This window comes from Pan paniscus, chromosome Y, assembly GCF_029289425.2.
Source record: "Pan paniscus chromosome Y, NHGRI_mPanPan1-v2.0_pri, whole genome shotgun sequence".
NCBI lineage: Eukaryota > Metazoa > Chordata > Mammalia > Primates > Hominidae > Pan > Pan paniscus.
The window spans coordinates 3,036,782-3,108,870 of record NC_073273.2 but is presented as its reverse complement, the minus strand read 5'-3'; positions in this window follow the sequence as shown (position 1 = coordinate 3,108,870).

Genomic DNA, 72,089 nt, shown 5'->3' with positions numbered 1-72,089 from the left:
GAATGAAATGGAATGGAATGGAATGGAATGGAATGGAATGGAATGGAATGGAATGGAATGGAATAAAACCGATTGAAATGGAATGGAATGGAATGGAATGGAATCAACCCGAATGGAATGGAATAGAAAGGAATGGAATGGAATGGAATGGAATCAAGTCATATGTAATGGAAAGGAATGGAATGGAATGGAATGGAATCAACACGAATGCAATAGAATGGAATGGAATGGAATCAACCCGAATGGAATGGTATGGAATGGAATGGAATGGAATGGAATGGAATCAACCACAATGGAATGGAATGTAATGGAATGGAATGTAATGGAATGGAATCAAAACGAATGGAATTGAATGGAATGGAATCAACCCGAATGGAAGGGAATGGAAAGGAATGGAATCTAATGGAATGGAATCAACCCGAATGGAATGGAATGGAATGGAATCATTGCGAATGGAATGGAATGGAATGGAATGGAATGGAATGGAATGGAATGGAATCAATCCGAATGAAATGGAATGGAATGGAATGGAATCAACCCGAATGGAATAAAATGTAATCAACCCGAGTGGAATTGAAAGGAATGGAATTGAAATAACCGGAATGGAATGGAATGGATTGGAATGGAATCAACCCGAATGGAATGGAATGGAATGGAATGGAATCAAAACGAATGGAATGGAATGGAATGGAACGGAAACAAAACGAATGGAATGGAATTGTATGGAATGGAATCAAGCCGAATGGAATGGAATGGAATGGAATCATACCGAATGGAATGGAAGGCAATGAAATGGAATGGAATGGAATGGCATGGAATGGAATGGAATGGTATGGAATGGAATAAAACCGAATGAAATGGAATGGAATGGAATGGAATGGAGTGGAATCAACCCGAATGGAATGGAATGGAATGGAATGGAATCAAGTCATATGTAATGGAAAGGAATGAAATGGAATGGAATGGAATCAACCCGAATGCAATAGAATGGAATGGAATTGAATCAACCCGAATGGAATGGTATGGAATGGAATGGAATGGAATGGAATGGAATGGAATGGAATGGAATGGAATGGAATCAACCCGAATTGAATGGAATGGAATGGAATGGAATGGAATGGATTGGAGTCAAAACGAATGGAATTGAATGGAATGGAATCAACCCGAATGGAATGGAATGGAAAGGAAAGGAATGGAATGGAATGGAATCAATCCGAATGGAATGGAAATGACTGGAATGGAATGGAATAGAATGGAATCAACCCGAATGGAATGGAATGGAAAAGAATGGAATGGAAAGGAATGGAATGGAATGGAATCAATCCGAATGGAATTGAAAGGAATGGAATGGAATGGAATGGAGTCAACCCGAATGGAAAGGAATGGATTGCAATGGAATCACACGAATGGAATGCAATGGAATGGAATGGAAAGGAATGGATGAAACACGAATGGAATGGAATGAAATGGAATGGAATGGAATCAACCCGAATGGAATGGAATGGAATGGAATGGAAAGGAATGGAATGGAGTCAACTCGAAAGGCGTGGAACGGAATGGAACGGAATGGAATGGAATGGAATGGAATCAATCCGAATGGAATGGAAGGAATAGAAAGAAATGGAATAGAATGAAATAGAATCACCCCGAAAGGAATGGAATGGAATGGAATGGAATGGAATGGAATGGAATGAACCAGAATGGAATGGAACGGCATGGAATGGAATGGAATGGATTGGAATGGAATCAAAACAAATGGAATGGAAGGTAATGGAATGGAATGGAATGGAATGGAATCAACAAGAATGGCATGGAATGGAATGGAATGGAATGGAATGGAATGGAATGGAATGGAATGGAATCAACCCGATTGGAATGGAATGGAGTGGAATGGAATGGAATAGAATCACCCCGAAAGGAATGGAGTGGAATGGAATGGAACGGAATGGAATGGAATAGAATGATTTGGAATCAACCCGAATGGAATGGAATGGAATGGAATGGAATGGAATGGAGTGGAAAGGAATCAACACGAATGGAATGGAATGGAATGGAATCAACCCGAATCTAATGTAATGGAAAGGAATGGAATGGAATGGAATGGAATGGAATCAATCCGAATGGAATGGAATGGAATGGAATGGAATGGAATGGAATGCAATCAACCCGAATGGAAAGGAATGGAATGGAATGGAATCAACACGAATGGAATGGAATGGAATGGAATGGAATGGATGTAACACGAATGGAATGGAATGGAATGGAATGGAATGGATTGGAATCAACCCGAATGGAATGGAAAGGAATGGAACCGAATGCAATGGAATGGAGTCAAGCCGAAAGGAATGGAACGGAATGGAATGGAATGGACTGGAATCAACCCGAAGGGAATGGAATGGAATGGAATGGAATGGAATCAACTCGAATGGAATATAATGGAATCAACCCTAGTTGAATTGAATGGAATGGAATGGAAATAACCCGAATGGAACGGAATGGAATGGAGTGGAATCAACGAGAATGGATTCGAATGGAATGGAATAAAGTGGAATGGAATTGAATGGAATGGAATCAACCCGAATGGAGTGGAATGGAATGGAATGGAATGGAATGGAATGGAGTGGAAAGGAATGGAATGAAATCAACAAGAAAATAATGGAATGGAATGGAATGGAATGGAGTGGAATGGAATGGAATGAACCCGAATGGAAAGGAATGGAATGGAATGCAATCAACACGAATGGAATCGAGTGGAATGAAATGGAATGGAATGGAATGGAAGGGAATGGAATAAAACCGAATGGAATGGAATGGAATGGAATGGAATGGAATCAACCCGAATTGTATGGAATGGAATGCAATTGAATGCAATGAAATCAACCCGAATGGAAAGGAATGGAATGGAATGGAATGGAATGGAATGGAATGGAATCAAGTCATATGAAATGGAATGGAATGGAATGGAATGGAATGGAATCAACCCGAATGCAATAGAATGGCATGGAATGTCATGGAATGAAATGGAATGGAATGGTATGGAATGGAATGGAATGGAATGGAATGGAATGGAATGGAATGGAATGGAATTCAATCAACCGGAATGGAAAGGAATGGAATGGTATGGAATCAACCCGAATGGAATGGAATGGAATGGAATGGATGTAACACGAATGGAATGGAATGGAATGGAAAGGATTGGATTGGAAACAACACGAATGGAATGGAATGGAATGGAACGTTATGCAATGGAATGGAGTCAAACCGAAAGGAATGGAACGGAATGGAATGGAATGGAAAGGAATCAATCCGAATGGAATGGAATGGAATGGAATGGAATGGAATCAATCCGAATGGAATGGAATGGAATAGAATGAAATGGAATAGAATGGAATAGAATCGCCCCGAAAGGAATGGAATGTAATGGACTGGAATGGAATGGAATGAACCCGAATGGAATGGAATGGCATGGAATGGAATGGAATGGATTGGAAAGGAATCAACCCAAACGGAATGGAAAGTAATGGAATGGAATGGAATGGAATGGAATCAACACGAATGGCATGGAATGGAATGGAATAGAATGGAATGGAATGGAATCAACCCGATTGGAATGGAATGGAATGGAATGGAATGGAATGGAATGGAATGGAATGGAATAGAATCACCCCGAAAGGAATGGAGTGGAATGGAATGGAACGGAATGGAATGGAATAGAATGATTTGGAATCAACCCGAATGGAATGGAATGGAATGGAATAGAATGGAGTGGAATGGAATCAACACGAATGGAATGGAATGGAACGGAATCAACCCGAATCTAATGGAATGGAAAGGAATGGAGTGGAATGGAATGGAATGGAATGGAAACAATCCGAATGGAATGGAATGGAATGGAAAAGAATGGAATTGAATGGAATGGAATGGAATGCAATCAACCCGAATGGAAAGGAATGGAATGGAATGGAATCAACCCGAATGGAACGGAATGGTATGGAATGGAATGGATGTAACACGAATGGAATGGAATGGAATGGAATGGAATGGATTGGAATCAACCCGAATGGAATGGAATGGAATGGAACGGAATGAAATGGAATGGAGTCAAACCGAAAGGAATGGAACGGAATGGAATGGAATGTAATGGAATCAATCCAAATGGAATGGAATGGCATGGAATGGAATGGAATGACATGGAATGGAATGGAATGGAATGGAATGGAATGGAATGGAATGGAATGGAAAGGAATCAATCCGAATGGAATGGAATGGAATAGAATGAAATGGAATAGAATGGAATAGAATCACCCCGAAAGGAATGGAATGGAATGGAATGGAATGGCATGGAATGAACCCGAATGGAATGGAACGGCATGGAATGTAATGGAATGGATTGGAATGGAATCAACCCAAATGGAACGGAAGGTAATGGAATGGAATTGAATGGAATGGAATCAACACGAATGGCATGGAATGGAATGGAATGGAATGGAATGGAGTCTACCCGATTGGAATAGAATGGAATGGAATGGAATGGAATGGCATGGAATGAAATGGAATGGAATGGAATGGAATCAACCAAAATGGAATGGAATGGAATGGGATGGAATGGAATCAACACGAATGGAATTTAATGGAAAGTTATGGAATGGAATGGAATGGAATCAACCCGAATGGAGTGGAATGGAATGGAATGGACTGGAATGGAATCAACCCGAATGGAATGGAATGGAATGGAATGGAATGGAATCAACCGGAATGGATTGGTATGAAATGGAATTGAATGGGATGGAGTGGAATGTAATCAACACGAATGGAGAGGAATGGAATTGAATCAACCCGAATGAAATGGAATGGAAAGGAATGGAATGGAGTGGAGTGGAATGGAATGGAATGGAATGGAATGGAATGGAATGGAATCAATCCGAATGGAATGGAATGGAATGGAAAGGAATGAATGGAATGGAATGGAATGGAATGGAATGGAATGGAATGGAGTCAATCCGAGTGGAATGGAATGGAATGGAAAGGAATGAAAGGAATGGAATGGAATGGAATGGAATGAACCCGAATGGAATGGAACGGCATGGAATGGAATGGAATGGATTGGAATGGAATCAACCCAAATGGAACGGAAGGTAATGGAATGGAATTGAATGGAATGTAATCAACACGAATGCCATGGAATGGAATGGAATGGAATGGAATGGAATCAACCCGATTGGAATGGAATGGAATGGAATGGAATGGAATGGAATGGCATGGAATGAAATGGAATGGAATGGAATGGAATTAACCAAAATGGAATGGAATGGAATGGAATGGAATGGAATCAACACGAATGGAATTTAATGGAAAGGAATGGAATGGAATGGAATGGAATCAACCCGAATGGAGTGGAATGGAATGGAATGGACTGGAATGGAATCAACCCGAATGGAATGGAATGGAATGGAATGGAATGGAATGGAATGGAATGGAATGGAATCAACCGGAATGGATTGGTATGAAATGGAATTGAATGGAATGGAGTGGAATGTAATCAACACGAATGGAGAGGAATGGAATTGAATCAACCCGAAAGAAATGGAATGGAAAGGAATGGAATGGAATGGAATCAATCCGAATGGAATGGAATGGAATGGAAAGGAATGGATTGGAATGGAATGGAATGGAATGGAATGGAATGGAATGGAATGGAATGGATGTAACACGAATGGAATGGAATGGAATGGAATGGAATGGAATCATCCCGAATGGAATGGAATGGCATGGATCGGAATGGAATGGAATGGAATGGAGTCAACCCGAAAGGAATGGAACGGAATGGAATGGAATGGAATGGAATGGAATCAATCCGAATGGAATGGAATGGAATAGAATGAAATGGAATAGAATGGAATAGAATCGCCCCGAAAGGAATGGAATGTAATGGACTGGAATGGAATGGAATGAACCCGAATGGAATGGAACGGCATGGAATGGAATGGAATGGATTGGAAAGGAATCAACCCAAACGGAATGGAAGGTAATGGAATGGAATGGAATGGAATGGAATCAACACGAATGGCATGGAATGGAATGGAATGGAATGGAATGGAATGGAATGGAATAGAATCACCCCGAAAGGAATGGAGTGGAATGGAATGGAACGGAATGGAATGGAATAGAATGATTTGGAATCAACCCGAATGGAATGGAATGGAATGGAATAGAATGGAGTGGAATGGAATCAACACGAATGGAATGGAATGGAACGGAATCAACCCGAATCTAATGGAATGGAAAGGAATGGAATGGAATGGAATGGAATGGAATGGAAACAATCCGAATGGAATGGAATGGAATGGAAAAGAATGGAATTGAATGGAATGGAATGGAATGCAATCAACCCGAATGGAAAGGAATGGAATGGAATGGAATCAACCCGAATGGAACGGAATGGTATGGAATGGAATGGATGTAACACGAATGGAATGGAATGGAATGGAATGGAATGGATTGGAATCAACCCGAATGGAATGGAATGGAATGGAACAGAATGAAATGGAATGGAGTCAAACCGAAAGGAGTGGAACGGAATGGAATGGAATGTAATGGAATCAATCCAAATGGAATGGAATGGCATGGAATGGAATGGAATGACATGGAATGGAATGGAATGGAATGGAATGGAATGGAATGGAATGGAATGGAATGGAATGGAAAGGAATCAATCCGAATGGAATGGAATGGAATAGAATGAAATGGAATAGAATGGAATAGAATCACCCCGAAAGTAATGGAATGGAATGGAATGGAATGGAATGGAATGAACCCGAATGGAATGGAACGGCATGGAATGGAATGGAATGGATTGGAATGGAATCAACCCAAATGGAACGGAAGGTAATGGAATGGAATTGAATGGAATGGAATCAACACGAATGTCATGGAATGGAATGGAATGGAATGGAATGGAGTCAACCCGATTGGAATGGAATGGAATGGAATGGCATGGAATGAAATGGAATGGAATGGAATGGAATCAACCAAAATGGAATGGAATGGAATGGAATGGAATGGAATCAACACGAATGGAATTTAATGGAAAGTTATGGAATGGAATGGAATGGAATCAACCCGAATGGAGTGGAATGGAATGGAATGGACAGGAACGCAATCAACCCGAATGGAATGGAATGGAATGGAATGGAATGGAATCAACCGGAATGGATTGGTATGAAATGGAATTGAATGGGATGGAGTGGAATGTAATCAACACGAATGGAGAGGAATGGAATTGACTTAACCCGAATGAAATGGAATGGAAAGGAATGGAATGGAATGGAATGGAATGCAATGGAATGGAATGGAATGGAATGGAATCAATCCGAATGGAATGGAATGGAATGGAAAGGAATGAGTGGAATGGAATGGAATGGAATGGAATGGAATGGAATGGAGTCAATCCGAGTGGAATGGAATGGAATGGAAAGGAATGAATGGAATGGAATGGAATGGAATGGAATGAACCCGAATGGAATGGAACGGCATGGAATGGAATGGAATGGATTGGAATGGAATCAACCCAAATGGAACGGAAGGTAATGGAATGGAATTGAATGGAATGTAATCAACACGAATTCCATGGAATGGAATGGAATGGAATGGAATGGAATCAACCCGATTGGAATGGAATGGAATGGAATGGAATGGAATGGCATGGAATGAAATGGAATGGAATGGAATGGAGTCAACCAAAATGGAATGGAATGGAATGGAATGGAATGGAATCAACACGAATGGAATTTAATGGAAAGGAATGGAATGGAATGGAATGGAATCAACCCGAATGGAGTGGAATGGAATGGAATGGACTGGAATGGAATCAACCAGAATGGAATGGAATGGAATGGAATGGAATGGAATCAACCGGAATGGATTGGTATGAAATGGAATTGAATGGAATGGAGTGGAATGTAATCAACACGAATGGAGAGGAATGGAATTGAATCAACCCGAATGAAATGGAATGGAAAGGAATGGAATGGAATGGAATGGAATGGAGTGGAATGGAATCAATCCGAATGGAATGGAATGGAATGGAAAGGAATGAATGGAATGGAATGGAATGGAATGGAATGGAATGGAATGGAATGGATGTAACACGAATGGAATGGAATGGAATGGAACGGAATGGAATGGAATGGAATGGAGTCAACCCGAAAGGAATGGAACGGAATGGAATGGAATGGAATGGAATGGAATGGAATGGAATGGAATGGAATCAATCCGAATGGAATGGAAGGGAATAGAATGAAATGGAATAGAATGGAACAGAATCGCCCCGAAAGGAATGGAATGTAATGGATTGGAATGGAATGGAATGAACCCGAATGGAATGGAACGGCATGGAATGGAATGGAATGGATTGGAATGGAATCAACCCAAATGGAATGGAAGGTAATGGAATGGAATGGAATGGAATGGAATCAACACGAATGGCATGGAATGGAATGGAATAGAATGGAATGGAATGGAATCAACCCGATTGTAATGGAATGGAATGGAATGGAATGGAATGGAATGGAATGGAATAGAATCACCCCGAAAGGAATGGAGTGGAATGGAATGGAACGGAATGGAATGGAATAGAATGATTTGGAATCAACCCGAATTTAATGGAATGGAATGGAATGCAAAGGAGTGGAATGGAATCAACACGAATGGAATGGAATGGAATGGAATCAACCTGAATCTAACGGAATGGAAAGGAATGGAATGGAATGGAATGGAATGGAATCAACCCGAATGGAATGGAATGGAATGGAATGGAATGGATGTAACACGAATGGAATGGAATGGAATGGAATGGAATGGATTGGAATCAACCCGAATGGAATGGAATGGAATGGAACGGAATGCAATGGAATGGAGTCAAACCGAAAGGAATGGAACGGAATGGAATGAAATGCAATGGAATCAATTCGAATGGAATGGAATGGCATGGCATGGAATGGAATGGAATGGAATGGAATGGAATGGAATGGAATGGAATCAACCCGAATGGAATGGAATGGAATGGAATGGAATCAACCCCAATGGAATATAATGGAATCAACCCTAGTTGAATTGAATGGAATGGAATGGAAATAACCCAAATGGAACGGAATGGAATGGAGTGGAATAAACGAGAATGGAATCGAATGGAATGGAATAAAGTGGAATGGAATTGAATGGAATGGAATCAATACCAATGGAGTGGAATGCAATGGAATGGAATGGAATGGAATTTAAAGGAATGGAATGAAATCAACGGGAAAAGAATGGAATGCAATGGAATGGAATGGAACGTAATGGAATGGAATAGAATGGAATGGAATCAACCCGAATGGAATGGAATGGAATGGAATGGAATGGAATCAACACGAATGGAATCGAATGGAATGAAATGGAATGGAATGGAATGGAAGGGAATGGAATAAAACCGAATGGAATGGAATGGAATGGAATGGAATGGAATCAACCCGAATTGAATGGAATGGAATGCAATTGAATGCAATGAAATCAACCCGAATGGAAAGGAATGGAATGGAATGGAATGGAATGGAATGGAATTGAATCAAGTCATATGAAATGGAATGGAATGGAATGGAATGGAATGGAATCAACCCGAATGCAATAGAATGGCATGGAATGTCATTGAATGAAATGGAATGGAATGGAAGGGAATGGAATCAACCCAAATGGAATGGAATGGATTGGAATGGAATGGAATGGAATGGTATGCAATGGAAGCAACACGAATGGAATGGAATGGAATGGAATGGAATGGAATCAACCCGAATGGAATGGTATGGAATGGAATGGAATGGAATGGAATGGAATGGAATGGAAAGGAATCAACCCGAATGGAAGGGAATGGAATGGAATGGAATGGAATGGAATGGAATGGAACGGAATGGAATCAAGCATAATGGAATGGAACGGAATGGAATCATCCCGAATGGAATGGAATGGAATGAAATGGAATGCAATGGAATGGAATGGAATAAACCCGAATGCAATGGAATGGAATGGAATGAAATGGAATCAACCCAAATGGAATGGAGTGGAATGCAATTTAATTGAATGGAATCAACCCGAATGGAATGGAATGGCATGGAATGGAATGGAATGGAATGGAATGGAATGGAATCAACCCAAATGGAATGGAATGGGATGGAATGGAATGGAATCAAGCCGAATGGAATGGAATGAAATAGAATGAAATGGAATAGAATGGAATAGTATAACCCCGAAAGGAATAGTATGGAATGGAATGGAATCAACCTGAATGGAAGGGAATGGCATGGAATGGAATGGAATGGAATGGAATGGAATGGAATGGAATCAACCCAAATGGAATGGAATGGGATGGAATGTTATGGAATGGAATCAACCCGAATGGAATGGAATGGAATGGAATGGAATGGAATGGAATGGAGTGGAATGGAATCAACCCGAATGGAATGGAACGGCATGGAATGGAATGGAATGGAATGGAATGGAATGGAATGGAATGGAATGGAATGGAATGGAATGCAATCAACCCGAATGGAATGGAATGGAAAGGAATGGAATGGAATGGAATGGAGTCAACCCGAATTGAAAGGAATGGAATGGAATGGAATCACCCGAATGGAATGGAATGGAATGGAATGGAATGGAATGGAATGGAATCATCCCGAATGGAATGGAATGGAATGGAACGGAATGGAATGGAATGGAATGGAGTCAACCCGAAAGGAATGGAACGGAATGGAATGGAATGGAATGGAATGGAATGGAATCAATCCGAATGGAATGGAATGGAATAGAATGAAATGGAATAGAATGGAATAGAATCGCCCCGAAAGTAATGGAATGTAATGGATTGGAATGGAATGGAATGAACCCAAACGGAATGGAACGGCATGGAATGGAATGGAATGGATTGGAATGGAATCAACCCAAATGGAATGGAAGGTAATGGAATGGAATGGAATGGAATGGAAGCAACACGAATGGCATGGAATGGAATGGAATAGAATGGAATGGAATGGAATCAACCCGATTGGAATGGAATGGAATGGAATGGAATGGAATGGAATACAATCACCACGAAAGGAATGGAGTGGAATGGAATGGAACGGAATGGAATGGAATAGAATGATTTGGAATCAACCCGAATTGAATGGAATGGAATGGAATGCAATGGAGTGGAATGGAATCAACACGAATGGAATGGAATGGAATGGAATCAACCTGAATCTAACGGAATGGAAAGGAATGGAATGGAATGGAATGGAATGGAATCAACCCGAATGGAATGGAATGGAATGGATGTAACACGAATGGAATGGAATGGAATGGATTGGAATCAACCCGAATGGAATGGAATGTAATGGAACGGAATGCAATGGAATGGAGTCAAACCGAAAGGAATGGAACGGAATGGAATGAAATGGAATGGAATCAATTCGAATGGAATGGAATGGCATGGCATGGCATGGAATGGAATGGAATGGAATGGAATGGAATGGAATCAACCCGAATGGAATGGAATGGAATGGAATGGAATCAACCCCAATGGAATATAATGGAATCAACCGTAGATGACTTGAATGGAATGGAATGGAAATAACCCGAATGGAACGGAATGGAATGGAGTGGAATAAACGAGAATGGAATCGAATGGAATGGAATAAAGTGGCATGGAATTGAATGGAATGGAATCAATACCAATGGAGTGGAATGCAATGGAATGGAATGGAATGGAATTTAAAGGAATGGAATGAAATCAACAGGAAAAGAATGGAATGCAATGGAATGGAATTGAATGGAATAGAATCGACCCGAAAGGAATGGAATGGAATGGAATGGAATGGAATGGAATGGAATGGAATCAACCCGAAAGAATGGAATGGAATGGAATGGAATGGAATCAACACGAATGGAATCGAATGGAATGAAATGGAATGGAATGGAATGGAAGGGAATGGAATAAAACCGAATGGAATGGAATGGAATGGAATGGAATCAACCCGAATTGAATGGAATGGAATGCAATTGAATGCAATGAAATCAACCCGAATGTAAAGGAATGGAATGGAATGGAATGGAATGGAATTGAATCAAGTCATATGAAATGGAATGGAATGGAATGGAATGGAATGGAATGGAATGGAATCAACTTGAATGCAATAGAATGGCATGGAATGTCATTGAATGAAATGGAATGGAATGGAATGGAATGGAATCAACCCAATTTGAATGGAATGGAATAGAATGGAATGGAATGGAATGGAATGGAATGCAATGGAAGCAACACGAATGGAATGGAATGGAATGGAATGGAATGGAATGGAATGGAATGGAATGGAATGGAATCAACTCGAATGCAATGGAATGGAGTGGAATGGAATGTAATGGACTGAAATGGAATCAACCCGAATGGAATGGAATGGAATGGAATGGAATGGAATGGAATGGAATGGAATGGAATCAACCCGAATGGAAAAGAATGGAATGGAATGGAGTCAACCCAAATTGAATGGAATAGAATGGAATGGAATGGAATGGACGTAACACGAACGGAATGGAATGGAATGGAATGGAATGGAATCAACCCGAATGGAATGGAATGTAATGGAACGGAATGGAATGGAATGGAATGGAATGGAATGGAATGGAATGGAATGGAATCATTCCGAATGGAATGGAATGGAATGGAATGGAATGGAATGGAATGGAATGGAATGGACTCAACCCGAAAGGAATGGAATGGAATGGAATGGAATCAACCCGAATGGAATATAACGTAATCAACCCGAGTGGAATTGAATGGAATGGAATTGAAATAACCCGAATGGGATGGAATGGATTGGAATGGAATCCACGAGAATGGAATCGATTGGAGTGGAATGGAGTGGAATGGAATTGAATGGAATGGAATCAATCCGTATGGAATGGAATGGAATGGAATGGAATGAAAACGAATGGAATGGAATGGAATGGAATGGAACGGAATCAAAACGAATGGAATGGAATGGAATGCAATGGAATCGAACGGAATGGAGTCAAGCCGAATGGAATGGAATGGAATGGAATCATCTCGAATGGAATGGAATGGAATGGAATGGAATGGAATGGAATGGAATGGAATAAAACCGAATGGAATGGAATGGAATGGAATGGAATGGAATGGAATCAACCCTAATGGAATGTAATGGAATGCAATTGAATTGAATGGAATCAGCCCAAATGGAAAGGAATGGAATGGACTGGAATGGAATGGAATCAAGTCATATGTACTGGAATGGAATGGAATGGAATGGAATCAACCCGAATGCAATAGAATGGAATGGAATGGCATTGAATGAAATGGAATGGAATGGAATGGAATGGAATCAACCCAAATGGAATGGAATGGAATGGAATGGAATCAACCCGAATAGAATGGAATGGAAAGGAATGGAATGGAATGGAATGGAATGGAATGGAATCAATCCCAATGGAATGGAAAGGAATGGAATGGAATGGAATGGTGTCAACCCGAATGGAAAGGAATGGAATGGAATGGAATCAACCGGAATGGAATGGAATGGAATGGAATGGATGTAACACGAATGGAATGGAATGGAATGGAATGGAATGGAATGGAATGGAAAGGAATGGAATCAATCCGAATGGAATGGAATGGAATGGAATCAACCCCAATGGAATGGAATGGAATGGAATGGAATCAACCCGAATGTAATGTAATTGAATGAACCCGAGTGGAATTGAATGGAATGGAATGGAAATAACTCGAAGGGAATGGAATGTAATGGAATGGAATCAACGAGAATGGAATCAAATGGAATGGAATGGAGTGGAATGGAATTGAATGGACTGGAATCAACCCGATTGGAATGGAATGGAATGGAATGGAGTCAAAAAGAATGGAATGGAATGAAATGGAATGCAATGGAATGGAATGGAATGGAATGGAATGGAATGGAATGGAATGGAATGGAATGGAATAAAACCGAATGCAATGGAATGGAATGGAATGAAATGGAATCAACCCGAATGGAATGGAGTGGAATGCAATTTAATGGAATGGAATCAACCCGAATGGAATGGAATGGAAAGGAATGGAATGGAATGGAAAGTAATGGAATGGAATGGAATGGAGTCAACCCGAATGGAAAGGAATGGAATGGAATGGAATCAACCGAATGGAATGGAATGGAATGGAACGGAATGGAATGGAATGGAATGGAGTCAACCCGAAAGGAATGGAACGGAATGGAATGGAATGGATTGGAATTGAATGGAATTGAATGGAATGGAGTCAACCCGAAAGGAATTTAACGGAATGGAAGAGAATGGAATGGAATGGAATGGAATCAATCCGAATGTTATGTTATGGAATAGAATGAAATGGAATAGAATGAAATAGAATCACCCCTAAAGGAATGGAATGGAATGGAATGGAATGGAATGGAATGGAATGGAATGGAATGGAATGGAATGGAGTGGAATGGAATCAACCCGAATGGAATGGAATGGCATGGAATGGAATCAACCCGAATGGAATGGTATGGAATGGAATGGAATGGAATGGAATGGAATGGAATGGAATCAAAACGAATGGAATTGAATGGAATGGAATCAACCCGAATGGAATGGAATGGAAAGGAATGGAATGGAATGGAATGGAATCAATCCGAATGGAATGGAAATGACTGGAATGGAGTGGATTGGAATGGAGCCAACCCGAATGGAAAGGAATGGAATGGAATGGAATCATCCCGAATGAAATGGAATTGAATGGAATGGAATAAAGCCGAATGGAATGGAATGGAATGGAATCAACCTGAATCTAACGGAATGGAAAGGAATGGAATGGAATGGAATGGAATGGAATCAACCCGAATGGAATGGAATGGAATGGAATGGAATGGATGTAACACGAATGGAATGGAATGGAATGGAATGGAATGGATTGGAATCAACCCGAATGGAATGGAATGGAATGGAACGGAATGCAATGGAATGGAGTCAAACCGAAAGGAATGGAACGGAATGGAATGAAATGCAATGGAATCAATTCGAATGGAATGGAATGGCATGGCATGGAATGGAATGGAATGGAATGGAATGGAATGGAATGGAATGGAATCAACCCGAATGGAATGGAATGGAATGGAATGGAATCAACCCCAATGGAATATAATGGAATCAACCCTAGTTGAATTGAATGGAATGGAATGGAAATAACCCAAATGGAACGGAATGGAATGGAGTGGAATAAACGAGAATGGAATCGAATGGAATGGAATAAAGTGGAATGGAATTGAATGGAATGGAATCAATACCAATGGAGTGGAAAGCAATGGAATGGAATGGAATGGAATTTAAAGGAATGGAATGAAATCAACGGGAAAAGAATGGAATGCAATGGAATGGAATGGAATGGAATAGAATCGACCCGAAAGGAATGGAATGGAACGTAATGGAATGGAATAGAATGGAATGGAATCAACCCGAATGGAATGGAATGGAATGGAATGGAATGGAATCAACACGAATGGAATCGAATGGAATGAAATGGAATGGAATGGAATGGAAGGGAATGGAATAAAACCGAATGGAATGGAATGGAATGGAATGGAATCAACCCGAATTGAATGGAATGGAATGCAATTGAATGCAATGAAATCAACCCGAATGGAAAGGAATGGAATGGAATGGAATGGAATGGAATGGAATTGAATCAAGTCATATGAAATGGAATGGAATGGAATGGAATGGAATGGAATCAACCCGAATGCAATAGAATGGCATGGAATGTCATTGAATGAAATGGAATTGAATGGAAGGGAATGGAATCAACCCAAATGGAATGGAATGGATTGGAATGGAATGGGATGGAATGGATGTAACACGAATGGAATGGAATGGAATGGAATGGAATGGAATCAACCCGAATGGAATGGAATGGAATGGAACGGAATGGAATGGAATGGAGTCAACACGCGAGGAATGGAACAGAATGGAATGGAATGGAATCATTCCGAATGGAATGGAATGGAATGGAATGGAATGGAATGGAATCAACCTGAAAGGAATGGAATGGAATGGAATGCAATCAACCCGAATGGAATAAAATGTAATCAAACCGAGTGGAATTGAAAGGAATGGAATTGAAATAACCCGAATGGAATGGAATGGACTGGAATGGAATCAAAGAGAATGGAATCGAATGGAATGGAATGGAGTGGAATGGAATCAACCCGAATGGAATGGAATGGAATGGAATGGAATCAAAACGAATGGAATGGAATGGAATGGAACGGAATCAAAACGAATGGAATGGAATGGAATGGAATGGAATGGAATCAAGCCGAATGGAATGGAATGGAATGGAATCATACCGAATGGAATGGAATGGAATGAAATGGAATGGAATGGAATGGAATGGAATGGAATAAAACCGAGTGAAATGGAATGGAATGGAATGGAATGGAATGGAATGGAATGGAATGGAATGGAAAGGAATCAACCCGAATGGAATGGAATGGAATGGAATGGAATGGAATCAAGTCATATGTAATGGAAAGGAATGGAATGGAATGGAATGGAATCAACCCGAATGCAATAGAATGGAATGGAATGGAATCAACCCGAATGGAATGGTATGGAATGGAATGGAATGGAATCAACCCGAATGGAATGGAATGGAATGGAATGGAATGGAATGGAATGGAATGGAATGGAATCAAAACGAATGGAATTGAATGGAATGGAAGCAACCCGAATGGAATGGAATGGAAAGGAATGGAATGGAATGGAATGGAATCAATCCGAATGGAATGGAAATGACTGGAATGGAATGGATTGGAATGGAGTGAACCCGAATGGAAAGGAATGGAATGGAATGGAATCAACCCGAATGAAATGGAATGGAATGGAATGGAATAAAGCCGAATGGAATGGAATGGAATGGAATGGAATCAAGTCATATGCAATGGAGTGGAATGGAATGGAATCAACCCGAATGGAATAGAATGGAATGGAATGGCATGGAATGAAATGGAATGGAATGGAATGGAATCAACCAAAATGGAATGGAATGGAATGGAATAAACACGAATGGAATGTAATGGAATGCAATTGAATTGAATGGAATCAGCCCAAATGGAAAGGAATGGATTGGACTGGAATGGAATGGAATCAAGTCATATGTACTGGAATGGAATGGAATGGAATGGAATCAACCCGAATGCAATAGAATGGAATGGAATGGCATTGAATGAAATGGAATGGAATGGAATGGAATGGAATCAACCCAAATGGAATGGAATGGAATGGAATGGAATCAACCCGAATAGAATGGAATGGAAAGGAATGGAATGGAATGGAATGGAATGGAATGGAATCAATCCCAATGGAATGGAAAGGAATGGAATGGAATGGAATGGTGTCAACCCGAATGGAAAGGAATGGAATGGAATGGAATCAACCGGAATGGAATGGAATGGAATGGAATGGATGTAACACGAATGGAATGGAATGGAATGGAATGGAATGGAATGGAAAGGAATGGAATCAATCCGAATGGAATGGAATGGAATGGAATCAACCCCAATGAAATGGAATGGAATGGAATGGAATCAACCCGAATGTAATGTAATTGAATGAACCCGAGTGGAATTGAATGGAATGGAATGGAAATAACTCGAAAGGAATGGAATGTAATGGAATGGAATCAACGAGAATGGAATCAAATGGAATGGAATGGAGTGGAATGGAATTGAATGGACTGGAATCAACCCGATTGGAATGGAATGGAATGGAATGGAGTCAAAAAGAATGGAATGGAATGGAATGGAATGGAATGGAACGGAATGGAATCAAGCATAATGGAATGGAACGGAATGGAATCATCCCGAATGGAATGGAATGGAATGAAATGGAATGCAATGGAATGGAACGGAATGGAATCAAGCATAATGGAATGGAACGGAATGGAATCATCCCGAATGGAATGGAATGGAATGAAATGGAATGCAATGGAATGGAATGGAATGGAATGGAATGGAATAAAACCGAATGCAATGGAATGCAATGGAATGAAATGGAATCAACCCGAATGGAATGGAGTGGAATGCAATTTAATGGAATGGAATCAACCCGAATGGAATGGAATGGAAAGGAATGGAATGGAATGGAAAGTAATGGAATGGAATGGAATGGAGTCAACCCGAATGGAAAGGAATGGAATGGAATGGAATCAACCGAATGGAATGGAATGGAATGGAACGGAATGGAATGGAATGGAATGGAGTCAACCCGAAAGGAATGGAACGGAATGGAATGGAATGGATTGGAATTGAATGGAATTGAATGGAATGGAGTCAACCCGAAAGGAATGGAACGGAATGGAAGAGAATGGAATGGAATGGAATGGAATCAATCCGAATGTTATGTTATGGAATAGAATGAAATGGAATAGAATGAAATAGAATCACCCCTAAAGGAATGGAATGGAATGGAATGGAATGGAATGGAATGGAATGGAGTGGAATGGAATCAACCCGAATGGAATGGAATGGCATGGAATGGAATCAACCCGAATGGAATGGTATGGAATGGAATGGAATGGAATGGAATGGAATGGAATGGAATGGAATGGAAAGGAATCAACCCGAATGGAATGGAATGGAATGGAATGGAATGGAATGGAATGGAATGGAATGGAATCAAAACGAATGGAATTGAATGGAATGGAATCAACCCGAATGGAATGGAATGGAAAGGAATGGAATGGAATGGAATGGAATCAATCCGAATGGAATGGAAATGACTGGAATGGAGTGGATTGGAATGGAGCCAACCCGAATGGAAAGGAATGGAATGGAATGGAATCATCCCGAATGAAATGGAATGGAATGGAATGGAATAAAGACGAATGAAATGGAATAGAATGGAATCAACCTGAATCTAACGGAATGGGAAGGAATGGAATGGAATGGAATGGAATGGAATGGAATCAACCCGAATGGAATGGAATGGAATGGAATGGAATGGAATGGATGTAACACGAATGGAATGGAATGGAATGGATTGGAATCAACCCGAATGGAATGGAATGGAATGGAACGGAATGCAATGGAATGGTGTCAAACCGAAAGGAATGGAACGGAATGGAATGAAATGCAATGGAATCAATTCGAATGGAATGGAATGGCATGGCATGGAATGGAATGGAATGGAATGGAATGGAATGGAATGGAATGGAATCAACCCGAATGGAATGGAATGGAATGGAATGGAATCAACCCCAATGGAATATAATGGAATCAACCCTAGTTGAATTGAATGGAATGGAATGGAAATAACCCAAATGTAACGGAATGGAATGGAGTGGAATAAACGAGAATGGAATCGAATGGAATGGAATAAAGTGGAATGGAATTGAATGGAATGGAATCAATACCAATGGAGTGGAAAGCAATGGAATGGAATGGAATGGAATTTAAAGGAATGGAATGAAATCAACGGGAAAAGAATGGAATGCAATGGAATGGAATGGAATGGAATAGAATCGACCCGAAAGGAATGGAATGGAACGTAATGGAATGGAATAGAATGGAATGGAATCAACCCGAATGGAATGGAATGGAATGGAATGGAATGGAATCAACACGAATGGAATCGAATGGAATGAAATGGAATGGAATGGAATGGAAGGGAATGGAATAAAACCGAATGGAATGGAATGGAATGGAATGGAATCAACCCGAATTGAATGGAATGGAATGGAATGGAATGGAATGGAATGGAATTGAATCAAGTCATATGAAATGGAATGGAATGGAATGGAATGGAATGGAATCATCCCGAATGCAATAGAATGGCATGGAATGTCATTGAATGAAATGGAATGGAATGGAAGGGAATGGAATCAACCCAAATGGAATGGAATGGATTGGAATGGAATGGAATGGAATGGAATGCAATGGAAGCAACACGAATGGAATGGAATGGAATGGAATGGAATGGAATGGAATCAACCCGAATGGAATGGAATGGAGTGGAATGGAATGGAATGGAATGGAATGGAATGGAATGGAATGGAATCAACACAAATGGAATGGAATGGGATGGAATGGAATGGAATCAAGCCGAATGGAATGGAATGTAATGGAACGGAATGGAATGGAATGGAATGGAATGGAATGGAATGGAATCAACCCGAATGGAAAAGAATGGAATGGAATGGAGTCAACCCAAATTGAATAGAATAGAATGGAATGGAATGGAATGGACTTAACACGAATGGAATGGAATGGAATGGAATGGAATGGAATGGAATCAACCCGAATGGAATGGAATGTAATGGAACGGAATGGAATGGAATGGAATGGAATGGAATGGAATGGAATGGAATCATTCCGAATGGAATGGAATGGAATGGAATGGAATGGAATTGAATGGAATGGAATGGAATCAACCCGAAAGGAATGGAATGGAATGGAATGGAATCAACCCGAATGGAATATAATGTAATCAACCCGAGTGGAATTGAATGGAATGGAATTGAAATAACCCGAATGGAATGGAATGGATTGGAATGGAATCCAAGAGAATGGAATCGATTGGAGTGGAATGGAGTGGAATGGAATTGAATGGAATGGAATCAATCCGTATGGAATGGAATGGAATGGAATGGAATGGAATGAAAACGAATGGAATGGAATGGAATGGAATGGAACGGTATCAAAACGAATGGAATGGAATGGAATGGAATGGAATCGAATGGAAAGGAGTCAAACCGAATGGAATGGAATGGAATGGAATCATCTCGAATGGAATGGAATGGAATGGAATGGAATGGAATGGAATGGAATAAAAGCGAATGGAATGGAATGGAATGGAATGGAATGGAATGGAATGGAATCATTCCGAATAGAATGGAATGGAGTGGAATGGAATGGAATGGAATGGAATGGAATGGAATCAACCCGAATGGAATGGAATGGAATGGAATGGAATGGAAACAACCTGAATGGAATATAATGAAATCATCCCGAGTGGAATTGAATGGAATGGAATTGAAAAAACCCGAATGGAATGGAATGGATTGGAATGGAATCAACGAGAATGGAATCGACTGGAATGGAATGGAGTGGAATGGAATTGAATGGAATGGAATCAACCCGAATTGAATGGAATGGAATGTAATGGAATCAAAACGAATGGAATGGAACGGAATCGAACGGAATCAAAACGAATGGAATGGAATGGAATGGAATGGAATGGAATGGAATGGAATGGAATCAAGCCTAATGGAATGCAATGGAATGGAATCATACGGAAGGGAATGGAATGGAATGAAATGGAATGGAATGGAATGGAATTGAATGGAATGGAATGGAATAAAACCGAATGAAATGGAAAGAATGGAATGGAATCAACTCGAATTGAATGGAATGGAATGCAATTCAATGCAATGAAATCCACCCGAATGGAAAGGTATGGATTGGAATGGAATGGAATGGAATGGAATGGAATGGAATGGAATGGAATCTAGTCATATGTAGTGGAATGGAATGGAATGGAATGGAATGGAATCATTGCGAATGGAATGGAATGGAATGGAATGGAATGGAATGGAATGGAATGGAATCAACCCGAATGGAATGGAATGGAATGGAATGGAATCAACCCGAATGGAATAAAATGTAATCAACCCGAGTGGAATTGAAAGGAATGGAATTGAAATAACCCGAATGGAATGGAATGGATTGGAAAGGAATCAACGAGAATGGAATCGAATGGAATGGAATGGAGTGGAATGGAATCAACCCGAATGTAATGGAATGGAATGGAATGGAATCAAAACGAATGGAATGGAATGGAATGGAATGGAATCAAAACGAATGGAATGGAATGGAATGGAATGGAATGGGATGGAATCAAGCCGAATGGAATGGAATGGAATGGAATCATACCGAATGGAATGGAATGAAATGGAATGGAATGGAATGGAATGGAATGGAATGGAATGGAATGGAATGGAATGGAATAAAACCGATTGAAATGGAATGGAATGGAATCAACCCGAATGGAATGGAATAGAAAGGAATGGAATGGAATGGAATGGAATCAAGTCATATGTAATGGAAAGGAATGGAATGGAATGGAATGGAATCAACACGAATGCAATAGAATGGAATGGAATGGAATCAACCCGAATGGAATGGTATGGAATGGAATGGAATGGAATGGAATGGAATCAACCACAATGGAATGGAATGTAATGGAATGGAATGTAATGGAATGGAATCAAAACGAATGGAATTGAATGGAATGGAATCAACCCGAATGGAAGGGAATGGAAAGGAATGGAATCTAATGGAATGGAATCAACCCGAATGGAATGGAATGGAATGGAATCATTGCGAATGGAATGGAATGGAATGGAATGGAATGGAATGGAATGGAATCAATCCGAATGAAATGGAATGGAATGGAATGGAATCAACCCGAATGGAATAAAATGTAATCAACCCGAGTGGAATTGAAAGGAATGGAATTGAAATAACCCGAATGGAATGGAATGGATTGGAATGGAATCAACCCGAATGGAATGGAATGGAATGGAATGGAATCAAAACGAATGGAATGGAATGGAATGGAACGGAAACAAAACGAATGGAATGGAATTGTATGGAATGGAATCAAGCCGAATGGAATGGAATGGAATGGAATCATACCGAATGGAATGGAATGCAATGAAATGGAATGGAATGGAATGGCATGGAATGGAATGGAATGGAATGGAATGGAATAAAACCGAATGAAATGGAATGGAATGGAATGGAATGGAGTGGAATCAACCCGAATGGAATGGAATGGAATGGAATGGAATCAAGTCATATGTAATGGAAAGGAATGAAATGGAATGGAATGGAATCAACCCGAATGCAATAGAATGGAATGGAATTGAATCAACCCGAATGGAATGGTATGGAATGGAATGGAATGGAATGGAATGGAATGGAATGGAATGGAATGGAATCAACCCGAATGGAATGGAATGGAATGGAATGGAATGGAATGGATTGGAGTCAAAACGAATGGAATTGAATGGAATGGAATCAACCCGAATGGAATGGAATGGAAAGGAAAGGAATGGAATGGAATGGAATCAATCCGAATGGAATGGAAATGACTGGAATGGAATGGAATAGAATGGAATCAACCCGAATGGAATGGAATGGAAAAGAATGGAATGGAAAGGAATGGAATGGAATGGAATCAATCCGAATGGAATTGAAAGGAATGGAATGGAATGGAATGGAGTCAACCCGAATGGAAAGGAATGGATTGCAATGGAATCACACGAATGGAATGCAATGGAATGGAATGGAAAGGAATGGATGAAACACGAATGGAATGGAATGAAATGGAATGGAATGGAATCAACCCGAATGGAATGGAATGGAATGTAATGGAAAGGAATGGAATGGAGTCAACTCGAAAGGCGTGGAACGGAATGGAACGGAATGGAATGGAATGGAATGGAATCAATCCGAATGGAATGGAAGGAATAGAAAGAAATGGAATAGAATGAAATAGAATCACCCCGAAAGGAATGGAATGGAATGGAATGGAATGGAATGGAATGGAATGAACCAGAATGGAATGGAACGGCATGGAATGGAATGGAATGGATTGGAATGGAATCAAAACAAATGGAATGGAAGGTAATGGAATGGAATGGAATGGAATGGAATCAACAAGAATGGCATGGAATGGAATGGAATGGAATGGAATGGAATGGAATCAACCCGATTGGAATGGAATGGAGTGGAATGGAATGGAATAGAATCACCCCGAAAGGAATGGAGTGGAATGGAATGGAACGGAATGGAATGGAATAGAATGATTTGGAATCAACCCGAATGGAATGGAATGGAATGGAATGGAATGGAATGGAGTGGAAAGGAATCAACACGAATCGAATGGAATGGAATGGAATCAACCCGAATCTAATGTAATGGAAAGGAATGGAATGGAATGGAATGGAATGGAATCAATCCGAATGGAATGGAATGGAATGGAATGGAATGGAATGGAATGCAATCAACCCGAATGGAAAGGAATGGAATGGAATGGAATCAACACGAATGGAATGGAATGGAATGGAATGGAATGGATGTAACACGAATGGAATGGAATGGAATGGAATGGAATGGATTGGAATCAACCCGAATGGAATGGAAAGGAATGGAACCGAATGCAATGGAATGGAGTCAAGCCGAAAGGAATGGAACGGAATGGAATGGAATGGACTGGAATCAACCCGAAGGGAATGGAATGGAATGGAATGGAATGGAATCAACTCGAATGGAATATAATGGAATCAACCCTAGTTGAATTGAATGGAATGGAATGGAAATAACCCGAATGGAACGGAATGGAATGGAGTGGAATCAACGAGAATGGATTCGAATGGAATGGAATAAAGTGGAATGGAATTGAATGGAATGGAATCAACCCGAATGGAGTGGAATGGAATGGAATGGAATGGAATGGAATGGAATGGAAAGGAATGGAATGAAATCAACAAGAAAATAATGGAATGGAATGGAATGGAATGGAGTGGAATGGAATGGAATGAACCCGAATGGAAAGGAATGGAATGGAATGCAATCAACACGAATGGAATCGAGTGGAATGAAATGGAATGGAATGGAATGGAAGGGAATGGAATAAAACCGAATGGAATGGAATGGAATGGAATGGAATGGAATCAACCCGAATTGTATGGAATGGAATGCAATTGAATGCAATGAAATCAACCCGAATGGAAAGGAATGGAATGGAATGGAATGGAATGGAATGGAATGGAATCAAGTCATATGAAATGGAATGGAATGGAATGGAATGGAATGGAATCAACCCGAATGCAATAGAATGGCATGGAATGTCATGGAATGAAATGGAATGGAATGGTATGGAATGGAATTGAATGGAATGGAATGGAATGGAATGGAATGGAATGGAATTCAATCAACCGGAATGGAAAGGAATGGAATGGTATGGAATCAACCCGAATGGAATGGAATGGAATGGAATGGATGTAACACGAATGGAATGGAATGGAATGGAAAGGAATGGATTGGAAACAACACGAATGGAATGGAATGGAATGGAACGTTATGCAATGGAATGGAGTCAAACCGAAAGGAATGGAACGGAATGGAATGGAATGGAAAGGAATCTATCCGAATGGAATGGAATGGAATGGAATGGAATGGAATCAATCCGAATGGAATGGAATGGAATAGAATGAAATGGAATAGAATGGAATAGAATCGCCCCGAAAGGAATGGAATGTAATGGACTGGAATGGAATGGAATGAACCCGAATGGAATGGAATGGCATGGAATGGAATGGAATGGATTGGAAAGGAATCAACCCAAACGGAATGGAAAGTAATGGAATGGAATGGAATGGAATGGAATCAACACGAATGGCATGGAATGGAATGGAATAGAATGGAATGGAATGGAATCAACCCGATTGGAATGGAATGGAATGGAATGGAATGGAATGGAATAGAATCACCCCGAAAGGAATGGAGTGGAATGGAATGGAACGGAATGGAATGGAATAGAATGATTTGGAATCAACCCGAATGGAATGGAATGGAATGGAATAGAATGGAGTGGAATGGAATCAACACGAATGGAATGGAATGGAACGGAATCAACCCGAATCTAATGGAATGGAAAGGAATGGAGTGGAATGGAATGGAATGGAATGGAAACAATCCGAATGGAATGGAATGGAATGGAAAAGAATGGAATTGAATGGAATGGAATGGAATGCAATCAACCCGAATGGAAAGGAATGGAATGGAATGGAATCAACCCGAATGGAACGGAATGGTATGGAATGGAATGGATGTAACACGAATGGAATGGAATGGAATGGAATGGAATGGAATGGATTGGAATCAACCCGAATGGAATGGAATGGAATGGAACGGAATGAAATGGAATGGAGTCAAACCGAAAGGAATGGAACGGAATGGAATGGAATGTAATGGAATCAATCCAAATGGAATGGAATGGCATGGAATGGAATGGAATGACATGGAATGGAATGGAATGGAATGGAATGGAATGGAATGGAAAGGAATCAATCCGAATGGAATGGAATGGAATAGAATGAAATGGAATAGAATGGAATAGAATCACCCCGAAAGGAATGGAATGGAATGGAATGGAATGGCATGGAATGAACCCGAATGGAATGGAACGGCATGGAATGGAATGGAATGGATTGGAATGGAATCAACCCAAATGGAACGGAAGGTAATGGAATGGAATTGAATGGAATGGAATCAACACGAATGGCATGGAATGGAATGGAATGGAATGGAATGGAGTCAACCCGATTGGAATAGAATGGAATGGAATGGAATGGAATGGCATGGAATGAAATGGAATGGAATGGAATGGAATCAACCAAAATGGAATGGAATGGAATGGGATGGAATGGAATCAACACGAATGGAATTTAATGGAAAGTTATGGAATGGAATGGAATGGAATCAACCCGAATGGAGTGGAATGGAATGGAATGGACTGGAATGGAATCAACCCGAATGGAATGGAATGGAATGGAATGGAATGGAATCAACCGGAATGGATTGGTATGAAATGGAATTGAATGGGATGGAGTGGAATGTAATCAACACGAATGGAGAGGAATGGAATTGAATCAACCCGAATGAAATGGAATGGAAAGGAATGGAATGGAGTGGAGTGGAATGGAATGGAATGGAATGGAATGGAATGGAATGGAATCAATCCGAATGGAATGGAATGGAATGGAAAGGAATGAATGGAATGGAATGGAATGGAATGGAATGGAATGGAATGGAATGGAGTCAATCCGAGTGGAATGGAATGGAATGGAAAGGAATGAAAGGAATGGAATGGAATGGAATGGAATGAACCCGAATGAAATGGAACGGCATGGAATGGAATGGAATGGATTGGAATGGAATCAACCCAAATGGAACGGAAGGTAATGGAATGGAATTGAATGGAATGTAATCAACACGAATGCCATGGAATGGAATGGAATGGAATGGAATGGAATCAACCCGATTGGAATGGAATGGAATGGAATGGAATGGAATGGAATGGCATGGAATGAAATGGAATGGAATGGAATGGAATTAACCAAAATGGAATGGAATGGAATGGAATGGAATGGAATCAACACGAATGGAATTTAATGGAAAGGAATGGAATGGAATGGAATGGAATCAACCCGAATGGAGTGGAATGGAATGGAATGGACTGGAATGGAATCAACCCGAATGGAATGGAATGGAATGGAATGGAATGGAATGGAATGGAATGGAATCAACCGGAATGGATTGGTATGAAATGGAATTGAATGGAATGGAGTGGAATGTAATCAACACGAATGGAGAGGAATGGAATTGAATCAACCCGAAAGAAATGGAATGGAAAGGAATGGAATGGAATGGAATCAATCCGAATGGAATGGAATGGAATGGAATGGAAAGGAATGGATTGGAATGGAATGGAATGGAATGGAATGGAATGGAATGGAATGGAATGGATGTAACACGAATGGAATGGAATGGAATGGAATGGAATGGAATCATCCCGAATGGAATGGAATGGCATGGATCGGAATGGAATGGAATGGAATGGAGTCAACCCGAAAGGAATGGAACGGAATGGAATGGAATGGAATGGAATGGAATCAATCCGAATGGAATGGAATGGAATAGAATGAAATGGAATAGAATGGAATAGAATCGCCCCGAAAGGAATGGAATGTAATGGACTGGAATGGAATGGAATGAACCCGAATGGAATGGAACGGCATGGAATGGAATGGAATGGATTGGAAAGGAATCAACCCAAACGGAATGGAAGGTAATGGAATGGAATGGAATGGAATGGAATCAACACGAATGGCATGGAATGGAATGGAATGGAATGGAATGGAATGGAATGGAATAGAATCACCCCGAAAGGAATGGAGTGGAATGGAATGGAACGGAATGGAATGGAATAGAATGATTTGGAATCAACCCGAATGGAATGGAATGGAATGGAATAGAATGGAGTGGAATGGAATCAACACGAATGGAATGGAATGGAACGGAATCAACCCGAATCTAATGGAATGGAAAGGAATGGAATGGAATGGAATGGAATGGAATGGAAACAATCCGAATGGAATGGAATGGAATGGAAAAGAATGGAATTGAATGGAATGGAATGGAATGCAATCAACCCGAATGGAAAGGAATGGAATGGAATGGAATCAACCCGAATGGAACGGAATGGTATGGAATGGAATGGATGTAACACGAATGGAATGGAATGGAATGGAATGGAATGGATTGGAATCAACCCGAATGGAATGGAATGGAATGGAACAGAATGAAATGGAATGGAGTCAAACCGAAAGGAGTGGAACGGAATGGAATGGAATGTAATGGAATCAATCCAAATGGAATGGAATGGCATGGAATGGAATGGAATGACATGGAATGGAATGGAATGGAATGGAATGGAATGGAATGGAATGGAAAGGAATCAATCCGAATGGAATGGAATGGAATAGAATGAAATGGAATAGAATGGAATAGAATCACCCCGAAAGTAATGGAATGGAATGGAATGGAATGGAATGGAATGAACCCGAATGGAATGGAACGGCATGGAATGGAATGGAATGGATTGGAATGGAATCAACCCAAATGGAACGGACGGTAATGGAATGGAATTGAATGGAATGGAATCAACACGAATGTCATGGAATGGAATGGAATGGAATGGAATGGAGTCAACCCGATTGGAATGGAATGGAATGGAATAGCATGGAATGAAATGGAATGGAATGGAATGGAATCAACCAAAATGGAATGGAATGGAATGGAATGGAATGGAATCAACACGAATGGAATTTAATGGAAAGTTATGGAATGGAATGGAATGGAATCAACCCGAATGGAGTGGAATGGAATGGAATGGACAGGAACGCAATCAACCCGAATGGAATGGAATGGAATGGAATGGAATGGAATCAACCGGAATGGATTGGTATGAAATGGAATTGAATGGGATGGAGTGGAATGTAATCAACACGAATGGAGAGGAATGGAATTGACTTAACCCGAATGAAATGGAATGGAAAGGAATGGAATGGAATGGAATGGAATGCAATGGAATGGAATGGAATGGAATGGAATCAATCCGAATGGAATGGAATGGAATGGAAAGGAATGAGTGGAATGGAATGGAATGGAATGGAATGGAATGGAGTCAATCCGAGTGGAATGGAATGGAATGGAAAGGAATGAATGGAATGGAATGGAATGGAATGGAATGAACCCGAATGGAATGGAACGGCATGGAATGGAATGGAATGGATTGGAATGGAATCAACCCAAATGGAACGGAAGGTAATGGAATGGAATTGAATGGAATGTAATCAACACGAATTCCATGGAATGGAATGGAATGGAATGGAATGGAATCAACCCGATTGGAATGGAATGGAATGGAATGGAATGGAATGGCATGGAATGAAATGGAATGGAATGGAATGGAATCAACCAAAATGGAATGGAATGGAATGGAATGGAATGGAATCAACACGAATGGAATTTAATGGAAAGGAATGGAATGGAATGGAATGGAATCAACCCGAATGGAGTGGAATGGAATGGAATGGACTGGAATGGAATCAACCCGAATGGAATGGAATGGAATGGAATGGAATGGAATCAACCGGAATGGATAGGTATGAAATGGAATTGAATGGAATGGAGTGGAATGTAATCAACACGAATGGAGAGGAATGGAATTGAATCAACCCGAATGAAATGGAATGGAAAGGAATGGAATGGAATGGAATGGAATGGAGTGGAATGGAATCAATCCGAATGGAATGGAATGGAATGGAAAGGAATGAATGGAATGGAATGGAATGGAATGGAATGGAATGGAATGGAATGGATGTAACACGAATGGAATGGAATGGAATGGAACGGAATGGAATGGAATGGAATGGAGTCAACCCGAAAGGAATGGAACGGAATGGAATGGAATGGAATGGAATGGAATGGAATGGAATGGAATCAATCCGAATGGAATGGAAGGGAATAGAATGAAATGGAATAGAATGGAACAGAATCGCCCCGAAAGGAATGGAATGTAATGGATTGGAATGGAATGGAATGAACCCGAATGGAATGGAACGGCATGGAATGGAATGGAATGGATTGGAATGGAATCAACCCAAATGGAATGGAAGGTAATGGAATGGAATGGAATGGAATGGAATCAACACGAATGGCATGGAATGGAATGGAATAGAATGGAATGGAATGGAATCAACCCGATTGGAATGGAATGGAATGGAATGGAATGGAATGGAATGGAATGGAATGGAATGGAATAGAATCACCCCGAAAGGAATGGAGTGGAATGGAATGGAACGGAATGGAATGGAATAGAATGATTTGGAATCAACCCGAATTGAATGGAATGGAATGGAATGCAAAGGAGTGGAATGGAATCAACACGAATGGAATGGAATGGAATGGAATCAACCTGAATCTAACGGAATGGAAAGGAATGGAATGGAATGGAATGGAATGGAATCAACCCGAATGGAATGGAATGGAATGGAATGGAATGGATGTAACACGAATGGAATGGAATGGAATGGAATGGAATGGATTGGAATCAACCCGAATGGAATGGAATGGAATGGAACGGAATGCAATGGAATGGAGTCAAACCGAAAGGAATGGAACGGAATGGAATGAAATGCAATGGAATCAATTCGAATGGAATGGAATGGCATGGCATGGAATGGAATGGAATGGAATGGAATGGAATGGAATCAACCCGAATGGAATGGAATGGAATGGAATGGAATCAACCCCAATGGAATATAATGGAATCAACCCTAGTTGAATTGAATGGAATGGAATGGAAATAACCCAAATGGAACGGAATGGAATGGAGTGGAATAAACGAGAATGGAATCGAATGGAATGGAATAAAGTGGAATGGAATTGAATGGAATGGAATCAATACCAATGGAGTGGAATGCAATGGAATGGAATGGAATGGAATTTAAAGGAATGGAATGAAATCAACGGGAAAAGAATGGAATGCAATGGAATGGAATGGAACGTAATGGAATGGAATAGAATGGAATGGAATCAACCCGAATGGAATGGAATGGAATGGAATGGAATGGAATGGAATCAACACGAATGGAATCGAATGGAATGAAATGGAATGGAATGGAATGGAAGGGAATGGAATAAAACCGAATGGAATGGAATGGAATGGAATGGAATGGAATCAACCCGAATTGAATGGAATGGAATGCAATTGAATGCAATGAAATCAACCCGAATGGAAAGGAATGGAATGGAATGGAATGGAATGGAATGGAATTGAATCAAGTCATATGAAATGGAATGGAATGGAATGGAATGGAATGGAATCAACCCGAATGCAATAGAATGGCATGGAATGTCATTGAATGAAATGGAATGGAATGGAAGGGAATGGAATCAACCCAAATGGAATGGAATGGATTGGAATGGAATGGAATGGAATGGTATGCAATGGAAGCAACACGAATGGAATGGAATGGAATGGAATGGAATGGAATCAACCCGAATGGAATGGTATGGAATGGAATGGAATGGAATGGAATGGAATGGAATGGAAAGGAATCAACCCGAATGGAAGGGAATGGAATGGAATGGAATGGAATGGAATGGAATGGAACGGAATGGAATCAAGCATAATGGAATGGAACGGAATGGAATCATCCCGAATGGAATGGAATGGAATGAAATGGAATGCAATGGAATGGAATGGAATAAACCCGAATGCAATGGAATGGAATGGAATGAAATGGAATCAACCCGAATGGAATGGAGTGGAATGCAATTTAATTGAATGGAATCAACCCGAATGGAATGGAATGGCATGGAATGGAATGGAATGGAATGGAATGGAATGGAATCAACCCAAATGGAATGGAATGGGATGGAATGGAATGGAATCAAGCCGAATGGAATGGAATGAAATAGAATGAAATGGAATAGAATGGAATAGTATAACCCCGAAAGGAATAGTATGGAATGGAATGGAATCAACCTGAATGGAAGGGAATGGCATGGAATGGAATGGAATGGAATGGATTGGAATCAACCCAAATGGAATGGAATGGGATGGAATGTTATGGAATGGAATCAACCCGAATGGAATGGAATGGAATGGAATGGAATGGAGTGGAATGGAATCAACCCGAATGGAATGGAACGGCATGGAATGGAATGGAATGGAATGGAATGGAATGGAATGGAATGGAATGGAATGCAATCAACCCGAATGGAATGGAATGGAAAGGAATGGAATGGAATGGAATGGAGTCAACCCGAATTGAAAGGAATGGAATGGAATGGAATCACCCGAATGGAATGGAATGGAATGGAATGGAATGGAATGGAATGGAATCATCCCGAATGGAATGGAATGGAATGGAACGGAATGGAATGGAATGGAATGGAGTCAACCCGAAAGGAATGGAACGGAATGGAATGGAATGGAATGGAATGGAATGGAATCAATCCGAATGGAATGGAATGGAATAGAATGAAATGGAATAGAATGGAATAGAATCGCCCCGAAAGGAATGGAATGTAATGGATTGGAATGGAATGGAATGAACCCGAACGGAATGGAACGGCATGGAATGGAATGGAATGGATTGGAATGGAATCAACCCAAATGGAATGGAAGGTAATGGAATGGAATGGAATGGAATGGAAGCAACACGAATGGCATGGAATGGAATGGAATAGAATGGAATGGAATGGAATCAACCCGATTGGAATGGAATGGAATGGAATGGAATGGAATGGAATAGAATCACCACGAAAGGAATGGAGTGGAATGGAATGGAACGGAATGGAATGGAATAGAATGATTTGGAATCAACCCGAATTGAATGGAATGGAATGGAATGCAATGGAGTGGAATGGAATCAACACGAATGGAATGGAATGGAATGGAATCAACCTGAATCTAACGGAATGGAAAGGAATGGAATGGAATGGAATGGAATGGAATCAACCCGAATGGAATGGAATGGAATGGATGTAACACGAATGGAATGGAATGGAATGGATTGGAATCAACCCGAATGGAATGGAATGTAATGGAACGGAATGCAATGGAATGGAGTCAAACCGAAAGGAATGGAACGGAATGGAATGAAATGGAATGGAATCAATTCGAATGGAATGGAATGGCATGGCATGGAATGGAATGGAATGGAATGGAATGGAATGGAATGGAATCAACCCGAATGGAATGGAATGGAATGGAATGGAATCAACCCCAATGGAATATAATGGAATCAACCGTAGATGACTTGAATGGAATGGAATGGAAATAACCCGAATGGAACGGAATGGAATGGAGTGGAATAAACGAGAATGGAATCGAATGGAATGGAATAAAGTGGCATGGAATTGAATGGAACGGAATCAATACCAATGGAGTGGAATGCAATGGAATGGAATGGAATGGAATTTAAAGGAATGGAATGAAATCAACGGGAAAAGAATGGAATGCAATGGAATGGAATTGAATGGAATAGAATCGACCCGAAAGGAATGGAATGGAATGGAATGGAATGGAATGGAATGGAATGGAATCAACCCGAAAGAATGGAATGGAATGGAATGGAATGGAATCAACACGAATGGAATCGAATGGAATGAAATGGAATGGAATGGAATGGAAGGGAATGGAATAAAACCGAATGGAATGGAATGGAATGGAATGGAATCAACCCGAATTGAATGGAATGGAATGCAATTGAATGCAATGAAATCAACCCGAATGTAAAGGAATGGAATGGAATGGAATGGAATGGAATTGAATCAAGTCATATGAAATGGAATGGAATGGAATGGAATGGAATGGAATGGAATGGAATCAACTTGAATGCAATAGAATGGCATGGAATGTCATTGAATGAAATGGAATGGAATGGAATGGAATGGAATCAACCCAATTTGAATGGAATGGAATAGAATGGAATGGAATTGAATGGAATGGAATGCAATGGAAGCAACACGAATGGAATGGAATGGAATGGAATGGAATGGAATGGAATGGAATGGAATCAACTCGAATGGAATGGAATGGAGTGGAATGGAATGTAATGGACTGAAATGGAATCAACCCGAATGGAATGGAATGGAATGGAATGGAATGGAATGGAATGGAATGGAATGGAATGGAATCAACCCGAATGGAAAAGAATGGAATGGAATGGAGTCAACCCAAATTGAATGGAATAGAATGGAATGGAATGGAATGGACGTAACACGAACGGAATGGAATGGAATGGAATGGAATGGAATCAACCCGAATGGAATGGAATGTAATGGAACGGAATGGAATGGAATGGAATGGAATGGAATGGAATGGAATGGAATCATTCCGAATGGAATGGAATGGAATGGAATGGAATGGAATGGAATGGACTCAAACCGAAAGGAATGGAATGGAATGGAATGGAATCAACCCGAATGGAATATAACGTAATCAACCCGAGTGGAATTGAATGGAATGGAATTGAAATAACCCGAATGGGATGGAATGGATTGGAATGGAATCCACGAGAATGGAATCGATTGGAGTGGAATGGAGTGGAATGGAATTGAATGGAATGGAATCAATCCGTATGGAATGGAATGGAATGGAATGGAATGAAAACGAATGGAATGGAATGGAATGGAATGGAACGGAATCAAAACGAATGGAATGGAATGGAATGCAATGGAATCGAACGGAATGGAGTCAAGCCGAATGGAATGGAATGGAATGGAATCATCTCGAATGGAATGGAATGGAATGGAATGGAATGGAATGGAATGGAATAAAACCGAATGGAATGGAATGGAATGGAATGGAATGGAATGGAATGGAATGGAATCAACCCTAATGGAATGTAATGGAATGCAATTGAATTGAATGGAATCAGCCCAAATGGAAAGGAATGGAATGGACTGGAATGGAATGGAATCAAGTCATATGTACTGGAATGGAATGGAATGGAATGGAATCAACCCGAATGCAATAGAATGGAATGGAATGGCATTGAATGAAATGGAATGGAATGGAATGGAATGGAATCAACCCAAATGGAATGGAATGGAATGGAATGGAATCAACCCGAATAGAATGGAATGGAAAGGAATGGAATGGAATGGAATGGAATGGAATGGAATCAATCCCAATGGAATGGAAAGGAATGGAATGGAATGGAATGGTGTCAACCCGAATGGAAAGGAATGGAATGGAATGGAATCAACCGGAATGGAATGGAATGGAATGGAATGGATGTAACACGAATGGAATGGAATGGAATGGAATGGAATGGAATGGAATGGAAAGGAATGGAATCAATCCGAATGGAATGGAATGGAATGGAATCAACCCCAATGGAATGGAATGGAATGGAATGGAATCAACCCGAATGTAATGTAATTGAATGAACCCGAGTGGAATTGAATGGAATGGAATGGAAATAACTCGAAAGGAATGGAATGTAATGGAATGGAATCAACGAGAATGGAATCAAATGGAATGGAATGGAGTGGAATGGAATTGAATGGACTGGAATCAACACGATTGGAATGGAATGGAATGGAATGGAGTCAAAAAGAATGGAATGGAATGAAATGGAATGCAATGGAATGGAATGGAATGGAATGGAATGGAATGGAATGGAATAAAACCGAATGCAATGGAATGGAATGGAATGAAATGGAATCAACCCGAATGGAATGGAGTGGAATGCAATTTAATGGAATGGAATCAACCCGAATGGAATGGAATGGAAAGGAATGGAATGGAATGGAAAGTAATGGAATGGAATGGAATGGAGTCAACCCGAATGGAAAGGAATGGAATGGAATGGAATCAACCGAATGGAATGGAATGGAATGGAACGGAATGGAATGGAATGGAATGGAGTCAACCCGAAAGGAATGGAACGGAATGGAATGGAATGGATTGGAATTGAATGGAATTGAATGGAATGCAGTCAACCCGAAAGGAATTTAACGGAATGGAAGAGAATGGAATGGAATGGAATGGAATCAATCCGAATGTTATGTTATGGAATAGAATGAAATGGAATAGAATGAAATAGAATCACCCCTAAAGGAATGGAATGGAATGGAATGGAATGGAATGGAATGGAATGGAATGGAATGGAGTGGAATGGAATCAACCCGAATGGAATGGAATGGCATGGAATGGAATCAACCCGAATGGAATGGTATGGAATGGAATGGAATGGAATGGAATGGAATGGAATGGAAAGGAATCAACCCGAATGGAAGGGAATGGAATGGAATGGAATGGAGTTGAATGGAATGGAATCATCCCGAATGGAATGGAATGGAAAGGAATGGAATGGAATGGAATGGAATCAATCCGAATGGAATGGAAATGACTGGAATGGAGTGGATTGGAATGGAGCCAACCCGAATGGAAAGGAATGGAATGGAATGGAATCATCCCGAATGAAATGGAATTGAATGGAATGGAATAAAGCCGAATGGAATGGAATGGAATGGAATCAACCTGAATCTAACGGAATGGAAAGGAATGGAATGGAATGGAATGGAATGGAATCAACCCGAATGGAATGGAATGGAATGGAATGGAATGGATGTAACACGAATGGAATGGAATGGAATGGAATGGAATGGATTGGAATCAACCCGAATGGAATGGAATGGAATGGAACGGAATGCAATGGAATGGAGTCAAACCGAAAGGAATGGAACGGAATGGAATGAAATGCAATGGAATCAATTCGAATGGAATGGAATGGCATGGCATGGAATGGAATGGAATGGAATGGAATGGAATGGAATGGAATGGAATGGAATCAACCCGAATGGAATGGAATGGAATGGAATGGAATCAACCCCAATGGAATATAATGGAATCAACCCTAGTTGAATTGAATGGAATGGAATGGAAATAACCCAAATGGAACGGAATGGAATGGAGTGGAATAAACGAGAATGGAATCGAATGGAATGGAATAAAGTGGAATGGAATTGAATGGAATGGAATCAATACCAATGGAGTGGAAAGCAATGGAATGGAATGGAATGGAATTTAAAGGAATGGAATGAAATCAACGGGAAAAGAATGGAATGCAATGGAATGGAATGGAATGGAATAGAATCGACCCGAAAGGAATGGAATGGAACGTAATGGAATGGAATAGAATGGAATGGAATCAACCCGAATGGAATGGAATGGAATGGAATGGAATGGAATCAACACGAATGGAATCGAATGGAATGAAATGGAATGGAATGGAATGGAAGGGAATGGAATAAAACCGAATGGAATGGAATGGAATGGAATGGAATCAACCCGAATTGAATGGAATGGAATGCAATTGAATGCAATGAAATCAACCCGAATGGAAAGGAATGGAATGGAATGGAATGGAATGGAATGGAATTGAATCAAGTCATATGAAATGGAATGGAATGGAATGGAATGGAATGGAATCAACCCGAATGCAATAGAATGGCATGGAATGTCATTGAATGAAATGGAATTGAATGGAAGGGAATGGAATCAACCCAAATGGAATGGAATGGATTGGAATGGAATGGAATGGAATGGAATGCAATGGAAGCAACACGAATGGAATGGAATGGAATGGAATGGATTGGAATGGAATCAACCCGAATGGAATGGAATGGAGTGGAATGGAATGGAATGGAATGGAATGGAATGGAATCAACACAAATGGATTGGAATGGGATGGAATGGAATGGAATCAAGCCGAATGGAATGGAATGTAATGGAACGGAATGGAATGGAATGGAATGGAATGGAATGGAATGGAATGGAATCAACCCGAATGGAAAAGAATGGAATGGAATGGAATCAACCCAAATTGAATAGAATAGAATGGAATGGAATGGAATGGACGTAACACGAATGGAATGGAATGGAATGGAATGGAATGGAATCAACCCAATTGGAATGGAATGGAATAGAATGGAATGGAATGGAATGGAATGGAATGCAATGGAAGCAACACGAATGGAATGGAATGGAATGGAATGGAATGGAATGGAATGGAATGGAATGGAATCAACTCGAATGGAATGGAATGGAGTGGAATGGAATGTAATGGACTGAAATGGAATCAACCCGAATGGAATGGAATGGAATGGAATGGAATGGAATGGAATGGAATGGAATGGAATGGAATGGAATGGAATCAAGCCGAATGGAAAAGAATGGAATGGAATGGAGTCAACCCAAATTGAATGGAATAGAATGGAATGGAATGGAATGGACGTAACACGAACGGAATGGAATGGAATGGAATGGAATGGAATCAACCCGAATGGAATGGAATTTAATGGAACGGAATGGAATGGAATGGAATGGAATGGAATGGAATGGAATGGAATGGAATCATTCCGAATGGAATGGAATGGAATGGAATGGAATGGAATGGACTCAACCCGAAAGGAATGGAATGGAATGGAATGGAATCAACCCGAATGGAATATAACGTAATCAACCCGAGTGGAATTGAATGGAATGGAATTGAAATAACCCGAATGGAATGGAATGGATTGGAATGGAATCCACGAGAATGGAATCGATTGGAGTGGAATGGAGTGGAATGGAATTGAATGGAATGGAATCAATCCGTATGGAATGGAATGGAATGGAATGGAATGAAAGCGAATGGAATGGAATGGAATGGAATGGAACGGAATCAAAACGAATGGAATGGAATGGAATGCAATGGAATCGAATGGAATGGAGTCAAGCCGAATGGAATGGAATGGAATGGAATCATCTCGAATGGAATGGAATGGAATGGAATGGAATGGAATGGAATGGAATGGAATAAAACCGAATGGAATGGAATGGAATGGAATGGAATGGAATGGAATCAACCCTAATGGAATGTAATGGAATGCAATTGAATTGAATGGAATCAGCCCAAATGGAAAGGAATGGAATGGACTGGAATGGAATGGAATCAAGTCATATGTACTGGAATGGAATGGAATGGAATGGAATCAACCCGAATGCAATAGAATGGAATGGAATGGCATTGAATGAAATGGAATGGAATGGAATGGAATGGAATCAACCCAAATGGAATGGAATGGAATGGAATGGAATCAACCCGAATACAATGGAATGGAAAGGAATGGAATGGAATGGAATGGAATGGAATGGAATCAATCCCAATGGAATGGAAAGGAATGGAATGGAATGGAATGGTGTCAACCCGAATGGAAAGGAATGGAATGGAATGGAATCAACCGGAATGGAATGGAATGGAATGGAATGGATGTAACACGAATGGAGTGGAATGGAATGGAATGGAATGGAATGGAAAGGAATGGAATCAATCCGAATGGAATGGAATGGAATGGAATCAACCCCAATGAAATGGAATGGAATGGAATGGAATCAACCCGAATGTAATGTAATTGAATGAACCCGAGTGGAATTGAATGGAATGGAATGGAAATAACTCGAAAGGAATGGAATGTAATGGAATGGAATCAACGAGAATGGAATCAAATGGAATGGAATGGAGTGGAATGGAATTGAATGGACTGGAATCAACCCGATTGGAATGGAATGGAATGGAATGGAGTCAAAAAGAATGGAATGGAATGGAATGGAATGGAATGGAACGGAATGGAATCAAGCATAATGGAATGGAACGGAATGGAATCATCCCGAATGGAATGGAATGGAATGAAATGGAATGCAATGGAATGGAATGGAATGGAATGGAATGGAATAAAACCGAATGCAATGGAATGCAATGGATTGAAATGGAATCAACCCGAATGGAATGGAGTGGAATGCAATTTAATGGAATGGAATCAACCCGAATGGAATGGAATGGAAAGGAATGGAATGGAATGGAAAGTAATGGAATGGAATGGAATGGAGTCAACCCGAATGGAAAGGAATGGAATGGAATGGAATCAACCGAATGGAATGGAATGGAATGGAACGGAATGGAATGGAATGGAATGGAGTGAACCCGAAAGGAATGGAACGGAATGGAATGGAATGGATTGGAATTGAATGGAATTGAATGGAATGGAGTCAACCCGAAAGGAATGGAACGGAATGGAAGAGAATGGAATGGAATGGAATGGAATCAATCCGAATGTTATGTTGTGGAATAGAATGAAATGGAATAGAATGAAATAGAATCACCCCTAAAGGAATGGAATGGAATGGAATGGAATGGAATGGAATGGAATGGAGTGGAATGGAATCAACCCGAATGGAATGGAATGGCATGGAATGGAATCAACCCGAATGGAATGGTATGGAATGGAATGGAATGGAATGGAATGGAATGGAATGGAATGGAATGGAAAGGAATCAACCCGAATGGAATGGAATGGAATGGAATGGAATGGAATGGAATGGAATGGAATCAAAACGAATGGAATTGAATGGAATGGAATCAACCCGAATGGAATGGAATGGAAAGGAATGGAATGGAATGGAATGGAATCAATCCGAATGGAATGGAAATGACTGGAATGGAGTGGATTGGAATGGAGCCAACCCGAATGGAAAGGAATGGAATGGAATGGAATCATCCCGAATGAAATGGAATGGAATGGAATGGAATAAAGACGAATGGAATGGAATGGAATGGAATCAACCTGAATCTAACGGAATGGAAAGGAATGGAATGGAATGGAATGGAATGGAATGGAATCAACCCGAATGGAATGGAATGGAATGGAATGGAATGGAATGGATGTAACACGAATGGAATGGAATGGAATGGAATGGAATGGATTGGAATCAACCCGAATGGAATGGAATGGAATGGAACGGAATGCAATGGAATGGTGTCAAACCGAAAGGAATGGAACGGAATGGAATGAAATGCAATGGAATCAATTCGAATGGAATGGAATGGCATGGCATGGAATGGAATGGAATGGAATGGAATGGAATGGAATGGAATGGAATCAACCCGAATGGAATGGAATGGAATGGAATGGAATCAACCCCAATGGAATATAATGGAATCAACCCTAGTTGAATTGAATGGAATGGAATGGAAATAACCCAAATGGAACGGAATGGAATGGAGTGGAATAAACGAGAATGGAATCGAATGGAATGGAATAAAGTGGAATGGAATTGAATGGAATGGAATCAATACCAATGGAGTGGAAAGCAATGGAATGGAATGGAATGGAATTTAAAGGAATGGAATGAAATCAACGGGAAAAGAATGGAATGCAATGGAATGGAATGGAATGGAATAGAATCGACCCGAAAGGAATGGAATGGAACGTAATGGAATGGAATAGAATGGAATGGAATCAACCCGAATGGAATGGAATGGAATGGAATGGAATGGAATCAACACGAATGGAATCGAATGGAATGAAATGGAATGGAATGGAATGGAAGGGAATGGAATAAAACCGAATGGAATGGAATGGAATGGAATGGAATCAACCCGAATTGAATGGAATGGAATGCAATTGAATGCAATGAAATCAACCCGAATGGAAAGGAATGGAATGGAATGGAATGGAATGGAATGGAATTGAATCAAGTCATATGAAATGGAATGGAATGGAATGGAATGGAATGGAATCATCCCGAATGCAATAGAATGGCATGGAATGTCATTGAATGAAATGGAATGGAATGGAAGGGAATGGAATCAACCCAAATGGAATGGAATGGATTGGAATGGAATGGAATGGAATGGAATGCAATGGAAGCAACACGAATGGAATGGAATGGAATGGAATGGAATGGAATGGAATCAACCCGAATGGAATGGAATGGAGTGGAATGGAATGGAATGGAATGGAATGGAATGGAATGGAATGGAATGGAATCAACACAAATGGAATGGAATTGGATGGAATGGAATGGAATCAAGCCGAATGGAATGGAATGTAATGGAACGGAATGGAATGGAATGGAATGGAATGGAATGGAATGGAATCAACCCGAATGGAAAAGAATGGAATGGAATGGAATCAACCCAAATTGAATAGAATAGAATGGAATGGAATGGAATGGACGTAACACGAATGGAATGGAATGGAATGGAATGGAATGGAATGGAATCAACCCGAATGGAATGGAATGGAATGGAATGGAATGGAATGGAATGGAATGGAATGGAATGGAATGGAATCATTCCGAATGGAATGGAATGGAATGGAATGGAATGGAATTGAATGGAATGGAATGGAATCAACCCGAAAGGAATGGAATGGAATGGAATGGAATCAACCCGAATGGAATATAATGTAATCAACCCGAGTGGAATTGAATGGAATGGAATTGAAATAACCCGAATGGAATGGAATGGATTGGAATGGAATCCACGAGAATGGTATCGATTGGAGTGGAATGGAGTGGAATGGAATTGAATGGAATGGAATCAATCCGTATGGAATGGAATGGAATGGAATGGAATGGAATGAAAACGAATGGAATGGAATGGAATGGAATGGAACGGTATCAAAACGAATGGAATGGAATGGAATGGAATGGAATCGAATGGAAAGGAGTCAAACCGAATGGAATGGAATGGAATGGAATCATCTCGAATGGAATGGAATGGAATGGAATGGAATGGAATGGAATGGAATAAAAGCGAATGGAATGGAATGGAATGGAATGGAATGGAATGGAATGGAATGGAATGGAATCAACCCGAATGGAATGGAATGGAATGCAATTGAATTGAATGGAATCAGCCCAAATGGAAAGGAATGGAATGGACTGGAATGGAATGGAATCAAGTCATATGTACTGGAATGGAATGGAATGGAATGGAATCAAGCCGAATGCAATAGAATGGAATGGAATGGCATGGAATGAAATGGAATGGAATGGAATGGAATGGAATCTACCCAAATGGAATGGAATGGAATGGAATGGAATCAACCCGAATGGAATGGAATAGAAAGGAATGGAATGGAATGGAATGGAATGGAATCAATCCCAATGGAATGGAAAGGAATGGAATGGAATGGAATGGAATGGTGTCAACCCGAATGGAAAGGAATGGAATGGAATGGAATCAACCGGAATGGAATGGAATGGAATGGAATGGATGTAACACGAATGGAATGGAATGGAATGGAATGGAATGGAAAGGAATGGAATCAATCCCAATGGAATGGAATGGAATGGAATCAACCCCAATGGAATGGAATGTAATGGAATCAACCCGGATGTAATATAATTGAATGAACCCGAGTGGAATTGAATGGAATGGAATGGAAATAACTCGAAAGGAATGGAATGTAATGGAATGGAATCAACGAGAATGGAATCAAATGGAATGGAATGGAGTGGAATGGAATTGAATGGACTGGAATCAACCCGATAGGAATGGAATGGAATGGAATGGAGTCAAAAAGAATGGAATGGAATGGAATGGAATGGAATGGAATGGAATGGAATGGAATGGAACGGAATGGAATCAAGCGTAATGGAATGGAACGAAATGGAATCATCCCGAATGGAATGGAATGGAATGAAATGGAATGCAATGGAATGGAATGGAATGGAATGGAATAAACCCGAATGCAATGGAATGGAATGGAATGAAATGGAATCAACCCTAATGGAATGGAGTGGAATGCAATTTAATGGAATGGAATCAATGCGAATGGAATGCAATGCAATGGAATGGAATGGAATGGAATGGAATCAAGCCGAATGGAATGGAATGAAATAGAATGAAATGGAATAGAATGGAATAGTATCACCCCGAAAGGAATAGTATGGAATGGAATGGAATCAACCCGAATGGAATGGAATGGCATGGAATGGAATGGAATGGAATGGAATGGAATGGAATGGAATGGAATGGAATCAACACAAATGGAATGGAATGGGATGGAATGGAATGGAATCAAGCCGAATGGAATGGAATGAAATAGAATGAAATGGAATAGAATGGAATAGTATAACCCCGAAAGGAATAGTATGGAATGGAATGGAATCAACCTGAATGGAAGGGAATGGCATGGAATGGAATGGAATGGAATGGAATGGAATGGAATCAACCCAAATGGAATGGAATGGGATGGAATGTTATGGAATGGAATCAACCCGAATGGAATGGAATGGAATGGAATGGAGTGGAATGGAATGGAGTGGAATGGAATCAACCCGAATGGAATGGAACGGCATGGAATGGAATCAACCCGAATGCAATGGTATGGAATGGAATGGAATGGAATGGAATGGAAAGGAATCAACCCGAATGGAATGGAATGGAATGGAATGGAATGGAATGGCATGGAATGGAATGGAATGGAATCAAAACGAATGGAATTGAATGGAATGGAATCAACCCGAATGGAATGGAATGGAAAGGAATGGAATGGAATGGAATGGAATCAATCCGAATGGAATGGAAATGACTGGAATGGAGTGGATTGGAATGCAGCCAACCCGAATGGAAAGGAATGGAATGGAATGGAATCATCCCGAATGAAATGGAATGGAATGGAATGGAATAAAGCCGAATGGAATGGAATGGAATGGAGTCAAGTCATATGTAATGGAGTGGAATGTAATGGAATCAACCCGAATGGAATAGAATGGAATGGAATGGCATGGAATGAAATGGAATGGAATGGAATGGAATCAACCCAAATGGAATGGAATGGAATGGAATAAACACGAATGGAATTTAATGGAAAGGAATGGAATGGAATGGAATGGAATCAACCCGAATGGAATGTAATGGAATGGAATGGAATGGAATGGATGTAACACGAATGGAATGGAATGGAATGGAATGGAATGGAATCAACCCGAATGGAATGGAATGGAATGGAACGGAATGGAATGGAATGGAGTCAACCCGCGAGGAATGGAACAGAATGGAATGGAATGAAATCATTCCGAATGGAATGGAATGGAATGGAATGGAATGGAATGGAATCAACCTGAAAGGAATGGAATGGAATGGAATGCAATCAACCCGAATGGAATAAAATGTAATCAAACCGAGTGGAATTGAAAGGAATGGAATTGAAATAACCCGAATGGAATGGAATGGATTGGAATGGAATCAAAGAGAATGGAATCGAATGGAATGGAATGGAGTGGAATGGAATCAACCCGAATGGAATGGAATGGAATGGAATGGAATCAAAACGAATGGAATGGAATGGAATGGAACGGAATCAAAACGAATGGAATGGAATGGAATGGAATGGAATGGAATCAAGCCGAATGGAATGGAATGGAATGGAATCATACCGAATGGAATGGAATGGAATGAAATGGAATGGAATGGAATGGAATGGAATGGAATGGAATAAAACCGAATGAAATGGAATGGAATGGAATGGAATGGAATGGAATGGAAAGGAATCAACCCGAATGGAATGGAATGGAATGGAATGGAATGGAATGGAATCAAGTCATATGTAATGGAAAGGAATGGAATGGAATGGAATGGAATCAACCCGAATGCAATAGAATGGAATGGAATGGAATCAACCCGAATGGAATGGTATGGAATGGAATGGAATGGAATCAACCCGAATGGAATGGAATGGAATGGAATGGAATGGAATGGAATGGAATGGAATGGAATCAAAACGAATGGAATTGAATGGAATGGAAGCAACCCGAATGGAATGGAATGGAAAGGAATGGAATGGAATGGAATGGAATCAATCCGAATGGAATGGAAATGACTGGAATGGAATGGATTGGAATGGAGTGAACCCGAATGGAAAGGAATGGAATGGAATGGAATCAACCCGAATGAAATGGAATGGAATGGAATGGAATAAAGCCGAATGGAATGGAATGGAATGGAATCAACCTGAATCTAACGGAATGGAAAGGAATGGAATGGAATGGAATGGAATGGAATCAACCCGAAAGGAATGGAATGTAATGGATTGGAATGGAATGGAATGAACCCGAACGGAATGGAACGGCATGGAATGGAATGGAATGGATTGGAATGGAATCAACCCAAATGGAATGGAAGGTAATGGAATGGAATGGAATGGAATGGAAGCAACACGAATGGCATGGAATGGAATGGAATAGAATGGAATGGAATGGAATCAACCCGATTGGAATGGAATGGAATGGAATGGAATGGAATGGAATAGAATCACCACGAAAGGAATGGAGTGGAATGGAATGGAACGGAATGGAATGGAATAGAATGATTTGGAATCAACCCGAATTGAATGGAATGGAATGGAATGCAATGGAGTGGAATGGAATCAACACGAATGGAATGGAATGGGATGGAATCAACCTGAATCTAACGGAATGGAAAGGAATGGAATGGAATGGAATGGAATGGAATCAACCCGAATGGAATGGAATGGAATGGATGTAACACGAATGGAATGGAATGGAATGGATTGGAATCAACCCGAATGGAATGGAATGTAATGGAACGGAATGCAATGGAATGGAGTCAAACCGAAAGGAATGGAACGGAATGGAATGAAATGGAATGGAATCAATTCGAATGGAATGGAATGGCATGGCATGGAATGGAATGGAATGGAATGGAATGGAATGGAATGGAATGGAATCAACCCGAATGGAATGGAATGGAATGGAATGGAATCAACCCCAATGGAATATAATGGAATCAACCGTAGATGACTTGAATGGAATGGAATGGAAATAACCCGAATGGAACGGAATGGAATGGAGTGGAGTAAACGAGAATGGAATCGAATGGAATGGAATAAAGTGGCATGGAATTGAATGGAATGGAATCAATACCAATGGAGTGGAATGCAATGGAATGGAATGGAATGGAATTTAAAGGAATGGAATGAAATCAACGGGAAAAGAATGGAATGCAATGGAATGGAATTGAATGGAATAGAATCGACCCGAAAGGAATGGAATGGAATGGAATGGAATGGAATGGAATGGAATGGAATCAACCCGAAAGAATGGAATGGAATGGAATGGAATGGAATCAACACGAATGGAATCGAATGGAATGAAATGGAATGGAATGGAATGGAAGGGAATGGAATAAAACCGAATGAAATGGAATGGAATGGAATGGAATCAACCCGAATTGAATGGAATGGAATGCAATTGAATGCAATGAAATCAACCCGAATGTAAAGGAATGGAATGGAATGGAATGGAATGGAATGGAATCAAGTCATATGAAATGGAATGGAATGGAATGGAATGGAATGGAATGGAATGGAATCAACTTGAATGCAATAGAATGGCATGGAATGTCATTGAATGAAATGGAATGGAATGGAATGGAATGGAATCAACCCAATTTGAATGGAATGGAATAGAATGGAATGGAATGGAATGGAATGGAATGCAATGGAAGCAACACGAATGGAATGGAATGGAATGGAATGGAATGGAATGGAATGGAATGGAATGGAATCAACTCGAATGGAATGGAATGGAGTGGAATGGAATGTAATGGACTGAAATGGAATCAACCCGAATGGAATGGAATGGAATGGAATGGAATGGAATGGAATGGAATGGAATGGAATCAACCCGAATGGAAAAGAATGGAATGGAATGGAGTCAACCCAAATTGAATGGAATAGAATGGAATGGAATGGAATGGACGTAACACGAACGGAATGGAATGGAATGGAATGGAATGGAATCAACCCGAATGGAATGGAATGTAATGGAACGGAATGGAATGGAATGGAATGGAATGGAATGGAATGGAATGGAATCATTCCGAATGGAATGGAATGGAATGGAATGGAATGGAATGGAATGGACTCAACCCGAAAGGAATGGAATGGAATGGAATGGAATCAACCCGAATGGAATATAACGTAATCAACCCGAGTGGAATTGAATGGAATGGAATTGAAATAACCCGAATGGGATGGAATGGATTGGAATGGAATCTACGAGAATGGAATCGATTGGAGTGGAATGGAGTGGAATGGAATTGAATGGAATGGAATCAATCCGTATGGAATGGAATGGAATGGAATGGAATGAAAACGAATGGAATGGAATGGAATGGAATGGAACGGAATCAAAACGAATGGAATGGAATGGAATGCAATGGAATCGAACGGAATGGAGTCAAGCCGAATGGAATGGAATGGAATGGAATCATCTCGAATGGAATGGAATGGAATGGAATGGAATGGAATGGAATAAAACCGAATGGAATGGAATGGAATGGAATGGAATGGAATGGAATGGAATGGAATCAACCCTAATGGAATGTAATGGAATGCAATTGAATTGAATGGAATCAGCCCAAATGGAAAGGAATGGAATGGACTGGAATGGAATGGAATCAAGTCATATGTACTGGAATGGAATGGAATGGAATGGAATCAACCCGAATGCAATAGAATGGAATGGAATGGCATTGAATGAAATGGAATGGAATGGAATGGAATGGAATCAACCCAAATGGAATGGAATGGAATGGAATGGAATCAACCCGAATACAATGGAATGGAGAGGAATGGAATGGAATGGAATGGAATGGAATGGAATCAATCCCAATGGAATGGAAAGGAATGGAATGGAATGGAATGGTGTCAACCCGAATGGAAAGGAATGGAATGGAATGGAATCAACCGGAATGGAATGGAATGGAATGGAATGGATGTAACACGAATGGAATGGAATGGAATGGAATGGAATGGAATGGAATGGAAAGGAATGGAATCAATCCGAATGGAATGGAATGGAATGGAATCAACCCCAATGGAATGGAATGGAATGGAATGGAATCAACCCGAATGTAATGTAATTGAATGAACCCGAGTGGAATTGAATGGAATGGAATGGAAATAACTCGAAAGGAATGGAATGTAATGGAATGGAATCAACGAGAATGGAATCAAATGGAATGGAATGGAGTGGAATGGAATTGAATGGACTGGAATCAACCCGATTGGAATGGAATGGAATGGAATGGAGTCAAAAAGAATGGAATGGAATGAAATGGAATGCAATGGAATGGAATGGAATGGAATGGAATGGAATGGAATGGAATAAAACCGAATGCAATGGAATGGAATGGAATGAAATGGAATCAACCCGAATGGAATGGAGTGGAATGCAATTTAATGGAATGGAATCAACCCGAATGGAATGGAATGGAAAGGAATGGAATGGAATGGAAAGTAATGGAATGGAATGGAATGGAGTCAACCCGAATGGAAAGGAATGGAATGGAATGGAATCAACCGAATGGAATGGAATGGAATGGAACGGAATGGAATGGAATGGAATGGAGTCAACCCGAAAGGAATGGAACGGAATGGAATGGAATGGATTGGAATTGAATGGAATTGAATGGAATGGAGTCAACCCAAAAGGAGTGGAACGGAATGGAAGAGAATGGAATGGAATGGAATGGAATCAATCCGAATGTTATGTTATGGAATAGAATGAAATGGAATAGAATGAAATAGAATCACCCCTAAAGGAATGGAATGGAATGGAATGGAATGGAATGGAATGGAATGGAATGGAATGGAATGGAGTGGAATGGAATCAACCCGAATGGAATGGAATGGCATGGAATGGAATCAACCCGAATGGAATGGTATGGAATGGAATGGAATGGAATGGAATGGAATGAAATGGAATGGAAAGGAATCAACCCGAATGGAATGGAATGGAATGGAATGGAATGGAATGGAATGGAATGGAATCAAAACGAATGGAATTGAATGGAATGGAATCAACCCGAATGGAATGGAATGGAAAGGAATGGAATGGAATGGAATGGAATCAATCCGAATGGAATGGAAATGACTGGAATCGAGTGGATTGGAATGGAGCCAACCCGAATGGAAAGGAATGGAATGGAATGGAATCATCCCGAATGAAATGGAATGGAATGGAATGGAATGGAATAAAGCCGAATGGAATGGAATGGAATGGAATCAACCTGAATCTAACGGAATGGAAAGGAATGGAATGGAATGGAATGGAATGGAATCAACCCGAATGGAATGGAATGGAATGGAATGGAATGGATGTAACACGAATGGAATGGAATGGAATGGAATGGAATGGATTGGAATCAACCCGAATGGAATGGAATGGAATGGAACGGAATGCAATGGAATGGAGTCAAACCGAAAGGAATGGAACGGAATGGAATGAAATGCAATGGAATCAATTCGAATGGAATGGAATGGCATGGCATGGAATGGAATGGAATGGAATGGAATGGAATGGAATGGAATGGAATCAACCCGAATGGAATGGAATGGAATGGAATGGAATCAACCCCAATGGAATATAATGGAATCAACCCTAGTTGAATTGAATGGAATGGAATGGAAATAACCCAAATGGAACGGAATGGAATGGAGTGGAATAAACGAGAATGGAATCGAATGGAATGGAATAAAGTGGAATGGAATTGAATGGAATGGAATCAATACCAATGGAGTGGAAAGCAATGGAATGGAATGGAATGGAATTTAAAGGAATGGAATGAAATCAACGGGAAAAGAATGGAATGCAATGGAATGGAATGGAATGGAATAGAATCGACCCGAAAGGAATGGAATGGAACGTAATGGAATGGAATAGAATGGAATGGAATCAACCCGAATGGAATGGAATGGAATGGAATGGAATGGAATCAACACGAATGGAATCGAATGGAATGAAATGGAATGGAATGGAATGGAAGGGAATGGAATAAAACCGAATGGAATGGAATGGAATGGAATGGAATCAACCCGAATTGAATGGAATGGAATGCAATTGAATGCAATGAAATCAACCCGAATGGAAAGGAATGGAATGGAATGGAATGGAATGGAATGGAATTGAATCAAGTCATATGAAATGGAATGGAATGGAATGGAATGGAATGGAATCAACCCGAATGCAATAGAATGGCATGGAATGTCATTGAATGAAATGGAATTGAATGGAAGGGAATGGAATCAACACAAATGGAATGGAATGGATTGGAATGGAATGGGATGGAATGGATGTAACACGAATGGAATGGAATGGAATGGAATGGAATGGAATCAACCCGAATGGAATGGAATGGAATGGAACGGAATGGAATGGAATGGAGTCAACACGCGAGGAATGGAACAGAATGGAATGGAATGGAATCATTCCGAATGGAATGGAATGGAATGGAATGGAATCAACCTGAAAGGAATGGAATGGAATGGAATGCAATCAACCCGAATGGAATAAAATGTAATCAAACCGAGTGGAATTGAAAGGAATGGAATTGAAATAACCGGAATGGAATGGAATGGACTGGAATGGAATCAAAGAGAATGGAATCGAATGGAATGGAATGGAGTGGAATGGAATCAACCCGAATGGAATGGAATGGAATGGAATGGAATCAAAACGAATGGAATGGAATGGAATGGAACGGAATCAAAACGAATGGAATGGAATGGAATGGAATGGAATGGAATCAAGCCGAATGGAATGGAATGGAATGGAATCATACCGAATGGAATGGAATGGAATGAAATGGAATGGAATGGAATGGAATGGAATAAAACCGAATGAAATGGAATGGAATGGAATGGAATGGAATGGAATGGAAAGGAATCAACCCGAATGGAATGGAATGGAATGGAATGGAATGGAATCAAGTCATATGTAATGGAAAGGAATGGAATGGAATGGAATGGAATCAACCCGAATGCAATAGAATGGAATGGAATGGAATCAACCCGAATGGAATGGTATGGAATGGAATGGAATGGAATCAACCCGAATGGAATGGAATGGAATGGAATGGAATGGAATGGAATGGAATGGAATCAAAACGAATGGAATTGAATGGAATGGAAGCAACCCGAATGGAATGGAATGGAAAGGAATGGAATGGAATGGAATGGAATCAATCCGAATGGAATGGAAATGACTGGAATGGAATGGATTGGAATGGAGTGAACCCGAATGGAAAGGAATGGAATGGAATGGAATCAACCCGAATGAAATGGAATGGAATGGAATGGAATAAAGCCGAATGGAATGGAATGGAATGGAATGGAATCAAGTCATATGCAATGGAGTGGAATGGAATGGAATCAACCCGAATGGAATAGAATGGAATGGAATGGCATGGAATGAAATGGAATGGAATGGAATGGAATCAACCAAAATGGAATGGAATGGAATGGAATAAACACGAATGGAATGTAATGGAATGCAATTGAATTGAATGGAATCAGCCCAAATGGAAAGGAATGGAATGGACTGGAATGGAATGGAATCAAGTCATATGTACTGGAATGGAATGGAATGGAATGGAATCAACCCGAATGCAATAGAATGGAATGGAATGGCATTGAATGAAATGGAATGGAATGGAATGGAATGAAATCAACCCAAATGGAATGGAATGGAATGGAATGGAATCAACCCGAATAGAATGGAATGGAAAGGAATGGAATGGAATGGAATGGAATGGAATGGAATCAATCCCAATGGAATGGAAAGGAATGGAATGGAATGGAATGGTGTCAACCCGAATGGAAAGGAATGGAATGGAATGGAATCAACCGGAATGGAATGGAATGGAATGGAATGGATGTAACACGAATGGAATGGAATGGAATGGAATGGAATGGAATGGAAAGGAATGGAATCAATCCGAATGGAATGGAATGGAATGGAATCAACCCCAATGAAATGGAATGGAATGGAATGGAATCAACCCGAATGTAATGTAATTGAATGAACCCGAGTGGAATTGAATGGAATGGAATGGAAATAACTCGAAAGGAATGGAATGTAATGGAATGGAATCAACGAGAATGGAATCAAATGGAATGGAATGGAGTGGAATGGAATTGAATGGACTGGAATCAACCCGATTGGAATGGAATGGAATGGAATGGAGTCAAAAAGAATGGAATGGAATGGAATGGAATGGAATGGAACGGAATGGAATCAAGCATAATGGAATGGAACGGAATGGAATCATCCCGAATGGAATGGAATGGAATGAAATGGAATGCAATGGAATGGAACGGAATGGAATCAAGCATAATGGAATGGAACGGAATGGAATCATCCCGAATGGAATGGAATGGAATGAAATGGAATGCAATGGAATGGAATGGAATGGAATGGAATGGAATAAAACCGAATGCAATGGAATGCAATGGAATGAAATGGAATCAACCCGAATGGAATGGAGTGGAATGCAATTTAATGGAATGGAATCAACCCGAATGGAATGGAATGGAAAGGAATGGAATGGAATGGAAAGTAATGGAATGGAATGGAATGGAGTCAACCCGAATGGAAAGGAATGGAATGGAATGGAATCAACCGAATGGAATGGAATGGAATGGAACGGAATGGAATGGAATGGAATGGAGTCAACCCGAAAGGAATGGAACGGAATGGAATGGAATGGATTGGAATTGAATGGAATTGAATGGAATGGAGTCAACCCGAAAGGAATGGAACGGAATGGAAGAGAATGGAATGGAATGGAATGGAATCAATCCGAATGTTATGTTATGGAATAGAATGAAATGGAATAGAATGAAATAGAATCACCCCTAAAGGAATGGAATGGAATGGAATGGAATGGAATGGAATGGAATGGAGTGGAATGGAATCAACCCGAATGGAATGGAATGGCATGGAATGGAATCAACCCGAATGGAATGGTATGGAATGGAATGGAATGGAATGGAATGGAATGGAATGGAATGGAATGGAAAGGAATCAACCCGAATGGAATGGAATGGAATGGAATGGAATGGAATGGAATGGAATGGAATCAAAACGAATGGAATTGAATGGAATGGAATCAACCCGAATGGAATGGAATGGAAAGGAATGGAATGGAATGGAATGGAATCAATCCGAATGGAATGGAAATGACTGGAATGGAGTGGATTGGAATGGAGCCAACCCGAATGGAAAGGAATGGAATGGAATGGAATCATCCCGAATGAAATGGAATGGAATGGAATGGAATAAAGACGAATGGAATGGAATGGAATGGAATCAACCTGAATCTAACGGAATGGAAAGGAATGGAATGGAATGGAATGGAATGGAATGGAATCCACCCGAATGGAATGGAATGGAATGGAATGGAATGGAATGGATGTAACACGAATGGAATGGAATGGAATGGATTGGAATCAACCCGAATGGAATGGAATGGAATGGAACGGAATGCAATGGAATGGTGTCAAACCGAAAGGAATGGAACGGAATGGAATGAAATGCAATGGAATCAATTCGAATGGAATGGAATGGCATGGCATGGAATGGAATGGAATGGAATGGAATGGAATGGAATGGAATGGAATCAACCCGAATGGAATGGAATGGAATGGAATGGAATCAACCCCAATGGAATATAATGGAATCAACCCTAGTTGAATTGAATGGAATGGAATGGAAATAACCCAAATGGAACGGAATGGAATGGAGTGGAATAAACGAGAATGGAATCGAATGGAATGGAATAAAGTGGAATGGAATTGAATGGAATGGAATCAATACCAATGGAGTGGAAAGCAATGGAATGGAATGGAATGGAATTTAAAGGAATGGAATGAAATCAACGGGAAAAGAATGGAATGCAATGGAATGGAATGGAATGGAATAGGATCGACCCGAAAGGAATGGAATGGAACGTAATGGAATGGAATAGAATGGAATGGAATCAACCCGAATGGAATGGAATGGAATGGAATGGAATGGAATCAACACGAATGGAATCGAATGGAATGAAATGGAATGGAATGGAATGGAAGGGAATGGAATAAAACCGAATGGAATGGAATGGAATGGAATGGAATCAACCCGAATTGAATGGAATGGAATGCAATTGAATGCAATGAAATCAACCCGAATGGAAAGGAATGGAATGGAATGGAATGGAATGGAATGGAATTGAATCAAGTCATATGAAATGGAATAGAATGGAATGGAATGGAATGGAATCATCCCGAATGCAATAGAATGGCATGGAATGTCATTGAATGAAATGGAATGGAATGGAAGGGAATGGAATCAACCCAAATGGAATGGAATGGATTGGAATGGAATGGAATGGAATGGAATGCAATGGAAGCAACACGAATGGAAAGGAATGGAATGGAATGGAATGGAATGGAATCAACCCGAATGGAATGGAATGGAGTGGAATGGAATGGAATGGAATGGAATGGAATGGAATGGAATGGAATGGAATCAACACAAATGGAATGGAATGGGATGGAATGGAATGGAATCAAGCCGAATGGAATGGAATGTAATGGAACGGAATGGAATGGAATGGAATGGAATGGAATGGAATGGAATCAACCCGAATGGAAAAGAATGGAATGGAATGGAATCAACCCAAATTGAATAGAATAGAATGGAATGGAATGGAATGGACTTAACACGAATGGAATGGAATGGAATGGAATGGAATGGAATGGAATCAACCCGAATGGAATGGAATGTAATGGAACGGAATGGAATGGAATGGAATGGAATGGAATGGAATGGAATGGAATGGAATGGAATCATTCCGAATGGAATGGAATGGAATGGAATGGAATTGAATGGAATGGAATGGAATCAACCCGAAAGGAATGGAATGGAATGGAATGGAATCAACCCGAATGGAATATAATGTAATCAACCCGAGTGGAATTGAATGGAATGGAATTGAAATAACCCGAATGGAATGGAATGGATTGGAATGGAATCCACGAGAATGGAATCGATTGGAGTGGAATGGAGTGGAATGGAATTGAATGGAATGGAATCAATCCGTATGGAATGGAATGGAATGGAATGGAATGGAATGAAAACGAATGGAATGGAATGGAATGGAATGGAACGGTATCAAAACGAATGGAATGGAATGGAATGGAATGGAATCGAATGGAAAGGAGTCAAACCGAATGGAATGGAATGGAATGGAATCATCTCGAATGGAATGGAATGGAATGGAATGGAATGGAATGGAATGGAATGGAATGGAATAAAAGCGAATGGAATGGAATGGAATGGAATGGAATGGAATGGAATGGAATGGAATCAACCCGAATGGAATGGAATGGAATGCAATTGAATTGAATGGAATCAGCCCAAATGGAAAGGAATGGAATGGACTGGAATGGAATGGAATCAAGTCATATGTACTGGAATGGAATGGAATGGAATGGAATCAAGCCGAATGCAATAGAATGGAATGGAATGGCATGGAATGAAATGGAATGGAATGGAATGGAATGGAATCTACCCAAATGGAATGGAATGGAATGGAATGGAATCAACCCGAATGGAATGGAATAGAAAGGAATGGAATGGAATGGAATGGAATGGAATCAATCCCAATGGAATGGAAAGGAATGGAATGGAATGGAATGGAATGGTGTCAACCCGAATGGAAAGGAATGGAATGGAATGGAATCAACCGGAATGGAATGGAATGGAATGGAATGGATGTAACACGAATGGAATGGAATGGAATGGAATGGAATGGAAAGGAATGGAATCAATCCCAATGGAATGGAATGGAATGGAATCAACCCCAATGGAATGGAATGTAATGGAATCAACCCGGATGTAATATAATTGAATGAACCCGAGTGGAATTGAATGGAATGGAATGGAAATAACTCGAAAGGAATGGAATGTAATGGAATGGAATCAACGAGAATGGAATCAAATGGAATGGAATGGAGTGGAATGGAATTGAATGGACTGGAATCAACCCGATAGGAATGGAATGGAATGGAATGGAGTCAAAAAGAATGGAATGGAATGGAATGGAATGGAATGGAATGGAACGGAATGGAATCAAGCATAATGGAATGGAACGGAATGGAATCATCCCGAATGGAATGGAATGGAATGAAATGGAATGCAATGGAATGGAATGGAATGGAATGGAATAAACCCGAATGCAATGGAATGGAATGGAATGAAATGGAATCAACCCTAATGGAATGGAGTGGAATGCAATTTAATGGAATGGAATCAATCCGAATGGAATGCAATGCAATGGAATGGAATGGAATGGAATGGAATCAAGCCGAATGGAATGGAATGAAATAGAATGAAATGGAATAGAATGGAATAGTATCACCCCGAAAGGAATAGTATGGAATGGAATGGAATCAACCCGAATGGAATGGAATGGCATGGAATGGAATGGAATGGAATGGAATGGAATGGAATGGAATCAACACAAATGGAATGGAATGGGATGGAATGGAATGGAATCAAGCCGAATGGAATGGAATGAAATAGAATGAAATGGAATAGAATGGAATAGTATAACCCCGAAAGGAATAGTATGGAATGGAATGGAATCAACCTGAATGGAAGGGAATGGCATGGAATGGAATGGAATGGAATGGAATGGAATGGAATCAACCCAAATGGAATGGAATGGGATGGAATGTTATGGAATGGAATCAACCCGAATGGAATGGAATGGAATGGAATGGAGTGGAATGGAATGGAGTGGAATGGAATCAACCCGAATGGAATGGAACGGCATGGAATGGAATCAACCCGAATGCAATGGTATGGAATGGAATGGAATGGAATGGAATGGAAAGGAATCAACCCGAATGGAATGGAATGGAATGGAATGGAATGGAATGGCATGGAATGGAATGGAATGGAATCAAAACGAATGGAATTGAATGGAATGGAATCAACCCGAATGGAATGGAATGGAAAGGAATGGAATGGAATGGAATGGAATCAATCCGAATGGAATGGAAATGACTGGAATGGAGTGGATTGGAATGCAGCCAACCCGAATGGAAAGGAATGGAATGGAATGGAATCATCCCGAATGAAATGGAATGGAATGGAATGGAATAAAGCCGAATGGAATGGAATGGAATGGAGTCAAGTCATATGTAATGGAGTGGAATGTAATGGAATCAACCCGAATGGAATAGAATGGAATGGAATGGCATGGAATGAAATGGAATGGAATGGAATGGAATCAACCCAAATGGAATGGAATGGAATGGAATAAACACGAATGGAATTTAATGGAAAGGAATGGAATGGAATGGAATGGAATCAACACGAATGGAATGTAATGGAATGGAATGGAATGGAATGGATGTAACACGAATGGAATGGAATGGAATGGAATGGAGTGGAATCAACCCGAATGGAATGGAATGGAATGGAACGGAATGGAATGGAATGGAGTCAACCCGCGAGGAATGGAACAGAATGGAATGGAATGGAATCATTCCGAATGGAATGGAATGGAATGGAATGGAATGGAATGGAATCAACCTGAAAGGAATGGAATGGAATGGAATGCAATCAACCCGAATGGAATTAAATGTAATCAAACCGAGTGGAATTGAAAGGAATGGAATTGAAATAACCCGAATGGAATGGAATGGATTGGAATGGAATCAAAGAGAATGGAATCGAATGGAATGGAATGGAGTGGAATGGAATCAACCCGAATGGAATGGAATGGAATGGAATGGAATCAAAACGAATGGAATGGAATGGAATGGAACGGAATCAAAACGAATGGAATGGAATGGAATGGAATGGAATGGAATCAAGCCGAATGGAATGGAATGGAATGGAATCATACCGAATGGAATGGAATGGAATGAAATGGAATGGAATGGAATGGAATGGAATGGAATGGAATAAAACCGAATGAAATGGAATGGAATGGAATGGAATGGAATGGAATGGAATGGAATGGAAAGGAATCAACCCGAATGGAATGGAATGGAATGGAATGGAATGGAATGGAATCAAGTCATATGTAATGGAAAGGAATGGAATGGAATGGAATGGAATCAACCCGAATGCAATAGAATGGAATGGAATGGAATCAACCCGAATGGAATGGTATGGAATGGAATGGAATGGAATCAACCCGAATGGAATGGAATGGAATGGAATGGAATGGAATGGAATGGAATGGAATGGAATGGAATCAAAACGAATGGAATTGAATGGAATGGAAGCAACCCGAATGGAATGGAATGGAAAGGAATGGAATGGAATGGAATGGAATCAATCCGAATGGAATGGAAATGACTGGAATGGAATGGATTGGAATGGAGTGAACCCGAATGGAAAGGAATGGAATGGAATGGAATCAACCCGAATGAAATGGAATGGAATGGAATGGAATAAAGCCGAATGGAATGGAATGGAATGGAATGGAATCAAGTCATATGCAATGGAGTGGAATGGAATGGAATCAACCCGAATGGAATAGAATGGAATGGAATGGCATGGAATGAAATGGAATGGAATGGAATGGAATCAACCAAAATGGAATGGAATGGAATGGAATAAACACGAATGGAATGTAATGGAATGCAATTGAATTGAATGGAATCAGCCCAAATGGAAAGGAATGGAATGGAATGGAATGGAATGGAATCAAGTCATATGTACGGGAATGGAATGGAATGGAATGGAATCAACCCGAATGCAATAGAATGGAATGGAATGGCATGGAATGGAATGGAATGGAATGGAATGGAATGGAATGGAATCAACACAAATGGAATGGAATGGGATGGAATGGAATGGAATCAAGCCGAATGGAATGGAATGAAATAGAATGAAATGGAATAGAATGGAATAGTATAACCCCGAAAGGAATAGTATGGAATGGAATGGAATCAAACTGAATGGAAGGGAATGGCATGGAATGGAATGGAATGGAATGGAATGGAATGGAATGGAATGGAATCAACCCAAATGGAATGGAATGGGATGGAATGTTATGGAATGGAATCAACCCGAATGGAATGGAATGGAATGGAATGGAGTGGAATGGAATGGAGTGGAATGGAATTAACCCGAATGGAATGGAACGTCATGGAATGGAATCAACCCGAATGCAATGGTATGGAATGGAATGGAATGGAATGGAATGGAATGGAATGGAAAGGAATCAACCCGAATGGAATGGAATGGAATGGAATGGAATGGAATGGAATGGAATGGAATGGAATGGAATGGAATCAAAACGAATGGAATTGAATGGAATGGAATCAACCCGAATGGAATGGAATGGAAAGGAATGGAATGGAATGGAATGGAATCAATCCGAATGGAATGGAAATGACTGGAATGGAGTGGATTGGAATGCAGCCAACCCGAATGGAAAGGAATGGAATGGAATGGAATCATCCCGAATGAAATGGAATGGAATGGAATGGAATAAAGCCGAATGGAATGGAATGGAATGGAATCAAGTCATATGTAATGGAGTGGAATGTAATGGAATCAACCCGAATGGAATAGAATATAATGGAATGGCATGGAATGAAATGGAATGGAATGGAATGGAATCAACCCAAATGGAATGGAATGGAATGGAATAAACACGAATGGAATTTAATGGAAAGGAATGGAATGGAATGGAATGGAATCAACCCGAATGGAATGTAATGGAATGGAATGGAATGGAATGGATGTAACACGAATGGAATGGAATGGAATGGAATGGAATAGAATCAACCCGAATGGAATGGAATGGAATGGAACGGAATAGAATGGAATGGAGTCAACCCGCGAGGAATGGAACAGAATGGAATGGAATGGAATCATTCCGAATGGAATGGAATGGAATGGAATGGAATGGATTGGAATCAACCTGAAAGGAATGGAATGGAATGGAATGCAATCAACCCGAATGGAATAAAATGTAATCAAACCGAGTGGAATTGAAAGGAATGGAATTGAAATAACCCGAATGGAATGGAATGGATTGGAATGGAATCAAAGAGAATGGAATCGAATGGAATGGAATGGAGTGGAATGGAATCAACCCGAATGGAATGGAATGGAATGGAATGGAATCAAAACGAATGGAATGGAATGGAATTGAACGGAATCAAAACGAATGGAATGGAATGGAATGGAATGGAATGGAATCAAGCCGAATGGAATGGAATGGAATGGAATCATACCGAATGGAATGGAATGGAATGAAATGGAATGGAATGGAATTGAATGGAATGGAATGGAATAAAACCGAATGAAATGGAATGGAATGGAATGGAATGGAATGGAATGGAATGGAATGGAATGGAAAGGAATCAACCCGAATGGAATGGAATGGAATGGAATGGAATGGAATCAAGTCATATGTAATGGAAAGGAATGGAATGGAATGGAATGGAATCAACCCGAATGCAATAGAATGGAATGGAATGGAATCAACCCGAATGGAATGGTATGGAATGGAATGGAATGGAATCAACCCGAATGGAATGGAATGGAATGGAATGGAATGGAATGGAATGGAATGGAATCAAAACGAATGGAATTGAATGGAATGGAAGCAACCCGAATGGAATGGAATGGAAAGGAATGGAATGGAATGGAATGGAATCAATCCGAATGGAATGGAAATGACTGGAATGGAATGGATTGGAATGGAGTGAACCCGAATGGAAAGGAATGGAATGGAATGGAATCAACCCGAATGAAATGGAATGGAATGGAATGGAATAAAGCCGAATGGAATGGAATGGAATGGAATGGAATCAAGTCATATGCAATGGAGTGGAATGGAATGGAATCAACCCGAATGGAATAGAATGGAATGGAATGGCATGGAATGAAATGGAATGGAATGGAATGGAATCAACCAAAATGGAATGGAATGGAATGGAATAAACACGAATGGAATGTAATGGAATGCAATTGAATTGAATGGAATCAGCCCAAATGGAAAGGAATGGAATGGACTGGAATGGAATGGAATCAAGTCATATGTACTGGAATGGAATGGAATGGAATGGAATCAACCCGAATGCAATAGAATGGAATGGAATGGCATTGAATGAAATGGAATGGAATGGAATGGAATGGAATCAACCCAAATGGAATGGAATGGAATGGAATGGAATCAACCCGAATAGAATGGAATGGAAAGGAATGGAATGGAATGGAATGGAATGGAATGGAATGGAATGGAATCAATCCCAATGGAATGGAAAGGAATGGAATGGAATGGAATGGTGTCAACCCGAATGGAAAGGAATGGAATGGAATGGAATCAACCGGAATGGAATGGAATGGATGTAACACGAATGGAATGGAATGGAATGGAATGGAATGGAATGGAATGGAATGGAATCAACCCCAATGGAATGGAATGGAATGGAATGGAATCAACCCGAATGTAATGTAATTGAATGAACCCGAGTGGAATTGAATGGAATGGAATGGAAATAACTCGAAAGGAATGGAATGTAATGGAATGGAATCAACGAGAATGGAATCAAATGGAATGGAATGGAGTGGAATGGAATTGAATGGACTGGAATCAACCCGATTGGAATGGAATGGAATGGAATGGAGTCAAAAAGAATGGAATGGAATGGAATGGAATGGAATGGAACGGAATGGAATGAAGCATAATGGAATGGAACGGAATGGAATCATCCCGAATGGAATGGAATGGAATGAAATGGAATGCAATGGAATGGAATGGAATGGAATGGAATGGAATGGAATGGAATGGAATGGAATGGAATAAAACCGAATGCAATGGAATGGAATGGAATGAAATGGAATCAACCCGAATGGAATGGAGTGGAATGCAATTTAATGGAATGGAATCAACCCGAATGGAATGGAATGGAAAGGAATGGAATGGAATGGAAAGTAATGGAATGGAATGGAATGGAGTCAACCCGAATGGAAAGGAATGGAATGGAATGGAATCAACCGAATGGAATGGAATGGAATGGAACGGAATGGAATGGAATGGAATGGAGTCAACCCGAAAGGAATGGAACGGAATGGAATGGAATGGATTGGAATTGAATGGAATTGAATGGAATGGAGTCAACCCAAAAGGAATGGAACGGAATGGAAGAGAATGGAATGGAATGGAATGGAATCAATCCGAATGTTATGTTATGGAATAGAATGAAATGGAATAGAATGAAATAGAATCACCCCTAAAGGAATGGAATGGAATGGAATGGAATGGAATGGAATGGAATGGAATGGAATGGAGTGGAATGGAATCAACCCGAATGGAATGGAATGGCATGGAATGGAATCAACCCGAATGGAATGGTATGGAATGGAATGGAATGGAATGGAATGGAATGGAATGGAATGGAAAGGAATCAACCCGAATGGAATGGAATGGAATGGAATGGAATTGAATGGAATGGAGTCAACCCAAAAGGAATGGAACGGAATGGAAGAGAATGGAATGGAATGGAATGGAATCAATCCGAATGTTATGTTATGGAATAGAATGAAATGGAATAGAATGAAATAGAATCACCCCTAAAGGAATGGAATGGAATGGAATGGAATGGAATGGAATGGAATGGAATGGAGTGGAATGGAATCAACCCGAATGGAATGGAATGGCATGGAATGGAATCAACCCGAATGGAATGGTATGGAATGGAATGGAATGGAATGGAATGGAATGGAATGGAATGGAAAGGAATCAACCCGAATGGAATGGAATGGAATGGAATGGAATGGAATGGAATGGAATGGAATGGAATCAAAACGAATGGAATTGAATGGAATGGAATCAACCCGAATGGAATGGAATGGAAATGAATGGAATGGAATGGAATGGAATCAATCCGAATGGAATGGAAATGACTGGAATCGAGTGGATTGGAATGGAGCCAACCCGAATGGAAAGGAATGGAATGGAATGGAATCATCCCGAATGAAATGGAATGGAATGGAATGGAATAAAGCCGAATGGAATGGAATGGAATGGAATCAACCTGAATCTAACGGAATGGAAAGGAATGGAATGGAATGGAATGGAATGGAATCAACCCGAATGGAATGGAATGGAATGGAATGGAATGGATGTAACACGAATGGAATGGAATGGAATGGAATGGAATGGATTGGAATCAACCCGAATGGAATGGAATGGAATGGAACGGAATGCAATGGAATGGAGTCAAACCGAAAGGAATGGAACGGAATGGAATGAAATGCAATGGAATCAATTCGAATGGAATGGAATGGCATGGCATGGAATGGAATGGAATGGAATGGAATGGAATGGAATGGAATGGAATCAACCCGAATGGAATGGAATGGAATGGAATGGAATCAACCCCAATGGAATATAATGGAATCAACCCTAGTTGAATTGAATGGAATGGAATGGAAATAACCCAAATGGAACGGAATGGAATGGAGTGGAATAAACGATAATGGAATCGAATGGAATGGAATAAAGTGGAATGGAATTGAATGGAATGGAATCAATACCAATGGAGTGGAAAGCAATGGAATGGAATGGAATGGAATATAAGGAATGGAATGAAATCAACGGGAAAAGAATGGAATGCAATGGAATGGAATGGAATGGAATAGAATCGACCCGAAAGGAATGGAATGGAACGTAATGGAATGGAATAGAATGGAATGGAATCAACCCGAATGGAATGGAATGGAATGGAATGGAATGGAATCAACACGAATGGAATCGAATGGAATGAAATGGAATGGAATGGAATGGAAGGGAATGGAATAAAACCGAATGGAATGGAATGGAATGGAATGGAATCAACCCGAATTGAATGGAATGGAATGCAATTGAATGCAATGAAATCAACCCGAATGGAAAGGAATGGAATGGAATGGAATGGAATGGAATGGAATTGAATCAAGTCATATGAAATGGAATGGAATGGAATGGAATGGAATGGAATCAACCCGAATGCAATAGAATGGCATGGAATGTCATTGAATGAAATGGAATTGAATGGAAGGGAATGGAATCAACCCAAATGGAATGGAATGGATTGGAATGGAATGGGATGGAATGGATGTAACACGAATGGAATGGAATGGAATGGAATGGAATGGAATCAACCCGAATGGAATGGAATGGAATGGAACGGAATGGAATGGAATGGAGTCAACACGCGAGGAATGGAACAGAATGGAATGGAATGGAATCATTCCGAATGGAATGGAATGGAATGGAATGGAATGGAATGGAATCAACCTGAAAGGAATGGAATGGAATGGAATGCAATCAACCCGAATGGAATAAAATGTAATCAAACCGAGTGGAATTGAAAGGAATGGAATTGAAATAACCCGAATGGAATGGAATGGACTGGAATGGAATCAAAGAGAATGGAATCGAATGGAATGGAATGGAGTGGAATGGAATCAACCCGAATGGAATGGAATGGAATGGAATGGAATCAAAACGAATGGAATGGAATGGAATGGAACGGAATCAAAACGAATGGAATGGAATGGAATGGAATGGAATGGAATCAAGCCGAATGGAATGGAATGGAATGGAATCATACCGAATGGAATGGAATGGAATGAAATGGAATGGAATGGAATGGAATGGAATGGAATAAAACCGAATGAAATGGAATGGAATGGAATGGAATGGAATGGAATGGAATGGAAAGGAATCAACCCGAATGGAATGGAATGGAATGGAATGGAATGGAATCAAGTCATATGTAATGGAAAGGAATGGAATGGAATGGAATGGAATCAACCCGAATGCAATAGAATGGAATGGAATGGAATCAACCCGAATGGAATGGTATGGAATGGAATGGAATGGAATCAACCCGAATGGAATGGAATGGAATGGAATGGAATGGAATGGAATGGAATCAAAACGAATGGAATTGGATGGAATGGAAGCAACCCGAATGGAATGGAATGGAAAGGAATGGAATGGAATGGAATGGAATCAATCCGAATGGAATGGAAATGACTGGAATGGAATGGATTGGAATGGAGTGAACCCGAATGGAAAGGAATGGAATGGAATGGAATCAACCCGAATGAAATGGAATGGAATGGAATGGAATAAAGCCGAATGGAATGGAATGGAATGGAATGGAATCAAGTCATATGCAATGGAGTGGAATGGAATGGAATCAACCCGAATGGAATAGAATGGAATGGAATGGCATGGAATGAAATGGAATGGAATGGAATGGAATCAACCAAAATGGAATGGAATGGAATGGAATAAACACGAATGGAATGTAATGGAATGCAATTGAATTGAATGGAATCAGCCCAAATGGAAAGGAATGGAATGGACTGGAATGGAATGGAATCAAGTCATATGTACTGGAATGGAATGGAATGGAATGGAATCAACCCGAATGCAATAGAATGGAATGGAATGGCATTGAATGAAATGGAATGGAATGGAATGGAATGGAATCAACCCAAATGGAATGGAATGGAATGGAATGGAATCAACCCGAATAGAATGGAATGGAAAGGAATGGAATGGAATGGAATGGAATGGAATGGAATCAATCCCAATGGAATGGAAAGGAATGGAATGGAATGGAATGGTGTCAACCCGAATGGAAAGGAATGGAATGGAATGGAATCAACCGGAATGGAATGGAATGGAATGGAATGGATGTAACACGAATGGAATGGAATGGAATGGAATGGAATGGAATGGAAGGGAATGGAATCAATCCGAATGGAATGGAATGGAATGGAATCAACCCCAATGAAATGGAATGGAATGGAATGGAATCAACCCGAATGTAATGTAATTGAATGAACCCGAGTGGAATTGAATGGAATGGAATGGAAATAACTCGAAAGGAATGGAATGTAATGGAATGGAATCAACGAGAATGGAATCAAATGGAATGGAATGGAGTGGAATGGAATTGAATGGACTGGAATCAACCCGATTGGAATGGAATGGAATGGAATGGAGTCAAAAAGAATGGAATGGAATGGAATGGAATGGAATGGAACGGAATGGAATCAAGCATAATGGAATGGAACGGAATGGAATCATCCCGAATGGAATGGAATGGAATGAAATGGAATGCAATGGAATGGAATGGAATGGAATCAAGCATAATGGAATGGAACGGAATGGAATCATCCCGAATGGAATGGAATGGAATGAAATGGAATGCAATGGAATGGAATGGAATGGAATGGAATGGAATGGAATAAAACCGAATGCAATGGAATGCAATGGAATGAAATGGAATCAACCCGAATGGAATGGAGTGGAATGCAATTTAATGGAATGGAATCAACCCGAATGGAATGGAATGGAAAGGAATGGAATGGAATGGAAAGTAATGGAATGGAATGGAATGGAGTCAACCCGAATGGAAAGGAATGGAATGGAATGGAATCAACCGAATGGAATGGAATGGAATGGAACGGAATGGAATGGAATGGAATGGAGTCAACCCGAAAGGAATGGAACGGAATGGAATGGAATGGATTGGAATTGAATGGAATTGAATGGAACGGAGTCAACCCGAAAGGAATGGAACGGAATGGAAGAGAATGGAATGGAATGGAATGGAATCAATCCGAATGTTATGTTATGGAATAGAATGAAATGGAATAGAATGAAATAGAATCACCCCTAAAGGAATGGAATGGAATGGAATGGAATGGAATGGAATGGAATGGAATGGAATGGAGTGGAATGGAATCAACCCGAATGGAATGGAATGGCATGGAATGGAATCAACCCGAATGGAATGGTATGGAATGGAATGGAATGGAATGGAATGGAATGGAATGGAATGGAAAGGAATCAACCCGAATGGAATGGAATGGAATGGAATGGAATGGAATGGAATGGAATGGAATGGAATCAAAACGAATGGAATTGAATGGAATGGAATCAACCCGAATGGAATGGAATGGAAAGGAATGGAATGGAATGGAATGGAATCAATCCGAATGGAATGGAAATGACTGGAATGGAGTGGATTGGAATGGAGCCAACCCGAATGGAAAGGAATGGAATGGAATGGAATCATCCCGAATGAAATGGAATGGAATGGAATGGAATAAAGACGAATGGAATGGAATGGAATGGAATCAACCTGAATCTAACGGAATGGAAAGGAATGGAATGGAATGGAATGGAATGGAATGGAATCAACCCGAATGGAATGGAATGGAATGGAATGGAATGGAATGGATGTAACACGAATGGAATGGAATGGAATGGATTGGAATCAACCCGAATGGAATGGAATGGAATGGAACGGAATGCAATGGAATGGTGTCAAACCGAAAGGAATGGAACGGAATGGAATGAAATGCAATGGAATCAATTCGAATGGAATGGAATGGCATGGCATGGAATGGAATGGAATGGAATGGAATGGAATGGAATGGAATGGAATCAACCCGAATGGAATGGAATGGAATGGAATGGAATCAACCCCAATGGAATATAATGGAATCAACCCTAGTTGAATTGAATGGAATGGAATGGAAATAACCCAAATGGAACGGAATGGAATGGAGTGGAATAAACGAGAATGGAATCGAATGGAATGGAATAAAGTGGAATGGAATTGAATGGAATGGAATCAATACCAATGGAGTGGAAAGCAATGGAATGGAATGGAATGGAATTTAAAGGAATGGAATGAAATCAACGGGAAAAGAATGGAATGCAATGGAATGGAATGGAATGGAATAGGATCGACCCGAAAGGAATGGAATGGAACGTAATGGAATGGAATAGAATGGAATGGAATCAACCCGAATGGAATGGAATGGAATGGAATGGAATGGAATCAACACGAATGGAATCGAATGGAATGAAATGGAATGGAATGGAATGGAAGGGAATGGAATAAAACCGAATGGAATGGAATGGAATGGAATGGAATCAACCCGAATTGAATGGAATGGAATGCAATTGAATGCAATGAAATCAACCCGAATGGAAAGGAATGGAATGGAATGGAATGGAATGGAATGGAATTGAATCAAGTCATATGAAATGGAATGGAATGGAATGGAATGGAATGGAATCATCCCGAATGCAATAGAATGGCATGGAATGTCATTGAATGAAATGGAATGGAATGGAAGGGAATGGAATCAACCCAAATGGAATGGAATGGATTGGAATGGAATGGAATGGAATGGAATGCAATGGAAGCAACACGAATGGAATGGAATGGAATGGAATGGAATGGAATGGAATCAACCCGAATGGAATGGAATGGAGTGGAATGGAATGGAATGGAATGGAATGGAATGGAATGGAATGGAATCAACACAAATGGAATGGAATGGGATGGAATGGAATGGAATCAAGCCGAATGGAATGGAATGTAATGGAACGGAATGGAATGGAATGGAATGGAATGGAATGGAATGGAATCAACCCGAATGGAAAAGAATGGAATGGAATGGAATCAACCCAAATTGAATAGAATAGAATGGAATGGAATGGAATGGACTTAACACGAATGGAATGGAATGGAATGGAATGGAATGGAATGGAATCAACCCGAATGGAATGGAATGTAATGGAACGGAATGGAATGGAATGGAATGGAATGGAATGGAATGGAATGGAATCATTCCGAATGGAATGGAATGGAATGGAATGGAATGGAATTGAATGGAATGGAATGGAATCAACCCGAAAGGAATGGAATGGAATGGAATGGAATCAACCCGAATGGAATATAATGTAATCAACCCGAGTGGAATTGAATGGAATGGAATTGAAATAACCCGAATGGAATGGAATGGATTGGAATGGAATCCACGAGAATGGAATCGATTGGAGTGGAATGGAGTGGAATGGAATTGAATGGAATGGAATCAATCCGTATGGAATGGAATGGAATGGAATGAAAACGAATGGAATGGAATGGAATGGAATGGAACGGTATCAAAACGAATGGAATGGAATTGAATGGAATGGAATCGAATGGAAAGGAGTCAAACCGAATGGAATGGAATGGAATGGAATCATCTCGAATGGAATGGAATGGAATGGAATGGAATGGAATGGAATGGAATGGAATAAAAGCGAATGGAATGGAATGGAATGGAATGGAATGGAATGGAATGGAATGGAATCAACCCGAATGGAATGGAATGGAATGCAATTGAATTGAATGGAATCAGCCCAAATGGAAAGGAATGGAATGGACTGGAATGGAATGGAATCAAGTCATATGTACTGGAATGGAATGGAATGGAATGGAATCAAGCCGAATGCAATAGAATGGAATGGAATGGCATGGAATGAAATGGAATGGAATGGAATGGAATGGAATCTACCCAAATGGAATGGAATGGAATGGAATGGAATCAACCCGAATGGAATGGAATAGAAAGGAATGGAATGGAATGGAATGGAATGGAATCAATCCCAATGGAATGGAAAGGAATGGAATGGAATGGAATGGAATGGTGTCAACCCGAATGGAAAGGAATGGAATGGAATGGAATCAACCGGAATGGATTGGAATGGAATGGAATGGATGTAACACGAATGGAATGGAATGGAATGGAATGGAATGGAAAGGAATGGAATCAATCCCAATGGAATGGAATGGAATGGAATCAACCCCAATGGAATGGAATGGAATGGAATGGAATCAACCCGGATGTAATATAATTGAATGAACCCGAGTGGAATTGAATGGAATGGAATGGAAATAACTCGAAAGGAATGGAATGTAATGGAATGGAATCAACGAGAATGGAATCAAATGGAATGGAATGGAGTGGAATGGAATTGAATGGACTGGAATCAACCCGATAGGAATGGAATGGAATGGAATGGAGTCAAAAAGAATGGAATGGAATGGAATGGAATGGAATGGAACGGAATGGAATCAAGCATAATGGAATGGAACGGAATGGAATCATCCCGAATGGAATGGAATGGAATGAAATGGAATGCAATGGAATGGAATGGAATGGAAGGGAATAAACCCGAATGCAATGGAATGGAATGGAATGAAATGGAATCAACCCTAATGGAATGGAGTGGAATGCAATTTAATGGAATGGAATCAATCCGAATGGAATGCAATGCAATGGAATGGAATGGAATGGAATGGAATCAAGCCGAATGGAATGGAATGAAATAGAATGAAATGGAATAGAATGGAATAGTGTCACCCCGAAAGGAATAGTATGGAATGGAATGGAATCAACCCGAATGGAATGGAATGGCATGGAATGGAATGGAATGGAATGGAATGGAATGGAATGGAATCAACACAAATGGAATGGAATGGGATGGAATGGAATGGAATCAAGCCGAATGGAATGGAATGAAATAGAATGAAATGGAATACAATGGAATAGTATAACCCCGAAAGGAATAGTATGGAATGGAATGGAATCAACCTGAATGGAAGGGAATGGCATGGAATGGAATGGAATGGAATGGAATGGAATGGAATGGAATCAACCCAAATGGAATGGAATGGGATGGAATGTTATGGAATGGAATCAACCCGAATGGAATGGAATGGAATGGAATGGAGTGGAATGGAATGGAGTGGAATGGAATCAACCCGAATGGAATGGAACGGCATGGAATGGAATCAACCCGAATGCAATGGTATGGAATGGAATGGAATGGAATGGAATGGAATGGAATGGAAAGGAATCAACCCGAATGGAATGGAATGGAATGGAATGGAATGGAATGGAATGGAATGGAATCAAAACGAATGGAATTGAATGGAATGGAATCAACCCGAATGGAATGGAATGGAAAGGAATGGAATGGAATGGAATGGAATCAATCCGAATGGAATGGAAATGACTGGAATGGAGTGGATTGGAATGGAGCCAACCCGAATGGAAAGGAATGGAATGGAATGGAATCATCCCGAATGAAATGGAATGGAATGGAATGGAATAAAGTCGAATGGAATGGAATGGAATGGAATCAAGTCATATGTAATGGAGTGGAATGTAATGGAATCAACCCGAATGGAATAGAATGGAATGGAATGGCATGGAATGAAATGGAATGGAATGGAAAGAAATAAACCCAAATGGAATGGAATGGAATGGAATAAACACGAATGGAA